Here is a 72,089-nt window from a genome sequence, read left to right as displayed (position 1 = left end):
TACAGAGTGCAGGGGTCGGGAGTGTGTACAGAGTTCAGGGGTCAGCAGTATGTAATGCGGTACCAGGTAAGAGATGCCTGAAGCCCTGTTAGCCAGCAGAGTTTTATAGGCGGCCGGCAGTGGGGCCGGACGGTACTCTTGTGTCTTCCACCTAAATGCCGGAGTCTCGTGCAGTGGGGCCAAAAATTTACATGACATCCATGGACTTTAATGTGTGGCCTGTACCAAGTGTATCCAAGGAAGGTCATTTCCTTATTTCCCACTTGATCAGGAATGGGAAGTGCTCAGGTAATGACATTATACCTTATATGGAAGACAAACCCCTTCCCATGTCATACACAGAAGTGGTTGGTGGAGGACACAGATAACGAGGGACCAGGAAAGGGCTGACGTGACATTTCTCCTCCATGGAGATCTCTGGGTGTTCGGTGTCAGGAGAAGCCAGCCCAGGATTTATCAGAGATGAGCAGCGGTGCTCTGTGCCGGTCAGATAAAGTATCTGCACCCCTCCCACCGCTCGCTGAAGTAAAGATGGACACCTCCAGGTTGGTCTTCTATGTACGAGAGGAAGTCAAACCCTTTTTTTTTTTTGTCTTGGATGGAGTCTAGAATACACAGAAGCCCTTTTTTTTTTTTTTTTTTTTTTTTTTTTTTTTTTGCTGTCTGTTTTCAGTCTGAAGATTTCTGCTCTATTACTGTTCATTGACAACTGTAAAATTTTGGATGTTCCCTCACTTTCAGGTGCCATTGTAACTGCATGATCTGTGATCTTAACGTTATGCTTGATCGGTATACAGTATATATTCTTATTTTTATAATATTTATATTATTATTATGATTATTATATTTATAGTAGTATTTATTATTTTAATTTTTTAATATTATTATTTCTCTATTTTTTATAATATTTATATTATGATGATTATAAATCGGATACTATGTATTATTCTTATAATATTTTTATTATTATTTTTCTACTTTGATAATATTTATATTCTTATTATTATTGTTGTTTTTTTTTTTTTTGTATTTTTATAATATTATTATTATTTTTATATATTTTTTAAAATATTTATATTAGTCTTATTTTTATTTTCACAATATTATTTATTATTATGATTATTATAAAATGTATGTTATTTATTGTTATTTTTAGAATATTTTTTTTATTCTACTTTGATAATAATTATATTATTATAATATTTATATGATTCTTCCTTTTATTGTATTTTTATTATTATTTTTAGAAAATTTGTATTATGATGATTATAATTTTTTTTAATATTTATATTATTGTTTTTCTATTTTTTATAATATTTATATTTTTATGTTCATGATTATTATATTTATATAATTATTTATTGTTATGATTATTTTTTTATAATATTATTATTATTTTTACAGTATATATTATGTACTGTATAACTTACGATTGATTTCTCTTCCAGGCTCTCCCCGGAAGCAGATGGACAGTCTGATATACTACTGGAGTGTGACATGCAGGCGTTGGGGCCCATCCAGAATCATCTGCAGGTCTACAACTTCCGTAAGAAGGTGGAGGTGGCGCCCTGTCCGGAGTTGTCGGTGTGGGCGGTGCTTCCGGGTCAGAAACCGCAGGATCCTCCGGGGGAGAGGCCCCCGATCCCAGTAGTGGTGTGCAGCCCCGACCCCCGAGTGCCGGTTATGGGGTGGAGAATTGTGGCGGGGACAAAGGGGAACATAACCGACCTGCTGCCCAAGGCTCAGCCGGGAAGCTACGAGGAGTACTGCAAGCACCGATATGAACATGGTGGGTATGGGGGGGGGGGTGGAGAACTTAGTGATGTTATTAGCCAGTTCCCCCCCAGTGACAGGGTGGGACATTTGTTGCTTCGGTTGGAAGTCATATGACGTTCCTCCCAACGCGTGTCTGGCACAATCTGTCACCGGCTGTGTCCACCGGACACAGCGAATCACAGATCGGTCTACCAGCCGGTACCATGTGGTTGCTGTGACCAATCACGGCAGATCATATGACAATTGTACACTAAGAATGGCTTTGATTCGTTGTGTATTATTGAGTTAATCTCTGTGATTGGTCACAGTGATTACATGGCACAGACAGAGCCAATCACAGCCTACTTGTACCATGTGACTAGCTGTGACCAATCACAGCTAATCACGATAGTAAACACAGAAAGAATCAATTTCATTCATGTTTTTTTAAATTTTTTTTGGTCCTTTTTAAATTATTTAGCGAAAAAAAAATAAATAAAAAAAAAACAGTAATGTTTAAATATCACCAAACGAAAAAATAGGCAGTTCAGCCATGTTTTTACCACCCTTGGCCACAGCCAAGATTATACCTTCTGTCTCGTTCCGCCTAACATGACCTAGTCAAGTGAAAGGCGCTGAGCCACAGCCACATTGCGACGGCTTTGGCGTTTTTTATTAGACAACAGAGAAAACTATTATCAAGTTTAGGTTGGGGTTAGGGTTATTTATAATTATTTTATTTATTATTATAGGAATAATAATACATTAATAAATGCATGTAAAATAAATACGCAAATAAAATCATAAATGAATTCAGTAATTTAATACTAAGTAACTTATAAATAAAAAAATTAACCCTTACCCCTTTAAAAAAAATAAAATAATAAATAACTAAACAAAATGTTGTATTTTTATGTTGGAGTTTGGGTGTTTTAATATTAATATTATTATTAGTTAATAATAATGTATTTAATAATTTTATGTTTAGGAGGTTAATTATTCTTTTTTAATGTATTATTACATATTAATTTATTTTACTAATTTATGATTTTTAGTGTATTTATTTTACATTTATACATACATATATTACTATTTTTCAAAAATGTTAATTTGAGCAGAAAATTGCAAGAAAACGCACGAATGGCGCATTGCCATTTATTTCTATGAGAATAAAAACGCGTCAAAAACGCTCGATTTGAGCTACAAAACAAACTCCAGATTTTTTTTTTTTTTTTTTGCGCTTCAGGCGACATGGATTGGAGATGTGAACCAACTCCATAGAGAATCATTGATTTTTTTTTTTTCCCCCCCTCCAGCGTTTTGTAGTTACAAAACGCTCAGGTGTGAATGCAGCCTTACAAGGGAGCTGACCGTCGGCTCTAAAAAAAAACGGTAATGGGATGATGCCTGCAGCTGCTACCATCTTATAACCCTCATGACTTAAAGTCTAGCGATGTACCAGGTACGTTGCTGGTTGGCAAGTGGTTAAAAAAAAGAATTACACTCAAGTTAGTATATGTGACAATCACCATATCTGGAATCACCATATCTGGAATCATCATATAGTATGCCAAAAACTGTTTCTTAACCCGCTTCCGGTTTCGCTCCGTACTGGAAGTGACGTCACGCGGCTCCGCCCTACGCGTTGCATCCTAGAACACATGACTTATTCAGGGCTGACGTGTAAATATCAGGAATATGTAATCAGCGGCACCTCCACTGATTACACATTGTTGATGCTTACACAGAGGCCCTGAGAAGCAGCGGCGGCCAAAAGGGTTCTTACGATGGTCACATGCGTACAATGTACAGACAGCGTTGTACTCAGAATCTAGGTAGAGTCGTGTGCCCCTTGTGCATGAGCGATTTATACTGCGTCTGCCACCTGGATCCTGACTTACTATTGCAAGTGATACAGTGTAACACTCTCATGTAGGAGAAATGGTGTGTGTGTGGGGTGGGGGTGGGGGGCTCTACAGTAAGGCCTGGCAGGGCAGTAGAAACAAGAGAATCAAACAAAGACCATAAATCTGTTCATTCTGTCTTTATCAGTTCTCTCCAGAAACGCAATGTATAATGCTATACAGAAAAGCTAATTAAAAAAAAAAGTTGTCTGCAGGGTCTCCCGTGTACTCACTCCAAGGACTATGATAGGATTACAATTGTGTAGGAAGCCTGGTATGACCTCTATAGTGGCCAATCCCACTGAAAGTCCTATTTTGGGTGGAGATCAGCTGGATGAGTCACATTTCCTTTTCCTAAATCTTTACAGACTCTTGCAGCAAATTCTTTCTGCTAAAGTTCTTTGTTTAGGCCCCACCCCCACTGCCATCTCCGCTCATTGCACGTGTCACTCCCTGCCGAATCTTCATTGTATTTGTTTATTGGATAATATATGGCCTGCAGCTGCTTTTGTAAAGCTTGGTGGCCGGGAGAGTTTATCTTGGGGATTCCAAAAATATATTTATGAATCTGCTAGATAAATCCAGACCCATAGATAGATGCAGTAGATAAATGGATACAATAGAAAGATACAGTAGAGAGATGGAGAGAGTAGATAGATCGATACAGTAGAGTAGATTGATACAGTAGACATATATAGATACAGTAGATGGATATACAGTAATAGATATGATAGAATAGACAGGTTGATACAATTATAGATTGTTACAGTAAATAGATATAATAGATGGATACAGTAGAAAGATACAGTAGAGAGATAGATAGAGTAGATAGACTGATACAGTAGAGTAGATTGATACAGTAAATAAATACAGTAGACATATATAGATACAGTAGATAGATATGATAGAATAGACAGGTCGATACAATATAGATTGTTACAGTAAATAGATACAATAGATGGATACAGTAGATACAATATTTTTTGTGATGGGGAAGAGATTGGGTGAAGTTCTGCTGGGGGGGGGCTGTTGCCAGCAGGAGGAGGACTGTCATTGGCCACTGCTAATGCCATTCACAGTCCTGCTAGCCCCGCCCACCATCCGGAGGAAGATGACTCGCTTGGTTGCCACTACCAATCTCAGAAAGAAGGGATTTCACTGCGATTGAGAAAACCCCAATCGGGACAGTTTGTGGAATTACTGTTGTGTCACTGACTACTGAACCCCGGCACTCTGTGTCCCTTTAGGCCACAGCCAGTATTCAGCGCAATGAAAATCACACCCAACTTTTCCTGTGGCGCGGAGCGCTGCACTTTTTTTCTCCGCTGCGGGGGGCCCAACTTCTGATCCTGCACACAGGCCCACTGCTTTCAGAAAATGCCCCTGACCTGAGTTCATCATTGCGCATCCATTCCATATGCTTGTATGTGACATCCCATACATCCCATAAATCCCATAGAAGCACATGGGCTGGATGCGAGAGGTAGATCAGCGGGGATGATTGTGCCAGGACAGGTAGATGTGTCTCCTCTCTGCTTCCTTTCACCACTCTGCATATTACACATATCATAGATGAGAAGAGGGTACAGCGGTGGAGCAGATGAGCAGGAGTGGTACAGTGGTGGGACAGATGAGAAGGGGGTTACAGCGGTGGAAAAAATGAGCAGGGGGGTTCAGTGTTGGGGCAGAAGAGCAGATAAGTTCAGTGTTAGGACAGATGAGAAGGTGGTTCAGCCGTGAGACAGAAGAGCATGGGGGTACGGCGGTGGAGCCGATGTGCAGGGAGGTACAGTGGTGGGGCAGACGAGAAAGGGGGTTACAGTGGTGGGGCAGACGAGAAAGGGGGTTACAGTGGTGGGGCAGACGAGAAAGGGGGTACATTGGTGGAGCAGACGAGAAAGGGGGTACATTGGTGGAGCAGACGAGAAAGGGGATACATTGGTGGGACAGACGAGAAAGGGGTTACGGTGGTGGGGCAGGCGAGAAAGGGGGTACATTGGTGGGGCAGGCGAGAAAGGGGGTACAGTGGTGGGGCAGGGTGGTACAGTGGTGGGGCAGATGAGCAGGGGGTTACAGTGGTGGGGCAGATGAGCAGGGGGTTACAGTGGTGGGGCAGATGTGCAGGGGGTTACAGTGGTGGGGCAGATGAGCAGGGGGTTACAGTGGTGGGGCAGATGTGCAGGGGGTTACAGTGGTGGGGCAGATGAGCAGGGGGTTACAGTGGTGGAGCAGATGTGCAGTGGGGGGACAGTGATCTGAGGTGTGGAGATACGGGAATTGGTTGATTGTCAACACAGGGCCTCTGGGCTGTGGACACAGCCCATCAGCAGGCCCCAGCAATGAATCATTGGCTGGGACCTGCTGACAGACTCCCGCTATGTACAATCACGGCGGGTGTCAGCAGAGGGGCGTGCATGTGCGTGCCAAACAGGCAGTGACATACCAGTATGTCGCCTTGCCTGTGTGGTCCGCCCGTCCGCAGTACATCATTGGCAGGCGGTCCGCAAGTGGTTAAAGACAGTGGTGTCATGTAGTTGGGTCTGCCAAGGAGCATTGCACCTGGAACTATGCAGGCAAAACTAAATGAGAGATCCATTAACCACGGCTCAAAGAAATCCCCTAACAACCTCTGGAGGAACCGCAAATGAGAATGACTGCCCTAAACCAGTCCCCATGGGACATGTAGATGTTGATGGTCCAAGAGCAGGATGGAAGGTGTGAAAGTTGTGGAACCCCCACCTCCCTGTTCTAGACACATCCCATCCTTGGTGTCAGGAGGTCTACCTAGGTGTTAATTCTTTGATTTACATGGCTAAAGGTGTGAATTATTGTCAGATCGCCAAGGTAGAGATGTTAAAACAACATTATTATGGAACATTAAGTGGAAAACTGATGTATTCAAAGCAGTAGCGGCTGATGGTATGTTTTTTTGGGGGGCAGCCCCGCACTTTGCCCATCTAGGTCATGGGCAGCAGCTTCACCCTGCGTCTCCTCCACCTTGGCTTAACGGCGGCTCTCCCTGTGTCTCCTCCCTCCTCGGCGGCCAATAGGATCACTTCTTCTCTCAGACAATCGGGTGATGGGTCTCAGGACCCGCTTCCTGGTTGGCCGGGAGGAGAACCAAGAAGACAATATGTGAATATTCACTACTGTCACGCAACTGGGTGGGCTCAGGGCATAGTGCTCTGTGCCCTGAACCCACCCTTTTTTGAAGCCAATTAGAGCCTCAGGTTCTAATCATGTGCTTAAAAAAAAAAAACCCATTGCAATCCATGCGTCTGGCGCCCTGCATGTAGATTAGGGGCCAGGCGCATGGATTAGGGGGGCTGCACCCCGTATGGATGGGCCGCCACTGGTTCAAAGTCTCCCATCCTTAAAGATGGGTGAAAGAGGCAATCTACGTCAAACTGGAACAACTATCTCTGAACTAGGTTGAGGGCCTTCAACACCATCTGTCTTCCACATTACAGAACAAGTCCAGTTGAATGTGACTAACTACAGCTAACTAAACCAATGGCTTTGTTTTCATGCACCAGTATTGGCCTTATTTCTTTTTTATGTGTTGGTCCAGATAGTGTATTGGTGGTGGTGGTCTGCAGGCTAGGCTTAGACAACACACCATTCTAGCTTTTGGAAGTCCTACCATCTTCATAAACAAGAGACAACATTGATACTGGATTGTATGTAAAAATCTTGTTACTGGGCCATATTTTAACATCGAAGAGGCTCCATTACAAAAGATAAAAAAAAGTTGTTGTTTAGACCAATGTACTTGTCCTCCTCCGAGCTTCTTGGGAGAAGGTCAATACTTATGTGAATGTGAGTAATATAAACATTACCAGCCTTGTGTTTCTTTTTCTAGGTGTTCCAGAAGGGGTGAAGGACCTTCCTCCAGGGGTGGCTCTACCACTGGAATCTAACTTGGTTTATATGAATGGAATTAGTTTTTCCAAAGGATGTTACTTGGGCCAGGAGCTAACGGCCCGGACTCACCACACTGGAGTTATCCGCAAGCGGCTGGTGCCTGTGAGCCTCTCTTCGCCATTACCGGCTGAGTGTGAGGAGTCAGAGATAGTCACGGTCTCTGGGAAAGCAGCCGGTAAATACAGAGCCGGAATAGGCGACTTAGGTCTTGCCCTGTTGCGGCTGGAACACCTTGGAGTAGAACTTCAGATAAAACTAGGAGGTCGGGAGCCAGTCAATGTGAATGCCTCCACACCGGATTGGTGGCCAAAGCCTGGAAATACTCCATGAAGAGACTACATTACTGAACGATAAGAGACCTCACTGTGATCGAAAGAGTGTTGAATAGTATTATAATTTTTATAGACTACAGGACATTGTGCCTTCTTTCTCATTATCTATTACACTTATTGCACCTTTATTAGGAACTGCATTATTTAATTTCTTTAGTCTAAGTCATACAAGCTTAATAAATAAAGCAGCACAGACCACATTCAGAATGTGCCAACCAATGCATTAACCAGTTTCATGCATCAATGAATCAACCAATCTCATACACCAAGCTTTCTGAACTAGGGTTCTTCCTGAGGTTACTAGAACAAGGAGCAACCAATCTCATACACCAGTCTTTACAACTAGAATTTCTCATGAGGTTACTAGAACAAGGAGCAACCAATCTCATACACCATTCTTTTTCAACTAGGGTTTCTTATGAGGTTACTAGAGCAAGGAGCATCCTATCTCATACACCAGTCTTTCTTAACTGGGTTTCTCTTGAGGTTACTAGAACAAGGAGCAACCAATCTCATACACCATTCTTTTTCAACTAGAGTTTCTCATGAGGTTACTAGAGCAAGGAGCAACCGATCTCATACACCAGTCTTTACAACTAGGATTTCTCATGAGGTTACTAGAGCAAGGAGCAACCAATCTCATACACCAGTCTTTCTGAACCGAGTTTCTCCTGAGGTTACTAGAGCAAGGAACAACCAATCCCATAGGAACTGCATTATTTAATTTCTAGGGTTCTTCCTGAGGTTACTAGAACAAGGAGCAACCAATCTTATACACCATTATTTTTCAACTAGGGTTTCCTATGAGGTTACTAGAGCAAGGAGCAACCTATCTCATACACCAGTCTTTCTGAACTGGGTTTCTCCTGAGGTTACTAGAGCAAGGAACAACCAATCTCTTAGGAACTGCATTATTTAATTTCTTTAGTCTAATGCCGCCTACACACGATCGGACTTTCTGGCATACTTGTTCCGGCACACTTTCCGACGGACATTGTCCACCAGGTGCGCCGGACTTTAAAACGGACGGACTTGCCCACACACGACCGGACTTTCTGGCGGGCTAAGTCTGCCCGTCTTTCACCGGAGTTACGGCGGACTTTCAGAATGAACGGACTTGCCCACACATGGACAAGTCCGTTCATTTTGAACGTGTCTCACGGTGCGACGGGACTAGAAAAGGAAGTCAATCTTGCCGCTTTTATCGGCGAGATTGACACCTTGCGAAGCCCCGTTGAGGGGCATACCAGGCCCTTAGGTCTGGTATGGATTATAAAGGGAAGCCCCTACGCCAAAAAACCGGCGTGGGGTCCCCCCTAAAATCCATACCAGACCCCGATCCGAGCACGCAGCCTGGCCGGTCAGGAAAGGGGGTGGGGACGAGCGAGCGCCCCCCCCCCCCTCCTGAACCGTACCAGGCCGCATGCCCTCAACATGGGGAGTGGGTGCTTTGGGGCATGGGGGGCGCCCTGTGGGGGTCCCCCCACCCCAAAGCACCTTGTCCCCATGTTGATGGGGACAAGGGCCTCTTCCCGACAACCCTGGCTGTTGGTTGTCGGGGTCTGCGGGCGGGAGGGGGGGCTTATCGGAATCCGGGAGCCCCCTATAATAAGAGGGCCCCCAGATCCCGGCCCCCCCACCCTATGTGAATGAGTATGGGGTACATGGTACCCCTACCCATTCACCTAGGGAAAAGTGTCAATAATAAAACACACTACACAGGTTTTTAAAATAATTTATTAAACAGCTGGGGGGGGTCTTCCTCCGGCTTCGGGGGTCCCTCCGGTTCCTCTTCTCCCGGCGTCCGGTTGGTTCTTCTCCGCTCTCTCCGGCCTCTTCTCCCGGTGTTCCAGTTCTTCGGCCGGCTCCTCCACTGTCTTCAGGCCACTCTCTTGCCAGCGGAGGTCCGGACTTCTGGGCTTCTTGTCTTCTTCCCTCTTCTCCAGATGTTGACACGACGTTCTCTCTAGCTGGACTGCTCTCTGAGGGCTCTGTTGTGACTTATATAGGTGGAGACCCCGCCCCCTTATGATGTCACAGTCCCTGGGCATGCTGGGACTGTGACGTTTTAGGGGGCGTGGTCAACATCACCCAGTGACCACGCCCCCTAAAACATCACAGTCCCAGCACGCCCTTCCCCCTGTACCCCCACACATGGACAATGCCCCTCCCCCTGTACCCCACACATGGACAATGCCCCTCCCCCTGTACCCCCACACATGGAGGACAATGCCCCCCCTGTACCCCCACACATGGACAATGCCCCTCCCCCTCTACCCCAAAGCACCTTGTCCCCATGTTGATGGGGACAAGGGCCTCTTCCCGACAACCCTGGCTGTTGGTTGTCGGGGTCTGCGGGCGGGAGGGGGGCTTATCGGAATCCGGGAGCCCCCTATAATAAGAGGGCCCCCAGATCCCGGCCCCCCCACCCTATGTGAATGAGTATGGGGTACATGGTACCCCTACCCATTCACCTAGGGAAAAGTGTCAATAATAAAACACACTACACAGGTTTTTAAAATAATTTATTAAACAGCTGGGGGGGGGGGTCTTCCTCCGGCTTCGGGGGTCCCTCGGGTTCCTCTTCTCCCGGCGTCCGGTTGGTTCTTCTCCGCTCTCTCCGGCCTCTTCTCCCGGTGTTCCAGTTCTTCGGCCGGCTCCTCCACTGTCTTCAGGCCGCTCTCTTGCCAGCGGAGGTCCGGACTTCTGGGCTTCTTGTCTTCTTCCCTCTTCTCCAGATGTTGACACAACGTTCTCTCTAGCTGGACTGCTCTCTGAGGGCTCTGTTGTGACTTATATAGGTGGAGACCCCGCCCCCTTATGATGTCACAGTCTCTGGGCATGCTGGGACTGTGACGTTTTAGGGGGCGTGGTCAACATCACCCAGTGACCACGCCCCCTAAAACATCACAGTCCCAGCACGCCCTTCCCCCTGTACCCCCACACATGGACAATGCCCCTCCCCCTGTACCCCACACATGGACAATGCCCCTCCCCCTGTACCCCCACACATGGAGGACAATGCCCCCCCTGTACCCCCACACATGGACAATGCCCCTGCCCCTCTACCCCACACATGGAGGACAATGTCCCTCCCCCTGTACCCCACACATGGAGGACAATGTCCCTCCCCCTGTACCCCCACACATGGAGGACAATGTCCCTCCCCCTGTACCCCCACACATGGAGGACAATGCCCCTCCCCCTGTACCCCCACACATGGACAATGCCCCTCCCCCTGCACCCCCACACATGGAGGACAATGCCCCTCCCCCTGTACCCCACACATGGAGGACAATGCCCCTCCCCCTGTACCCCCACACATGGACAATGCCCCTCCCCCTGTCCCCCCACACATGGAGGACAATGCCCCTGTACCCCACACATGGAGGACAATGCCCCTCCCCCTGTACCTCCACACATGGAGGACAATGCCCCTCCCCCTGTACCCCCACACATGGACAATGCCCCTCCCCCTGTCCCCCCACACATGGAGGACAATGCCCCTCCCCCTGTACCCCCACACATGGAGGACAATGCCCCTCCCCCTGCACCTCCCACACATGAACAATGCCCCTCCCCCTGTCCCCCCACACATGGAGGACAATGCCCCTCCCCCTGTAACCTCACACATGGAGGACAATGCCCCTCCCCCTGTACCCCCACACATGGAGGACAATGCCCCTCCCCCTGTACCCCCACACATGGAGGACAATGCCCCTCCCCCTGTACCCCACACATGGAGGACAATGCCCCTCCCCCTGTACCCCACACATGGAGGACAATGCCCCTCCCCCTGTACCCCACACATGGAGGACAATGCCCCTCCCCCTGTAACCTCACACATGGAGGACAATGCCCCTCCCCCTGTACCCCACACATGGAGGACAATGCCCCTCCCCCTGTACCCCCACACATGGAGGACAATGCCCCTCCCCCTGTACCCCACACATGGAGGACAATGCCCCTCCCCCTGTACCCCACACATGGAGGACAATGCCCCTCCCCCTGTACCCCCACACATGGAGGACAATGCCCCTCCCCCTGTACCCCACACATGGAGGACAATGCCCCTCCCCCTGTACCCCACACATGGAGGACAATGCCCCTCCCCCTGTACCCCACACATGGAGGACAATGCCCCTCCCCCTGTACCCCACACATGGAGGACAATGCCCCTCCTCCCAGCACAGATCAGACAATTGATCTCCAGTGTCTGCAGATGAACTCCCCGTCTTCTCTCCTCCACACTGCACAGGAGAGGATCATCCGTCACCAATCACCTTCCTCCTCCCCTGCAGACCGGGGTTGCTAGGCATCCGTCGGCATCCAAATCCTAACAACCAATCAGATCACGGGTTTGTCCCGCCCCGCCCCCCAACTTACAGAGTAGAAGAGAATTTCCTCTTCATTGTTACTCCGCCTCCCGGGTCCCGAGATATAGAGCCATGCTGCCTCAGGTAAGAGGGGAGCTCTGATATATATAGGGGCACACTGATATAAGGGGGGGGGGGGGGGCACTGATATAAGGAGGGGGGGGACTGATATAAGAGGGGGGGGGACTGATATAAGGAGGGGGGGAGGGGGACTGATATAAGGAGGGGGGGGGACTGATATAAGGAGGGGGGGGACTGATATAAGAGGGGGGGGGACTGATATAAGGAGGGGGGAGGGGGACTGATATAAGGGGGGGGGGGGGCACTGATATAAGGAGGGGGGGGACTGATATAAGAGGGGGGGGGACTGATATAAGGAGGGGGGAGGGGGACTGATATAAGGGGGGGGGGGGGGCACTGATATAAGGAGGGGGGGGACTGATATAAGAGGGGGGGGGGACTGATATAAGGAGGGGGGGGACTGATATAAGAGGGGGGGGGACTGATATAAGGAGGGGGGAGGGGGACTGATATAAGGAGGGGGAAGGGGGACACTGATATAAGAGGGGCACTGATTTAAGGGGGGGGACTGATATAAGAGGGGGGGACTGATATAAGAGGGGGGGACTGATATAAGAGGGGGGGGGGACTGATATAAGGAGGGGGGAGGGGGACTGATATAAGAGGGGGGGACTGATATAAGAGGGGGGGACTGATATAAGAGGGGGGGGGACTGATATAAGGAGGGGGGAGGGGGACTGATATAAGGAGGGGGAAGGGGGACACTGATATAAGAGGGGCACTGATTTAAGGGGGGGGACTGATATAAGAGGGGGGGACTGATATAAGAGGGGGGGACTGATATAAGAGGGGGGGGGACTGATATAAGGAGGGGGGAGGGGGACTGATATAAGAGGGGGGGACTGATATAAGGAGGGGGGACACTGATATAAGAGGGGGGGACTGATATAAGAGGGGGGACTGATATAAGAGGGGGGACTGATATAAGGAGGGGGGAGGGGGACACTGATATAAGAGGGGTGCTGATTTAAGGGGGGGGGTATTTATATAAGCAAGGTCCATAAAGACATGAATGAGCGAGTTTGGGGTGGAGGAACTTGACTGTCCTGCACAGAGTCCTGACCTCAACCCGATAGAACACCTTTGGGATGAATTAGAGCGGAGACTGTGAGCCAGGCCTTCTCATCCAACATCAGTGCCTGACCTCACAAATGCTCTTCTGGAAGAATGGTCAAACATTCCCATAGACACACTCCTAAACCTTGTGGACGGCCTTCCCAGAAGAGTTGAAGCTGTTATAGCTGCAAAGGGCGGAGCCAACTCAATATTGAACCCTACGGACTAAGACTGGGATGCCATTAAAGTTCATGTGCGTGTAAAGGCAGGCGTCCCAATACTTTTGAAAATATAGTATATATATAGATATAGGAGCGGGAGGGGGGACACTGATATAATGAGGGGGGGGGACACTCATATAAGGAGGGGAGACACTAATATATGGGGGGGGGGGGACACTGATATAAGAGGGGGGACACTGATATAAGAAGGGGGTGGGCACTGATATAAGGAGGGGGAGGGGGGCACTGGTATAAGGAGGGGGGACACTGATATAAGGAGGGGGTGGGCACTGATATAAGGAGGGGGAGGGGGGCACTGGTATAAGGAGGGGGGACACTTATATAAAGGGGGGGCACTGATTTAAGAGGGGGGACACTGATATAAGGAGGGGGGCACTGATATAAGGAGGGGGACACTGATATAAGAGGGGGGACACTGATATAAGGAGGGGGCACTAGTATATGGGGGGGGGGACACTGATATAAGGAGGGGGGCACACTGATATATGGGGGCGGACACTAATATAAGGAGGGGGGGCACTGATATAAGTAGGGGGGGAACACTGATGTAAGGAGGGGGTGGGCACTGATATAAGGAGGGGGAGGGGGGCACTGGTATAAGGGGGGGACACTGATATAAGGAGGGGGGACACTGATATTGGGGGGGGGACTGATATAAGGAGGGGGGACACTTATATAAAGGGGGGCACTGATTTAAGGAGGGGGGACACTGATATAAGGAGGGGGGCACTGATATAAGAGGGGGGACACTGATATAAGGAGGGGGCACTGATATAAGAGTGGGGACACTGATATAAGGAGGGGGGTACTGATATTAGGAGGGGGTGGGCACTGATATAAAGAGGAATTAGAGCGGAGACTGCGAGCCAGGCCTTCTCATCCAACATCAGTGCCTGACCTCACAAATGCTCTTCTGGAAGAATGGTCAAACATTCCCATAGACACACTCCTAAACCTTGTGGACGGCCTTCCCAGAAGAGATGAAGCTGTTATAGCTGCAAAGGGCGGAGCCAACTCAATATTGAACCCTACGGACTAAGACTGGGATGCCATTAAAGTTTATGTGTGTGCAAAGGCAGGCGTCCCAATACTTTTGAAAATATAGTATATATATATATATAGATATAGGAGGGGGAGGGGGGACACTGATATAAGGAGGGGGTGGACACTGATATAATGAGGGGGGGGACACTGATATAAGGAGGGGAGACACTAATATATGGGGGGGGGGGACACTGATATAAGGAGGGGGGACACTGATTTAAAGAGGGGGGGTGAACTGATGTAAGGAGGGGGAGGGGGGACACTGATATAAGGCGAGTGGACACTAATATAAAGGGGGGGAGGGAACACTGATATAAGGAGGGGGGACACTAATATATGGGGGGACACTGATATAAGGAGGGGGAACACTAATATAAGGAGGGGGAGGGGGGCACTGGTATAAGGAGGGGGGACACTGATATAAAGGGGGCACACTGATATAAGGAGGGGGGCACTGATATAAGGGGGGGGCACTGATATAAGGAGGGGGACACTGATAAAAGGAGGGGGTGGGCACTGATATAAGGAGGGGGAGACTGATACAGGCGTCCCAATACTTTTGAAAATATAGTATATATATATAGAGGGGGGGAGGGGGGACACTGATATAAGGAGGGGGTGGACACTGATATAATGAGGGGGGGACTGATATAAGGAGGGGGGGGGACTGATATAAGGCGAGTGGACACTGATATAAAGGGGGGGGGGACACTAATATAAGGAGGGGGGCACTGATATAAGGAGGGGGGACACCGATTTAAAGAGAGGGGTTGAACTGATATAAGGAGGAGGAGGGGGACACTGATATAAGGCGAGTGGACACTAATATAAAGAGGGGGGAGGGGACACTGATATAAGGAGAGGGGCACTGATATAAGAGGGGGGACACTGATATAAGAATGGGGACACTGATATAAGGAGGGGGGCACTGACATTAGGAAGGGTGCACTAATATAAGGAGGGGGAGGGGGACACTGATAAAAGGAGGGGGTGGGCACTGATATAAGGAGGTGGGGACACTAGTATATGGGGGGGGGGGGGCGGCACTGATATAAGGAGAGGGCACTGATATAAGGGGGGGGGCACTGTTATAAGGAGAGGGGACACTAATATATGGGGGGGGGACACTGATATAAGGAGGGGACACACTTATATAAGGAGAGGGGACACTGATATAAGGAGGGGGTGGGCACTGATATAAGGAGGTGGGGACACTGATATAAGGAGGGCGGGGGCACTGATATAAGGAGGGGGGGCACTGATATAAGGAGAGGGGACACTAATATATGGGGGGCACTGATAATAGGAGGGGGTACTAGTATATGGGGGGGGGACACTGATATAACGAGGGGGGACACTGATATAACGAGGGGGGCACACTGATATATGGTAGCGAACACTGATATAAGGAGAGGGGACACTGATATAAGGAGGGGGGACACTGATATAATGAGGGGGAGGGGGGCACTGGTATAAGGAGGGGGACACTTATATAAAGGGGGGCACTAATTTAAGGAGGGGGCACACTGATATAAGAGGGGGGACACTGATATAAGGAGGGGGGCACTGATATAAGAGGGGGGACACTGATATAAGAGGGGGGACACTGATATAAGGAGGGGGACACTGATATAAGAGGGGGGACACTAATATAAGGAGGGGGCACACTGTTATAAGGAGAGGGGACACTAATATATGGGAGGACACTGATATAAGGAGGGGGGCACACTGATATATGGGGGCGGACACTAATATAAGGAGGTGGGGACATAATATAAGGAGGGGGGGCACTGGTATAAGGAGGGCGGGGGCACTGATATAAGGAGGGGGGGCACACTGATGTAAGAGGGGGGAGACTGATATAAGGAGGGGGGACACTGATATAAGGAGGGGGTGGGCACTGATATAAGGAGGGGGAGGGGGGCACTGGTATAAGGAGGGGGGACACTGATATAAGGATGGGGGGACACTTATATAAAGGGGGGGCACTGATTTAAGGAGGGGGCACACTGATATAAGAGGGGGGACACTGATATAAGAAGGGGGTGGGCACTGATATAAGGAGGGGGAGGGGGGCACTGGTATAAGGAGGGGGGACACTGATATAAGGAGGGGGTGGGCACTGATATAAGGAGGGGGAGGGGGGCACTGGTATAAGGAGGGGGGACACTTATATAAAGGGGGGGCACTGATTTAAGAGGGGGGACACTGATATAAGGAGGGGGGCACTGATATAAGGAGGGGGACACTGATATAAGAGGGGGGACACTGATATAAGGAGGGGGCACTAGTATATGGGGGGGGGACACTGATATAAGGAGGGGGGCACACTGATATATGGGGGCGGACACTAATATAAGGAGGTGGGGACATAATATAAGGAGGGGGGGCACTGATATAAGTAGGGGGGGAACACTGATGTAAGAGGGGGGAGACTGATAAAAGGGGGGGGGACACTGATATAAGGAGGGGGGTACTGATATAAGGAGGGGGTGGACACTGATATAAGGAGGGGGGACACTGATATAAGGAGGGGGTGGGCACTGATATAAGGAGGGGGAGGGGGGCACTGGTATAAGGGGGGGGGACTGATATAAGGAGGGGGGACACTTATATAAAGGGGGGCACTGATTTAAGGAGGGGGGACACTGATATTGGGGGGGGGACTGATATAAGAGGGGGGACACTGATATAAGGGGGGACACTGATATAAGGAGGGGACACTGATATAAGGGGGGGCACTGATATAAGAATGGGGACACTGATATAAGGGGGGGACACTGATATAAGGAGGGGGGTACTGATATTAGGAGGGGGTGGGCACTGATATAAGGAGGGGGAGACTGATATAAGGAGGGCAGGGGCACTGATATAAAGAGGGGGCACACTGATATAAGGAGGGGGAGGGGGGACACTGATAAGGAGGGGGTGGGCACTAATATATGGGGGCGGACACTGATATGAGGAGAGGGGACACTGATATAAGGAGGGGGGACACTAATATATGAGGGGGACACTGATATAAGGAGGGGGACACTAATATAAGGAGAGCGGGGGCACTGATATAAGGGGAAGGAGGAGCACACTGATATAAGGAGGGGGGACACTGATATAAGGAGGGGGACACTGATTTAAGGAGGGGGACACTAATATATGGGGGGGCACTGATATAAGGAGGGGGGACACTGATATAAGGTGGGGGGACACTGATTTAAGGAGGGGGGTGAACTGATATAAGGAGGGGGGACACTGATATAAGGAGGGGGACACCAATATAAAGAGGGGGGGACACTGATATAAGGAGCGAGGGGGACACTAATATATGGGGGACACTAATATAAAGAGGGGGGACACTGGTATAAGGAGGGGGGGCTGATATAAGGAGGGGGACACTGATTTAAAGGGGGGACACTGATATAAGGAGGGAGGGGACACTAATATATGGGGGGGGGCATTAATGTTAAGAGGGGACACTGATATAAGGGGGAGCACACTGATATAAGGAAGGGGGTGGGTGGACACTGATATCAGGGGGGGGACACTTATATAAGGGGGACACTGATATAAGGAGGGGGGACACTGATATAAGGAGGGGGGACACTGATTTAAGGAGGGGGACACTAATATATGGGGGGGCACTGATTTAAGGAGAGGGGACACTAATATTTGGGGGGGGGCAATGATATAAGGAGGGGGGACACTGATATAAGGAGGGGGGACACTGATATAAGGAGAGGGGACACTGATTTAAGGAGGGGGACACTAATATATGGGGGGGGCACTGGTATAAGGAGAGGGGACACTAATATTTGGGGGGGGCAAAGATATAAGGAGGGGGGACACTGATTTAAGGAGGGGGGTGAACTGATATAAGGAGGGGGACACTGATATAAAGGGGGGGGGACACTGATATAAGGAAGGGACACTGATATAAGGAGGGGGACACTGATATAAGGAGGGGGACACTGATATAAGGAAGGGACACTGATATAAGGAGGGGGACACTGATATAAGGAAGGGACACTGATATAAGGAGGGGGACACTGATATAAGGAGGGGGACACTAATATAAAGAGGGGGAACACTGGTATAAGGAGGGGGGGGCTGTTATAAGGAGGGGGACACTGATTTAAAGGGGGGGACACTGATATAAGGAGGGAGGGGACACTAATATATGGGGGGGGGGCATTAATGTTAAGAGGGGACACTGATATAAGGGGGAGCACACTGATATAAGGAAGGGGGTGGGTGGACACTGATATCAGGGGGGGACACTTATATAAGGGGGCACTGATTTAAGGGGGGGGTATTTATATAAGCAAGGTCCATAAAGACATGAATGAGCGAGTTTGGGGTGTAGGAACTGGACTGGCCTGCACAGAGTCCTGACCTCAACCCGATAGAACACCTTTGGGATGAATTAGAGCGGAGACTGCGAGCCAGGCGTTCTCGTCCAACATCAGTACCTGACCTCACAAATGTGCTTCTGAAAGAATGGTCAAACATTCCCATAGACACACTCCTAAACCTTGTGGACGGCCTTCCCAGAAGAGTTGAAGCTGTTATAGCTGTAAAAGGGCGGAGCCAACTCAATATTGAACCCTACAGACTAAGACTGGGATGTCATTAAAGATCATGTGTGTGTAAAGGCAGGCGTCCCAATACTTTTGAAAATATAGTGTATATATATATATATTTGTAGGGAACAACCAACACACAGAGAAACGCGTTGCCCTCTAGTAGACACGCAGTGGTGGCATTCATTGTTGGCACCCCCATGTACCTGCTGGTGCACACGATTTTGCACGTGCCAAACCACACAGTGCTGAGTTTGTCGGCTTTTGGAAGAGTCGGAGACTTCTCTCCTCTGAGTTGCTCTTACGTAGGACAGCCCATTGAAATGCGTGCTTGTGAGGTCACTCATGTAGATGTAAACCGAGCCTCGGGGGCTTCTTTTCTGCATTGCTCATGCGCAGGGCAGGACATTAAAATGAATGGGTCGCCCTACACGCGACACGTGAAGATGTGCTAAAAAAAACGCACGGTAAATGCACGCACGCGCGGTCGCATCTGTAGGTGTACACCAGACCTCGGAGACTTCTTTTCTGCATTTCTCGTGCGCAGGGCAGGACATTAACCTTAATGGGTTGCCCTACATGTGATGTGTAAAAAAAACTTGGTGAAAACGCACGGAAACGCACGCGTGGTCACATCTGTAGATGTAAACCCAACCTGGAGGATTTATTTTCCTGCATTTCTTGTGCATAGGGAAAGACGTTAAAATGAATTGGGTTGCCCTACGACCTGACACGTGAGAACGCGCTCAAAACGCAAAGGAGACGCGCGCGCGCTCAGTCGCATGTGTAGGTGTAAATCAAACCATAGGGACTTCTTTTTTGAATTTCTGGTGCGTAGAGCAGGTTATTGAGATGATTGGCTTGCCCTACATGCGATGTGCGAGAAGGTGCTTGTGATCAGTATTATCTGTAGGTGAGAACCAAGCCTAAGTCTGCCCCATACACTGGTAGAACTGCAATCAAAATGCTTCATTTAACTCGCTTGCTGACCGTATACAGGGCCAATGCTACCACTCGGCAAACTAGGCAGCCGCCTAGGGCGCACTGCTGCCTAGGGAGCCTGGCCACTGGTGTTCCTACTCTCTTCTCTCTGCAGCAGGCAACTAAGTCTCAGGCATCACTGAGATACTGAAATACTGTCACTGTCTGAGATTGCATTATCGCAGATTCACATGTAAATGTATTTGGTGTATAAAGACTGATCTGTCCATGTACCGAGGAGTCGGGTCCCCCCTGGTAGGCTGCATTGATGGACGCTGGTGAGTCTGCAATAATGGGCACTGGTGAGGCTGCCTTGATGGGCGCTGGTGAGGCTGCCTTGATGGGCGCTGGTGAGGCTGCCTTGATGGACGCTGGTGAGGCTGCATTAATGGGCACTGGTGAGGCTGCATTGGATGCGCACTGGTAGGCTGCATTGATGGACGCTGGTGAGTCTGCAATAATGGGCACTGGTGAGGCTGCATTGGATGGGCACTGGTGAGGCTGCATTAATGGGTGCTGGTGAGGCTGCATTGGATGCGCACTGGTAGGCTGCATTGATGGACGCTGGTGAGTCTGCATTTATGGGCGCTGGTGAGGCTGCTTTGATAGACGCTGGTGAGGCTGCATTGATGGGCGTTGGTGAGGCAGCAGTGATGGGCGATGGTGAGGCTGCATTGATGGGCACTAGTGAGGCTGCATTGATGGGCGCTGGTGAGGCTGCAATGATGGGCGCTGGTGAAGCTGCATTGATGGGCGCTGGTGAGGCTGCATTGATGGTCGCTGGTGGGGCTGCAATGATGGGCGCTGGTGAGGCTGCATTGATGGGCGCTGGTGAGGCTGCATTGATGGGCGCTGGTGAGGCTGCATTGATGGGCGCTGGTGAGGCTGCATTTGATGGGCGCTGGTGAGGCTGCATTTGATGGGCGCTGGTGAGGCTGCATTGATGGGCGCTGGTGAGGCTGCATTGATGGGCGCTGGTGAGGCTGCATTGATGGGCGCTGGTGAGGCTGCATTGATGGAGACTGGTGAGGCTGCATTGATGGAGACCGGTGAGGTTGCATTGATGGATGCTGGTGAGGCTGAATTGATAAGACTGGTGAGGCTGCATTGATGGGCGCTGTTAAGGCTGCATTGATGGGCGCTGGTGAGGCTCGGGAGACAGGTGAAACGGCAATCTGCCTATGTAAACAAGGCAGATCGGCGTTCTGTGACAAGGGAAGGCTGTGATCCTGTGTTTCTGCTAAGCAGGAACACTTATCTCTGCCTTCCTGGCTTCCCACAGTAAAAGCACCTCCCCCACAGTTTGCAAGCACTCCCAGGGAACACTTTTAACCCTTTGAACCTGATGTTAACCCCTTCCCTGACAGTGTCATTAGTACAGTGACAGTGCATATTTTTAGCACTGATCACTGTATTGGTGTCACTGGTCCCCAAAAAAGTGTCACTTAGTGTCAGATTTGTCCGCTGCAATGTCGCAGTCCCGCTAAAAATCGCTGATTGCCTCCATTACTAGTAAAAACAACAATAAAAATAAAAAGTTCATAAATCTATATATATCTGTATTAGTGTCACTGGTGATGTCGTTGGCAGTTAGTCAGTTCCCCCCAAGCGTCAGTTAGTGCCAGATTGGCTGTCGCACTATTGCAGTCCCATTATAAGTCGCTGACCACTGGCATTACTAGTGAAAAAAATAATTCCATTTTATATTCTGTAGTTTGTAGACGCGATAACTTTCACACAAACCAAGTAATATACACTTACCGTATATACTCGAGTATAAGTCGAAATTTTCGACTTATACTCGAGTGACCACCGTCTGCCTACATGATCAGCATGTCATGCAGGCAGACGGTGGCCATAGCACTCGGCAGCCTCTCGCTGTTCAAAAGCCGCGCCTCCTTGCCTGTGATAAGCAGTCAGTGTACAACCTATCACGAACATTCTCTCATTCTCGTCTGTGGTATGAGGATGAGAGAACGTTCGTGATAGGCTGACTGCTGGGAAATGGAGTTTTCTGCCTATCATGGACGAGGAGGAGGTGCGGCTTTTGAACACTGGAATGGCCGCCGCACACGCTGATCGGTGCAGAGCGGCACACGGAGGATGCACAGGACACAGATAGGATGCACACAGACACATGTAAGGCTGCAACTAACGATTATTTTCATAATCGATTAGTTGGCCGATTATTGTTTCGATTAATCGATTATTCGGTTGATAAGCTTAAAAAAAAAAGCGTTGTGTATAATTTAGTTAATATGTAAAGTTTTAAAAAAAGGCAATTTATTCTTAAATATCTCTAAGCAGTGGTAAATATAAATAACTATATGGTTAGGGAGCAACATATCTAATCCACTCTGAGAATAACAGACAGAAGAGATATACTGTATATGCTATTAGAAGATATATACTATTAAAAAAGGGTGAATCTGGTAAATATCATCAGACTCAGAGATCATTTTTTTTAATTTAAAAAACAATGTCTTCCTTCAAAAAAAAAAAATGGCATTTTAAGAACGTTTGTTCGATTTTCTAATCTAAGTGGGGTCAAATTGACATTCATTTTCAACCACGGTGACAATTTGGAAATAATAGAAAAACTTCTTGGTCAAAGGAATTTTCAGACAGTGTATGTGGTTTTTGTTCATTTTAAAAACACAATTTTAAAAACAAGTGAAAATTTGAAACATTCTTTCATTCAGCGAATGTACAAAGATTTTTCGTCTGAATATTCTCTTCTGAAAATTGATCCGCGTGGCCAGCATAAGGCTCGGTACACACCCATGCAGTTTGCTTTTGATATGTTTCTGCAGTGCTTTTTGCTGTGCGTTTTGATTTTTGCACACATGATTTTGCTGCAATTTGCATTTTTTTGCATATTTTGGCCAATTTGTTGTTGGGCAGATTAAAAATCACAAATTGCTACAAAAAACGCATGCTTTTCTGCAGCTTTTCCATTGAAGTGTATTGAACCAAAAAAGCACAGTTTTGCATAAAAAAAAGTCCCTGAACCTTTCCAAATACGCAGCGGCTGAAAAAAAGCATAGATGTGAATGTGTCCCATAGGAAGCCATGTAAATGAACTGCAGTGCCTTTCTGCAAAAAGCACCATAAAACACATAGATGTGAACCAGGTCTAAGACGTTTAGTAACATAATGGGGTTAAAAAAAACCCTAAAATTAGCCTTTTATAGTACAAAAAAAAACAGATAATCTCTATTGTGAGGGATTCATTTTTTTACTGTAGAACTGTGAAAGTAACATTTACAGTAGCGATTATTTGCTCTTTTTGTACTATAAAAGGCTCAATTTAATTTTTTTTAACCCCATTATGTTACTGGCCGATTAATCGATTATGAAAATAGTAATCGATTATTTTCCTAATCGATTAGTTGTCGATTAATCGATTAGTTGTTTCAGCCCTAGACACATGCACACAGACACATGCACACAGGTACATATACACATGACACAGGTACATATACACATGACACAGGTACATATACACATGACACAGGTACATATACACATGACACAGGTACATATACACAGGACACATGCACAGGACACAGGGAGGTATACAGCTGCAGATGGGCATTGTTGACCCTTTTTTTCCACTTACAGTAGCTGCTGCATTTCTCACCCTCGTCTTATACTCGGGTCAATATGTTTTTCCCATTTTTTGTGGTAAATTAGGGCCTCGACTTATACTCGGATCAACTTATACTCAAGTATATACGGTATTGGGATTTTTTTAACTTTTTTTACCGAAGACAAAATACATTACATACATCCCATACATCACATACATCCCATACATCATATACATCCCATACATCATATACATCCCCATAAATCACATACATTTCATACATCACATACATCACATGCTTCCCATACATCACATACATAATATACATCACATACATCACATACATAATATACATCACATACATCCCATACATCACATACATAATATACATCACATACATCCCATACATCACATACATAATATACATCCCATACACCAAATACATCAGATACATAATATACATCACATACATCCCATACATCACATACATAATATACATCACATACATCACATACATAATATACATCACATACATCCCATACATCACATACATAATATACATCACATACATCACATACACCACATACATAATATACATCACATGGGCTGGGTGCGAGAGGTGGATCAGCGGGGATGAGTGTGCCAGGACAGGTAGATGTGTCTCCTCTCTGCTTCCTTTCACCACTCTGCATATCACACATATCATAGATGAGAAGAGGGATACAGCAGTGGGCAAAATGAGCAGGAGGGGTTCAGAGGTGGAACAGAAGAGCAGGAGGGTACAGCGGTGGGGCAGATGTGCAGGGAGGTTCATTGTTGGGCCAGATGAGAAGAGGGTTCAGTGTTGGGGCAGAAAAGCAGGGGGGTAGAGCAGTGGGGCAGATGTGAAAGGAGGTGTATAGGTGGGGCAGAAGAGCAGGGGGTTACAGAGGTGGGGCAGATGAGCAGGGTGGTACAGTGGTGGGGCAGATGTACAGGGTGGTACAGTGGTGGGGCAGATGTACAGGGTGGTACAGTGGTGGGGCAGATGTACAGGGTGGTACAGTGGTGGGGCAGATGTACAGGGTAGTACAGTGGTGGGGCAGATGTACAGGGTAGTACAGTGGTGGGGCAGATGTACAGGGTAGTACAGTGGTGGGGCAGATGTACAGGGTAGTACAGTGGTGGGGCAGATGTACAGGGTGGTACAGTGGTGGGGCAGATGTACAGGGTAGTACAGTGGTGGGGCAGATGTACAGGGTGGTACAGTGGTGGGGCAGATGTACAGGGTAGTACAGTGGTGGGGCAGATGAGCAGGGTGGTACAGTGGTGGGGCAGATGTACAGGGTAGTACAGTGGTGGGGCAGATGTACAGGGTGGTACAGTGGTGGGGCAGATGTACAGGGTAGTACAGTGGTGGGGCAGATGAGCAGGGTGGTACAGTGGGGGGGGGGGGCAGATGTACAGGGTAGTACAGTGATGGGGCAGATGTACAGGGTGGTACAGTGGTGGGGCAGATGTGCAGGGTGGTACAGTGGTGGGGCAGAGGTACAGGGTGGTACAGTGGTGGGGCAGATGTACAGGGTAGTACAGTGGTGGGGCAGATGTACAGGGTAGTACAGTGGTGGGGCAGAGGTACAGGGTAGTACAGTGGTGGGGCAGATGTACAGGGTAGTACAGTGGTGGGGCAGATGTACAGGGTGGTACAGTGGTGGGGCAGATGTACAGGGTAGTACAGTGGTGGGGCAGATGTACAGGGTAGTACAGTGGTGGGGCAGATGTGCAGGGTGGTACAGTGGTGGGGCAGAGGTACAGGGTAGTACAGTGGTGGGGCAGATGTGCAGGGTGGTACAGTGGTGGGGCAGATGTACAGGGTAGTACAGTGGTGGGGCAGATGAGCAGGGTGGTACAGTGGTGGGGCAGATGTACAGGGTAGTACAGTGGTGGGGCAGATGAGCAGGGTGGTACAGTGGTGGGGCAGATGTGCAGGGTGGTACAGTGGTGGGGCAGATGTACAGGGTAGTACAGTGGTGGGGCAGATGAGCAGGGTGGTACAGTGGTGGGGCAGATGTACAGGGTAGTACAGTGGTGGGGCAGAGGTACAGGGTAGTACAGTGGTGGGGCAGATGTACAGGGTAGTACAGTGGTGGGGCAGATGTACAGGGTAGTACAGTGGTGGGGCAGAGGTACAGGGTAGTACAGTGGTGGGGCAGATGTACAGGGTAGTACAGTGGTGGGGCAGATGTACAGGGTGGTACAGTGGTGGGGCAGATGTACAGGGTAGTACAGTGGTGGGGCAGATGAGCAGGGTGGTACAGTGGTGGGGCAGATGTACAGGGTGGTACAGTGGTGGGGCAGATGTACAGGGTGGTACAGTGATGGGGCAGATGAGCAGGGTAGTACAGTGGTGGGGCAGATGAGCAGGGTGGTACAGTGGTGGGGCAGATGAGCAGGGTGGTACAGTGGTGGGGCAGATGTACAGGGTAGTACAGTGGTGGGGCAGATGAGCAGGGTGGTACAGTGGTGGGGCAGATGTACAGGGTAGTACAGTGGTGGGGCAGATGTACAGGGTGGTACAGTGGTGGGGCAGATGTACAGGGTAGTACAGTGGTGGGGCAGATGTACAGGGTGGTACAGTGATGGGGCAGATGAGCAGGGTAGTACAGTGGTGGGGCAGATGAGCAGGGTGGTACAGTGGTGGGGCAGATGTACAGGGTGGTACAGTGGTGGGGCAGATGAGCAGGGTGGTACAGTGGTGGGGCAGATGTACAGGGTAGTACAGTGGTGGGGCAGATGTACAGGGTAGTACAGTGGTGGGGCAGATGTGCAGGGTAGTACAGTGGTGGGGCAGATGTACAGGGTAGTACAGTGGTGGGGCAGATGTACAGGGTAGTACAGTGGTGGGGCAGATGTACAGGGTAGTACAGTGGTGGGGCAGATGTACAGGGTGGTACAGTGGTGGGGCAGATGTACAGGGTAGTACAGTGGTGGGGCAGATGAGCAGGGTGGTACAGTGGTGGGGCAGATGTACAGGGTGGTACAGTGGTGGGGCAGATGTACAGAGTGGTACAGTGATGGGGCAGATGAGCAGGGTAGTACAGTGGTGGGGCAGATGTACAGGGTGGTACAGTGGTGGGGCAGATGTACAGGGTAGTACAGTGGTGGGGCAGATGAGCAGGGTAGTACAGTGATGGGGCAGATGTACAGGGTGGTACAGTGGTGGGGCAGATGTACAGGGTAGTACAGTGGTGGGGCAGATGTACAGGGTAGTACAGTGGTGGGGCAGAGGTACAGGGTAGTACAGTGGTGGGGCAGATGAGCAGGGTGGTACAGTGGTGGGGCAGATGTACAGGGTAGTACAGTGGTGGGGCAGATGAGCAGGGTAGTACAGTGGTGGGGCAGATGAGCAGGGTGGTACAGTGGTGGGGCAGATGTACAGGGTAGTACAGTGGTGGGGCAGATGTACAGGGTAGTACAGTGGTGGGGCAGATGTACAGGGTGGTACAGTGGTGGGGCAGATGTACAGGGTAGTACAGTGGTGGGGCAGATGAGCAGGGTAGTACAGTGGTGGGGCAGATGAGCAGGGTGGTACAGTGGTGGGGCAGATGTACAGGGTGGTACAGTGGTGGGGCAGATGTACAGGGTGGTACAGTGGTGGGGCAGATGTACAGGGTAGTACAGTGGTGGGGCAGATGTACAGGGTGGTACAGTGGTGGGGCAGATGTACAGGGTGGTACAGTGGTGGGGCAGATGTACAGGGTAGTACAGTGGTGGGGCAGATGTACAGGGTGGTACAGTGGTGGGGCAGATGTACAGGGTGGTACAGTGGTGGGGCAGATGTGCAGGGTGGTACAGTGGTGGGGCAGATGTACAGGGTGGTACAGTGGTGGGGCAGATGTACAGGGTAGTACAGTGGTGGGGCAGATGAGCAGGGTGGTACAGTGGGGGGGGGCAGATGTACAGGGTAGTACAGTGATGGGGCAGATGTACAGGGTGGTACAGTGGTGGGGCAGATGTGCAGGGTGGTACAGTGGGGGGGGGGCAGATGTACAGGGTGGTACAGTGATGGGGCAGATGAGCAGGGTAGTACAGTGGTGGGGCAGATGTACAGGGTAGTACAGTGGTGGGGCAGATGTACAGGGTAGTACAGTGGTGGGGCAGATGTACAGGGTAGTACAGTGGTGGGGCAGATGTACAGGGTGGTACAGTGGTGGGGCAGATGTACAGGGTAGTACAGTGGTGGGGCAGATGTACAGGGTAGTACAGTGGTGGGGCAGATGTACAGGGTGGTACAGTGGTGGGGCAGATGTACAGGGTAGTACAGTGGTGGGGCAGATGTGCAGGGTGGTACAGTGATGGGGTAGATGTACAGGGTAGTACAGTGGTGGGGCAGATGTACAGGGTGGTACAGTGGTGGGGCAGATGTACAGGGTAGTACAGTGGTGGGGCAGATGTACAGGGTAGTACAGTGGTGGGGCAGATGTACAGGGTAGTACAGTGGTGGGGCAGATGTACAGGGTAGTACAGTGGTGGGGCAGATGTACAGGGTGGTACAGTGGTGGGGCAGAGGTACAGGGTAGTACAGTGGTGGGGCAGATGTACAGGGTAGTACAGTGGTGGGGCAGATGTACAGGGTAGTACAGTGGTGGGGCAGATGTACAGGGTGGTACAGTGGTGGGGCAGATGTACAGGGTAGTACAGTGGTGGGGCAGATGTACAGGGTAGTACAGTGGTGGGGCAGATGTACAGGGTAGTACAGTGGTGGGGCAGATGTACAGGGTAGTACAGTGGTGGGGCAGATGTACAGGGTAGTACAGTGGTGGGGCAGATGTACAGGGTAGTACAGTGGTGGGGCAGATGTACAGGGTGGTACAGTGGTGGGGCAGATGTACAGGGTAGTACAGTGGTGGGGCAGATGTACAGGGTAGTACAGTGGTGGGGCAGATGTACAGGGTAGTACAGTGGTGGGGCAGATGAGCAGGGTAGTACAGTGGTGGGGCAGATGAGCAGGGTAGTACAGTGGTGGGGCAGATGTACAGGGTGGTACAGTGGTGGGGCAGATGTACAGGGTGGTACAGTGGTGGGGCAGATGTACAGGGTGGTACAGTGGGGGGGGGGGGGCAGATGTACAGGGTAGTACAGTGGTGGGGCAGATGTACAGGGTGGTACAGTGGTGGGGCAGATGTACAGGGTGGTACAGTGGTGGGGCAGATGTACAGGGTGGTACAGTGGTGGGGCAGATGTACAGGGTAGTACAGTGGTGGGGCAGATGTACAGGGTGGTACAGTGGTGGGGCAGATGTACAGGGTAGTACAGTGGTGGGGCAGATGAGCAGGGTAGTACAGTGGTGGGGCAGATGTACAGGGTGGTACAGTGGTGGGGCAGATGTACAGGGTAGTACAGTGGTGGGGCAGATGTACAGGGTGGTACAGTGATGGGGCAGATGAGCAGGGTAGTACAGTGGTGGGGCAGATGTACAGGGTGGTACAGTGGTGGGGCAGATGTACAGGGTAGTACAGTGGTGGGGCAGATGAGCAGGGTGGTACAGTGGTGGGGCAGATGTACAGGGTAGTACAGTGGGGGGGCAGATGTACAGGGTAGTACAGTGGTGGGGCAGATGTACAGGGTGGTACAGTGATGGGGCAGATGAGCAGGGTAGTACAGTGGTGGGGCAGATGTACAGGGTGGTACAGTGGTGGGGCAGATGTACAGGGTAGTACAGTGGTGGGGCAGATGAGCAGGGTGGTACAGTGGTGGGGCAGATGTACAGGGTAGTACAGTGGTGGGGCAGATGTACAGGGTAGTACAGTGGTGGGGCAGATGTACAGGGTGGTACAGTGGTGGGGCAGATGTACAGGGTAGTACAGTGGTGGGGCAGATGAGCAGGGTAGTACAGTGGTGGGGCAGATGTACAGGGTGGTACAGTGATGGGGCAGATGAGCAGGGTAGTACAGTGGTGGGGCAGATGAGCAGGGTAGTACAGTGGTGGGGCAGATGTACAGGGTGGTACAGTGATGGGGCAGATGAGCAGGGTAGTACAGTGGTGGGGCAGATGTACAGGGTGGTACAGTGGTGGGGCAGATGTACAGGGTAGTACAGTGGTGGGGCAGATGAGCAGGGTGGTACAGTGGTGGGGCAGATGTACAGGGTAGTACAGTGGGGGGGCAGATGTACAGGGTAGTACAGTGGTGGGGCAGATGTACAGGGTGGTACAGTGATGGGGCAGATGAGCAGGGTAGTACAGTGGTGGGGCAGATGTACAGGGTGGTACAGTGGTGGGGCAGATGTACAGGGTAGTACAGTGGTGGGGCAGATGAGCAGGGTGGTACAGTGGTGGGGCAGATGTACAGGGTAGTACAGTGGTGGGGCAGATGTACAGGGTAGTACAGTGGTGGGGCAGATGTACAGGGTAGTACAGTGGTGGGGCAGATGTACAGGGTAGTACAGTGGTGGGTAGGGCTGCAACTAACGATTATTTTCATTATCGATTAGTTGGCCGATTATTGTTTCGATTAATCGATTAATCGGTTAATAACCTTAAAAAAAAGTGTAGTGTATAATTTAGTTAATATGTAAAGTTTAAAAAAAGGCAATTTATTCCTAAATATCTTTATACGCAGGGGTAAATATAAATAACCAACTGTTTGGTTAGGGACTAAAATCTTTAATCCTCTCTGAGAATAACAGACAGAAGAGATATACTCTATTAGAGGTTGAATTGGTAAATATCATCAGACTCAGATCAAATTTTTTTATTTAAAGAAAAAAAAATTCTAGACTGTTTTGCAGATTTTCAAACAGAACTGTAATATTACATGCTTTTCTGCAGCTTCTCCATTGAAGTATATTGAACCAAAAAGCACCCTTTCCAAATACACAGCAGCTGAAAAAAGCATAGATGTGAACATTAAATGAACTGTAGTGCATTTCTGCAAAAAGCACCAAAAAAACGCATGGGTGAGAACTAGGCCTAAGACATTTAATAACATAATGGAGTTAAAAAAAACAAAAACAAATTAGCCCTTCGTTTTTTTACTGTGCAACAGTGAAAGTAATATTTACAGTAGAGATTGTTTGCTCTTTTTGTACTATATAGGGCTAATTTTTAGCTTTTTTAACCCCATTATGTTACTGGCCGATTAATCGATTATGAAAATAGTAATCGATTAATTTCATAATCGATTAGTTGTCGATTAATCGATTAGTTGTTTCGGCCCTAGTGGTGGGGCAGATGTACAGGGTAGTACAGTGGTGGGGCAGATGAGCAGGGTAGTACAGTGGTGGGGCAGATGTACAGGGTGGTACAGTGGTGGGGCAGATGTACAGGGTAGTACAGTGGTGGGGCAGATGTACAGGGTAGTACAGTGGTGGGGCAGATTACAGGGTAGTACAGTGGTGGGGCAGATGTACAGGGTAGTACAGTGGTGGGGCAGATGAGCAGGGTGGTACAGTGGTGGGGCAGATGTAGTACAGGGTGGTACAGTGGTGGGGCAGATGTACAGGGTAGTACAGTGGTGGGGCAGATTACAGGGTAGTACAGTGGTGGGGCAGATGTACAGGGTAGTACAGTGGTGGGGCAGATTACAGGGTAGTACAGTGGTGGGGCAGATGTACAGGGTAGTACAGTGGTGGGGCAGATGTACAGGGTAGTACAGTGGTGGGGCAGATGTACAGGGTGGTACAGTGGTGGGGCAGATGTACAGGGTGGTACAGTGGTGGGGCAGATGTACAGGGTAGTACAGTGGTGGGGCAGATGTACAGGGTAGTACAGTGGTGGGGCAGATGTACAGGGTGGTACAGTGGTGGGGCAGATGTACAGGGTAGTACAGTGATGGGGCAGATGAGCAGGGTAGTACAGTGGTGGGGCAGATGTACAGGGTAGTACAGTGGTGGGGCAGATGTACAGGGTGGTACAGTGGTGGGGCAGATGTACAGGGTGGTACAGTGGTGGGGCAGATGTACAGGGTAGTACAGTGATGGGGCAGATGAGCAGGGTAGTACAGTGGTGGGGCAGATGTACAGGGTAGTACAGTGATGGGGTAGATGTACAGGGTAGTACAGTGGTGGGGCAGATGTACAGGGTAGTACAGTGGTGGGGCAGATGTACAGGGTGGTACAGTGGTGGGGCAGATGTACAGGGTGGTACAGTGGTGGGGCAGATGTACAGGGTAGTACAGTGGGGGGGGGGCAGATGTACAGGGTAGTACAGTGGTGGGGCAGATGTACAGGGTAGTACAGTGGTGGGGCAGATGTACAGGGTAGTACAGTGGTGGGGCAGATGTACAGGGTGGTACAGTGGTGGGGCAGATGTACAGGGTGGTACAGTGGTGGGGCAGATGTACAGGGTAGTACAGTGGGGGGGGGGCAGATGTACAGGGTAGTACAGTGGTGGGGCAGATGTACAGGGTAGTACAGTGGTGGGGCAGATGTACAGGGTAGTACAGTGGTGGGGCAGATGTACAGGGGTTACAGTGATCTGAGGTGTGGAGTTGCAGGATGTTAATTTCTCACTACTAAAGTAGTTTACAGCATTTATTTTATAAAAATTCCTTTTCCTGATTGGGATTGTGAAGTTATAAAATCGTCGCACTCGATTTCTTTGAAAACATTTTTCCGCACACTGTGTTCAAAAGCTTGCCTACCTCCGGCCTAAATTGATGAAAAAATTTGATTATTTATATTTTTTTATTGGATATGTTTTATTGCAGAAAGTAAAAAATATAGTTTTTGTTTTTAATCGTTTTAAAGTGACACAGTGCCGTATCGCAAAAAAATGGCCTGGTCATGACAGGGGGGGGGGGGTAAATGTTCCGGATGGCAAGTGGTTAAAGAACGTCCATTCAATATTTCAATCATTAGCGGAGTCAAATCTGCGATCGGTTTCGCCCGCAGTGACTACAATCTTGGAAGGGGCGGGATGTAACATTTTTTTCTTGAACAAACAAACTTCAAACAGTGAAATTTTCACTCCAAAATCGAACGTTCGATGCAAGTGGAATTTTGAGCGACGTTCGCCCGGTTATGGAATGTCCTGAGGATTTTTGTACAATTTTTGTAGGAACGTTCGCTCTAAAATCTCCTCGTATACGGCTGGCTCATACCTGGCGATGGTTGGTCAGGCTCTATAGACAGTGCAGATCTTATCTCAGGTACGCTGACATCAGTTGAGGAGTCAGTTTGTTTCTGTTTTTCTTTTGTTTACGTTGCAACTGAAGTTTTGCGGTGTGGTTGGCCGTGCCTGGTGACCGAGTGTTTTCAGGACACCCTTCACCACGGGACGCTATTGTTCTCCAAAACACACTTCTGGTGACACAGTTCATAATGTTCCACACACATGAGGAGGAAGGATCGGGGCTGGACATGACGAGTCTGATAGAGCGAGTCTCTCACCATCAGCAGGTAAATCTGACTTCCCCCATATTCCTATACAGTATATACATTATAGATTATAATAGTACATCTGTATCACTTCTACAGCTTAGGCAGGCATAATAATCCGTGATTTACTACACATTATAATTTTATAATATATTTTTCAAGTATATACATTATATATTATCTATAAACAAAGTGCTGTGCTTTATAATGAAATCATATAAAAGTCTCTCTCTCTCTCGATATTATCTACAGTATAAACAAATTTTGCACTTTATAATAAATCGTATAATAGTCCAAATATATATATGTGTATGGACTTTTATATGATTTAATTATAAAGCGCATCACTTTGTTTATAGATATTATGTAATGTAAAAAATAAATAAATAACTATATATAGATATATCTATAGATATATCTATATCTATAGATATATCTATATATCTATAGATATAGATAGATAGATAGATAGATAGATAGATAGATAGATAGATAGATAGATAGATAGATAGATAGATAGATAGATAGATAGATAGATAGATAGATATGATAATAATAGACTATGTAGTATATCACAGTATGTCATTCCTGAATACAATGTATCAGTTTATACAAAAATACTTACATACAGTATAATATATGTATAGTATATCATAGCTTGTAATTTGTGTTTAAAATGTATCAATTTTAGGAATATACTAAATATATATATATATAATGTGCATAGTATAATAATAATAATAATATATTAAAATAAACAATGTGTACCGTAGTACATCCCAGATTGTCATGTGTGCTTAAAATGAATCAATTCTTAAAGTATACAAATATACTAATTATATATATATTGTTAGTAAATATACACAATTGATACATTTTAGGCAGGCATGACAATCTGTGATATACTACACATTCTAATATTATAATGTATCTTAATGTATTATTATACTATACGCATTACAATTTTACCATGCATTTTTAAACTATATACATTACATATAATTTACAGTATAAAAAAATTTTGCACTTTATAATTAATTCATAAAAGTCCATATATATATATATATTCTGTATATTAGTATAATTGATACATTGTAATCAGACATGACAATCTGTGATATACTATACATATATATATATATATATATATATATATATATATATATATATATATATATATATATTCTGTATATTAGTATAATTGATACATTATAATCAGGCATGATAATCTGTGAATGTATGGGATGGTTGCAGTATCTGGACGTTTTTACTTCAGGAGATTGATAACGACTCAGGCAGGAGAAGCAAACTGTGATCCGGAGTTGCAGGGTCCGTAAGGTGGAGTTACCCCACCCCCCACCACTCGTAGGTGACGTGGCCATAGCTTATTACTTAGAGCTCATTTACACCACAATCCCTGCATTCAGTACATGCATGTTTACATGCTTCCGTCATGCGTTTGCATCACGTTTGTGTTGCATTTGCAGTGTGTTTTGTTATCTCGGTTTGGCTTGATTTACAATGGCGTTTGAGGGGGCGGTAAAACCAGACAGTTGAGCTGCATTTTTATCAACATCTGAAGCGCTCCCCCTAAGCTGACCAGGCAGCCGTACAGGGCTATGTATACACATGCTTCAGACCCAGTGCTTTGCGGCAAGCTTGTACACTTTTTTTTTTTTTAGCTTCACACATTTTGTTTTTTTTTTTGTTTACAGCACATTTTGCTGCACCTAGCGCATGTTTTGTCTTGCCTTGCCTATGTTTCGATGTTTGGAGTGCCATTTATGATGAATGGCACCACAAGGCGGTTTTAGGCACTAAATTTTGTCCCTAAAATTTTTGCACGAATTTTTATTTTTATTATTATTTATAATAATAATAATAACAACATTTAATATTCTTTAATATTTAATATTCTTCTTCTTCTCCTTCTTCTTCTTATTTTAAATAATTATTGTATCATTGCTGTGTAATTGCATTTTTTTGTTTCACCTTCCCCCCCCCCCCCCAAAGCAGATATAAATTATGGATCTTTTTTTTGCTCTGGTTTTTCCCTACTCATCTTTTGAGATAACATATTTTTTTATATTATTTCTATATTTATTTCTCATTCCTGGAGTGGTTCAGGAAGTGAGGAGGTGACATATCGCCTTCCAGCCGCCTGCCAACTGCCGATCGCTTTACAAAGGCTGCCGCCCGTCTGCATGAGGCCAAAGAGAGAGACACTACATTTACAATACAATGCAAGACAAAGGGGGGGCAGGAGAGTCCTGCTCCCAAGAGCTTACAATCTAAAAGGGAGGGGCAAGTGATACAAATGTTTATAACTGCGTGGGACTTGATGGGGAAGGTAAAGGTTCCGTTTTCGGTGGATATTCGCACAGTGATTGGATTTTATGATAAACTTCATATTTTTGTTGGCTGCAGCTGGCTTATATCATTTATCATTAGATGGGGAAAATCCCATGTTGTTAAAGACCAGATACAGTGAATGCAGCCTCCTGGGGAGACCAGATATAGTGAATGCAGCCTCCTGGGGAGACCAGATATAGTGAATGCAGCCTCCTGGGGAGACCAGATATAGTGAATGCAGGGTCCTGGGGAGACCAGATATAGTGGATGCAGGCTCCTGGGGAGACCAGATATAGTGAATGCAGCCTCCTGGGGAGACCAGATATAGTGAATGCAGCCTCCTGGGGAGACCAGATATAGTGAATGCAGGCTCCTGGGGAGACCAGATATAGTGGATGCAGGCTCCTGGGGAGACCAGATATAGTGAATGCAGGCTCCTGGGGAGACCAGATATAGTGAATGCAGGCTCCTGGGGAGACCAGATATAGTGGATGCAGGCTCCTGGGGAGACCAGATATAGTGAATGCAGGGTCCTGGGGAGACCAGATATAGTGGATGCAGGCTCCTGGGGAGACCAGATATAGTGGATGCAGGCTCCTGGGGAGACCAGATATAGTGAATGCAGGGTCTTGGGGAGACCAGATATAGTGAATGCAGGGTCCTGGGGAGACCAGATATAGTGGATGCAGGCTCCTGGGGAGACCAGATATAGTGAATGCAGGCTCCTGGGGAGACCAGATATAGTGAATGCAGGGTCCTGGGGAGACCAGATATAGTGAATGCAGAGTCCTGGGTTTAGTAACGCTTACGGTCCGCCCGTCATCGTTAAATGAACCACAGGCGCAGTGTTTACCGGCATCTGGTGAGTGGTGGTGGTGGTCCTGTCACGAAAGTGTTGAAGGTGTCACGAAGAGTCACGGATAGTATATGTTGCAAAGGAAGGATTTATAGAAACCTCGGAAATTATTGCACTTTGCACAGGAATTGGGACAGTTTGGTCACAAATGTCATATATCAATTTTTGTATTTATTTAAGTTGAAATTTATGTAGAATACACCTAGCAGGGTGGGTAATTGGGGCACTATTGTATGTAATAAAGGATTCTGGGGGGCATGATGTTTGTGTAGGTATGAAATTTAACAGAGTGGTGTATCTAAAGTAAAGTAGTGCATTCAACACATACATTTTCCTATTTTTTCACCTAGTGGTGTTTTTTTGATTGCAGCAACTTAAATTTATATTAATATTTTATTTAATTGTTTGCGCCGGTGACACATACTTGCTCATTGGGTTCTTCTCCCTGTTAGGCATGGAGACGAGTGAGGGGAAGATGGCCCCCCCACCCGTCTCCATATCATTGCAGGGCAACGTCAAAACGTCACTTTCTCCCATAGCTCTTAAAGGGACATTTTTTTTTTTTAAATGACATTTAATCTTTTTTTTTTTAATTGCATTTTAGTGTAAATATGAGATCTGAGGACTTTTTGACCCCACATCTCATATTTAAGAGGACCTGTCATGTTTTTTTTCTATTACAAGGGATGTTTACATTCCTTGTAATAGGAAGAAAAGTAACACAATTTGTTTTAAAAAAAGAACAGTGTAAAAATAAAAGGTGAAATAAATAAGAAAAACATTTTTTTTTTCTAAACGCGCCCCGTCCCGACGAGCTCACGTGCAGAAGCAAACGCATACGTGAGTAGCGCCCGCATATGAAAACGGTGTTCAAACCACACATGTGAGGTATCGCCGTGATCGTTAGAGCGAGATCAATCATTCTAGCTCTAGACCTCCTCTGTAACTCAAAACATGCAAGCTGTAGAATTTTATAAACGTCGCCTATGGGGATTTTTAAGGGTAAAAGTTTGTCGCCATTCCACGAGCGGGCGCAATTTTGAAGCGTGACATGTTGGGTATCAATTTACTCGGCGTAACATTATCTTTCACTATATAAAAAAAAGTTGGGCTAGCTTTACTGTTGCCTTATTTTTTAGTTAAAAAAAAGTGTATTTTTTCCAAAAAAAGTGCGCTTGTAAGAGCGCGGCGCAAATACCGCGGCGCAAATACGGTGTGACAGAAAGTATTGTAACGACCGCCATTTTATTCTCTAGGGTGTTAGGGAAAAATATATATATTTTTATATATATATATATAGATCTATATATAGATATCTATGTATATCTATATCTATATCTATATATATATATAGATATATATCTATATATATAGATTGGGGGTTCTAAGTAATTAAATAGCAATTTATAGCAATAAAAAAAACCTGTTTTTAACACCAAATCTCAGAAAGAGACTCGGTCCTTAAGTGGTTAAAGTAGAACTACAGTAATACCTCGGATTGCGAGTAACGCGGTTAACGAGCATTTCGCAATACGAGCTATTACTTTTTTTAAATCCTGACTCGGTTTGCGAGTGTTGTTTCACAAAACAAGCAGGATTCAAGCCTCTGCTGTGTGCAATACCGCATTTGGCCAGAGGTTGGGGGGGGGGGTGGGGGGGGCGTTGACACTCAGAGCACTCGGAAACACTCAGAAATACTCCATTCCCGAAGATTTCTGAACCTGTTTCCGAGTCCATCTGAGCGGCTCCGAGCGGTCTGTGAGTATTTCTGAGTCTCTCCGGCGCCCCCCCCACTTTTGGCCAAATGCGGTATTGCATACAATAGAAGTCAATGTGCAACGAATTATCTTTGTTTCCATTGACTTCTATGGGGAAACTCGCTTTGATATGCGAGTGCTTTGGATTACAAGCATTCTCCAGGAACGGATTATGCTCATAATCCAAGGTTCCACTGTATAGGCAAAAAAGTTTTCATTTTGGATAGAGTAAGGGAGGGTTATAACCCCCAGTTAGTTTTTTTTTTTCGCCATCTGTGTCTCATTGGGGCGATTTCTCTTCACTTCCTGTCACATAGGCAAACAGGAAGTGAGAGGAGATCCCATCATTGGGGATCCCCCCCCCCCCCCCAGGTCACCAGAACTAGTGTCCCCATTGGAATATTTCCCTTCTATTACTGTTCTGGGGACAACCCAAAATTTGGGATTTTCTTTCACTTTCAGTGATAATGAAAAACAGAACAAACAGAGAGGGTGAATCTCCCTAACAGGAGCACAGGCAGCAATAAAAAACTGACAGGGGGTCTAATCCATCTCTACTCTGTCCAAAACATTAAAAAAAAAAGTTTTGCTTGTCGACCAGCCGCCGTCATTAGGTTGGCTTCCCTGCGCGGATCGCCATAGCTGTACAGGTGGCCGCTTTAAGGGCTATGGGGGGGGGGGGGGGGGGCGCACGCACCGCCGGAGAAGATGCGCGTGGTCGCAATGTCTGTCGGCGACCCGCGATCACTCCTCAGAGAGCCAGAACGGGGATCTGTCAATGTAAACAGACAGATCCCCCGTTCTGGCAGGGAATTAGAGAGAGATCTGCTGTTCCTAGTGATCAGGAACAGCGATCTTTCTGTACTCCCAGGCAGTCCCCTCCCCCCCACAGTTAGAAACACCTCCCTAGGGAACACTTAACCCCTTGATCGCCCCCTAGTGTTAACCCCTTCCCTGCCAGTGACATTTATACAATAATCAATGCATTTTTAGCTCTGAAAAGTGTCTGATCTGTCTGCCGCAATGTTGCAGTCCCACTAAAAATCGCTTATCACTGCCATTACTGGTAAATGAAAATTCCATACATATATCCCCTAGTTTATAGACGCTATAACTTTTGCGCAAACCAATCAATATACACTTTTTTTTAATCAAAAATATGTAGAATACATATTGGCCTGAACTGATGAAGAATTTTTTTTTTTTATTATTTTTGGATATTTTTTATAGCAAAAAGTAAAAAATATTTTTTTTTTTTTTTTATTTTCAAAATTGTTGGACTTTTTTTGTTTATAGCGCAAAAAATAAAACCCACAGAGGTGATCAAATACCACCAAAAGAAAGCTCTATTTTTGGGGAAAAAAGGACATCAATTTTGTTTGGGTGCAACGTCGTTGTCAGTTAAAGCGACGCAGTGCCGAATCGCAAAAAATGGCCTGGTCAGAAAGGGGGTAATTCCTTCCGGGGCTGAAGAGGTTAAAGACTAACTTCATATTTTGGATTACGTTACACCCATATTTAGTGATATAGTGAAGATAGGACCCTCCCATCTCCTCTGTGACAGCAGGCAGGAGTCATGCTTGAAATTTGCAGTCTGCGAATGAACTTGTAGTAATATATAAATATAATATTTTTTTTACATATTTATACCTTTACATTATATATACTGTATATACATTCCTCTTTTTTACATTTATATTTTATATATACACTTTAGTTATATATTTACATGTTATATATAAATATACATTATATACATATACTGTATATCTAAGTATTGTAATTGCATAAGTAGACACATAAAATAAAATATGTTTAAGATTTATATATATATATAAAATGTATGTGCGTGTGTGTGTGTGTGTATTTACATGTTATATATTCATATACAGTATCTCACAAAAATGAGTACATCCCTCACATTACTGTAAATATTTTCTTCTATCTTTTCATGTGACAACACTGAAGAAATGACACTTGTCTACAATGTAAAGTAGTGAGTGTACAGCTTGTATAACAGTGTAAATTTGCTGTCCCCTCAAAATAACTCAACACACAGCCATTAATGTCTAAACCACTGGCAACAAAAGTCAGTACACCCCTAAGTGAAAATGTCCAAATTGGGCCCAAAGTGTCAATATTTTGTGTGGCCTCCATTATTTTCCAGCACTGCCTTAACCCTCTTGGGCATGGAGTTCACCAGAGCTTCACAGGTTACCACTGGAGTCCTCTTCCCCTCCTCCATGATGACATCACAGAGCTGGTGGATGTTAGAGACCTTGCGCTCCTCCACCTTCTGTATGTGGATGTCCCACAGATGCTCAATAGGGTTTAGGTCTGGAGACATGCTTGGCCAGTCCATCACCTTTACCCTCAGCTTCTTTAGCAAGGCAGTGGTCTTCTTGGAGGTGTGTTTGGGGTCGTTATCATGTTGGAATACTGCCCTGCGGCCCAGTCTCTGAAGGGAGGGGATCATGCTCTGCTTCAGTATGTCACAGTACATGTTGGCATTCATGGTCCCCTCAATGATCTGTAGCTCCCCAGTGCCGGCAGCACTCATGCAGCCCCAGACCATGACACTCCCACCACCATGCTTGACTGTAGACAAGACACACTTGTCTTTGTACTCCTCACCTGGTTGCCCCCACACACGCTTGTCACCATCTGAACCAAATAAGTTTATCTTGGTCTCATCAGACCACAGGACATGGTTCCAGTAATCCATGTCCTTAGTCTGCTTGTCTTCAGCAAACTGTTTGTGGGCTTTCTTGTGCATCATCTTTAGAAGAGGCTTCCTTCTGGGATGACAGACAGGCTGACCAATTTGATGCAGTGTGCGGCGTATGGTTTGAGCACTGACAGGCTGACCCCCCACCCCTTCAACCTCTGCAGCAATGCTGGCAGCACTCATACGTCTATTTCCCAAAGACAACCTCTGGATATGACGCTGAGCACGTGACCTCAACTTCTTTGGTCGACCATGGCGAGGCCTGTTCTGAGTGGAACCTGTCCTGTTATACCGCTGTATGGTCTTGGCCAATATGCTGCAGCTCAGTTTCAGGGTCTTGGCAATCTTCTTACAGCCTAGGCCATCTTTATGTAGAGCAACTATTCTTTTTTGTCAGATCCTCAGAGAGTTCTTTGCCATGAGGTGCCATGATGAACTTCCAGTGACCAGTATGAGAGAGTGAGAGCGATAACACCAAATTTAACACACCTGCTCCCCATTCACACCTGAGACCTTGTAACACTAACGAGTCACATGACACCGGGGAGGGAAAATGGCAAATTGGGCCCAACTTGGACATTTTCACTTAGGGGTGTACTCACTTTTGTTGCCAGCGGTTTAGACATTAATGGCTGTGTGTTGAGTTATTTTGAGGGGACAGAAAATTTACACTGTTATACAAGCTGTACACTCACTACTTTACATTGTAGACAAGTGTCATTTCTTCAGTGTTGTCACATGAAAAGATAGAAAAAAATGTTTACAAAAAATGTGAGGGGTGTACTCACTTTTGTGAGATAGTGTATATGAATATATAACATGTAAATAATTTATATAATTATATATATATATATATCTATATATATATATATATATATAGATATATATATATATATTTATAGATCTATATATATATATATATATATATATATATATAGATATATATATATATATATATATATTTATAGATCTATATATATATATATATATAGATCTATATATATATATATCTATATATATATATATCTATATATATATCTATATATATATATATATATATAGATATATATTATAGATAGATAGATAGATAGATAGATAGATAGATAGATAGATAGATAGATAGATAGATAGATAGATCGATAGATATATATATATATATATAAAATGTAAAAGGTATAAATATGTAAAAAAAAGTATATAGATATATAGATATATCTATATATAGATATATCTATATATAGATATATTTATTAAATAAGAAAACATGAAAACATTTTATCTATACATTTATTTATAAATAAATAAATAATATTTATATATTGTATATTTTTTTCCTGCAAATATATGTGCATTCCTTTTTTTTTTCTTTTTTTTTTTTTTTTTTGGAAGAGGTGGACTTTTACAGAGCAAAAACAACTGTTGAAAGCCTCTGTAAGCAGTGAAAACATTTGGCAGCGTGTCCCCCCCAGTAGGGGCCCATATGGCTGCTGGGAGAGGCGCGCTCTGTGTTGTAGCTCATCAGCTGTCTTTGCAGTCAGCTCTCTGAGCTGTGCCTCCTGCCACCTAGGGGTGCTTATGTGAACAGCAGCCCCCTTCTATTATTTACTCTTTGGACGCAACGCGAGACTGCAACTCCCATCCAGCCTGCAGCTCCCAGTGACATCAGACCTGGACATGGCTGAGCCAGGCTGCAGAGGAGCAACCGCAATGTAAGCTGCACACAATGCAATCTGTAGCTCCAGCAGTAGGGATTGGGGGGGGGGGGTTGCTTTTAGCTGTAGGGAGGAGGAGGGGGGGGGGCTTGTTGTGTAACAGGAGGAGGGGGGGTGCCTTGATTACAGAGGGAATCCAGGAATGCTGCTGGGCAGGCCCCTGCATGGCTTTCATTAGTGAGTACCACTTGTGCGTGTCATTGTCATCCTTACTGGGAACCAGTGACCCCCTTACTGGTCTCTCTCTCCCCCCCCTCTCTCCCCTACGCCTGGCATCCAGGGCTCTGTGTATAAGAGATCGGTGCTGGAAGTGGGTGGAGACCCGGGGCAGACGCTTACAATCTTCAGAATCGCATAGCAACAGTTTCTATATGCTGATCACAGGGCAGGCGGCTCACAACTGTTGTGTCCACAGGTCATCGGCAAACCCCCCCCTGACAGGACCGGCAGCTCGCCCCGGGTGCACGCTCCTATTTTTTGTATGGGTTGTAGGATCAGCGGTAAACTTGTGATTTATTATGGTCCTGTGCAGAAAATATTAATACTTGTAAATGGCTATTAACTGCGCCTAATCATCATAAGCGAAAGAAGAAGAAAAAAAAAAACGCACAAAAAAAAAAAGGTCTGCGTTTTGCAGATGCGCAAAGGGTGCAATTCATTCTTAAGGGTACCCCCAAGCATGTAGCAAATGCAGACGCAATCACGCCCACCGAAGTGCATGCAGCACAGTTTTAATCATATCATCATTTAAAAATCATCACATTTTTTTTTAACATTTGATGCACATAGGGTAGCCTATTAGCCCTGCATTTTTTAAATTTTTTAAAATAATAGTACATATTTTTTTTTTTAATATTGCATTATTTTTTATTTTTTTATTTTTTTAATAATTATATAATTTTATTATAGTTACTATCATCCTAATTAAATTATCAGCCTATTGAAATTAATAGTCTCATGCTGGGATGCATCTCCTGGTGTGTACAAGTCTTACATTATTTTATTTTATTTTTTTGCACATAGCATACATTTTTTAAAATATTGCATGCATTTTTATTATTATTTTTTACACAAATTATTTTATTATTAATCCTTAATAGTAATTTTATTATGTTTACTAACAGCCTAATGAAGCTATAAGCATATTGAAATGATTGGTCTGGTCTAAAACGCACACTTGGACGCATCTCCTGCTGTGTATAAGTCCCACTTTTTTTTTTTTTTTTTGCATACAACATAATTGTTTTTTCAAATATTGCATACATTTCTCTTTTATTTTAATTTTTTTATTGTATTATTAATTATTTATCATTATTAGTAATTTTATAATGGTTACTATCATCCTAATGAAATTATCAGCCTATTATCAGACCTATGAATGGTCTGCCCTAAAACACATGCTGGGATGCATCTCCTGGTATGTATGAGCCGTACATTTTTTTTTTTTTTTTTTTTGCATGCAACATTAATTATTTTTAGTTTTTTTTAATATTGCATGAATTTTTATTTTTTATTTTTTTTTTACAGTAATTGATTTATTATTAATTATTTACCATTAATAGTCATTTTATTATAGATATTATAATCCTAATGATATTATCAGCTTATTGAAATGAATAGCCTGCCCTAAAATGCACTCTCCAGCGCATCTCCTGGTGGGTCTTACTCTTTTTTAGAATTTTTTTTGCACGTAATATTATTTTTTAATTTTTTTGAAATATTGCAGGAATTTTTATTTTTAATTATTGCACATAGCATTCATTTTTTGAACTATTGCATGAATTTTTAATTTTATTTTAGTATTTTTTTACAGTAATTATCTTGTTATTAATTATTTATCATTAATATTATTTTTTTATGTTTAATATCCTAATGATATTATCAGCCTATTGAAATGAACGGTACATTTTAATGAATTTAAGAAAAAAAAAACAATACATACCCCAAAACAAAAACAACTGTTGAAACACTCTGTAAGCACCAGTGAAAACTGATGGCAGCGTGTTCCACCCCCTGGTTATGAAGGGGGGGGTAGAACCTTTCTGGAGTGGTTATAGAAGAAGTAAACCTTCCAAAATTGTCCAAAGCAGTTAAGTGCGGGATTGGATGGTGGGATAAGTTGGTACTCGCACACAAGCCATCCATGAAAATCTGGCTGCTGACTTATTAATTAATAAGTAATAAGTATTTATTAATTATTACTTATTAATTAAAAAAAATATATTATTCCTATGGATTGTATTTGTTATCCTTGAAAAAGAGGGAGTTCCGAAACGCGTTGGACGTACGACTTTTACCAATTATAAATAAAGTCTGGAAACTCTTTACAATGTATTTTTAATGTATCTTATGGACAATGTAACAAGGGGAGTAGAAACAACCCAAGTTAGGTGGAGACCAACCAGGAACTCTATCAAGGAGATACCCCTTGCTGGAGTTCCCAAGAGATGGAGGTAGACCGTAGGTGACCCAACCCACCGGAACCCCGTAGACATGTATTTGGATGGAGTGGCCCTTTGGTTGCTCTTTGACTTGCCACGTGTGGTAGTTACTATGTTGCGTTCTAAAACCATAGTAGACTTCCGTGTAATGTTTGGTTGTCTTCTCTTTTCAGGTTGGCTGCATGATCCCAAGCATGGACAATCCGCTCCTTTCCCAGCTGGTGAATGGAATTTCCAGTCCTGTTCCACCTTCCCAGTCCAAACTGTACAGCAGCTGGTCTGTGTGTGACGAAGAAACCAAAACCCCTTCCATAGCAGACTGTTTGGAGAAGAGGTAACATTAGAAATAGTACAATATCTATCTCCGTGATCTCACCCTGTAGGACCTTCAGATATTCATATCAGTCCCTGAACCCAAAGGACTCTACATTTTTAATATGCCTTCTACGGACTTGCGATAATTTTGGGTGAACTCCAATGAAACTACCAGGACTGTGGGACTTGGGTGGGGCTTGAGGGTGTAGCAGGGGTCAGGGCCCTCCCAGGCTTGTCCTGGCCCCTCTCAGTTTCTGGTTTTACCTACACAGGGTGACAGGGCAAGCCCTTTCCCCCGGCAGCGCACACTCTCTGCTGGTCCTCTGAGTTTCTTCTTTTGCATACAAGCTCACCACTTTCTATCGACAGCTCAGAGTGTGGCCTGCCTGCCCCCACCTTGTCTGCACGTGCCGATGGTAACAGGAGAACCTTGGCGCGTGAGGGGGGTGGGGGGGCCTCAGGTCAACATTTGCATCGGGGCCCACAAGTTTCAAGCTACGCCTCTGCTGTAAGAGACATCCCTGTCTCTCAGAGGTTCCCTGAGGTTTCGAAAAAGACGAGAGAAGCAGAGTGGGCTAAAAAACCCAGGAGTGCCACCATCCCAAACTAGCAAATGACTGGAAAAGGAAGAGGGTCCTTCTAGGACAGCACCTGAGGATACAAATTCAACACGTTCATTTATAAAGAATGTATCCACATATATTGACCACTTGTCTACCGAGGTACGTTTATGGTCTACGGCATGGTAGACAAGGGGTTAAAACGGCTGCAGCTGTGTATTCCAACAAAAAGGGATCCAGGCAGCTCTAGAGCCTCCCAATCACTTTTTGGGGCTCTTAAATTGCACCCCCCCCCATTTACAGTAGACCACGGGAAGCTGCTTGTACAGTGAGAGCAGGAGGAACTCGGAGAAATTACGTTCCTGATTCCTCCTGCAACTAATGACCTGAAGGATGCAGCTATTCAAGCACAATGCATTGGAGGGCAGTGAGACATCATGGGTATAATAGACCCCTAATGTCTCCATAAAGAGGACCTGTCACCTACCATGCTATTATGTAAGGAGAAAGTTTGAAGACCACTGGTCTAATCCATGAGGATAACATCAAATGCCTGGATGAGGGATATTCATACTTTCTCATTCAAACGTTCAAAATTCTACAAGTGCCAGCAAAAGCTGTGCTACTCTAGTTCCCAGACTGGGACTGGTCATGTGATTGCTAAATCGATACCTCCATAACAGAAGCACGTAAGGCCCCCTTTCACACTTGTGCGACTTGTCCTGCGACTTGGGACTGCAAAGTCGCATGACGAGTCGTACCCCCACGATTTCCAATGAGTACCGTTCATATCTGTGCGACTTCAAGTCGCACTGACTTCAGAGTAGTCCCTGCACTACTTTGGTCGGACTTTGATGTGAAGTTGAGGTCCATAGACCTCAAGTTTGCACAGGCATTTCCCTGAAATCGCGTCAATATCGCAGCCGCAAAATCGCGCAGCTTTCAAGTCATGGCAGTGTGAAAGGGGCCTAAGGATTTGTAGATCGGATGACTCGGAGGGGGTTTTATTTAAATTAACAAAACTGAAGTTTAACGTGGTACAGTGGAACCTTGGATTATGAGCATTGTAATCCAAAGCACTCGCATATCAAAGCGAGTTTCCCCATAGAAGTCAATGGAAACGAAGATAATTTGTTCCGCATTGACTTATATTGCATGCAATACCACACATGGCCAGAGGTGGGGGGGCGCCGGAGAGCCTCAGAAATACTCGGGGACAGCTCGGCTGAACTCGGAAACCCTCGGAACCCTCCGAGTGATTCCCAGTATTTCTGAACGACTCCAAACCGTTCCGAGTGTCACCGGCGCCCCACCGCACCTCTGGCCAAATGCGGTACTGCACACCCCATTAGCTTGAATTCTGCTTGTTTTGCGAGACAACACTCGCAAACTGAGTCAGAATTTTTGCTCGTCTTTCAAAACGCTCGTTAACCGCGTTACTCGTTATCCAAGGTTCCACTGTATTTATTAACAGTTCAACTTTATAACATGTTTGTTTATTTTTTTTTACGTACCTGTTCGGTGCAGTTGGTTTTGCAAAGAGCAGCCCCCGATCCTTCTCCTCTCGGGTCCCCCCACCAGCGCTCCTTTCTCCTCCTCTTTGACCAATGCCCCCAATAGCAAGCCGCTCCATAAGACAGATAGAGCAGTGGCTCAGCCCCGCCCCCCCCCCCCCCCCGGCTCTCTCCTCATTGACTGTGATTGACAGCAGTGGGAACCAATGTCTCAGCCAATGAGGAGAGATGGTCCCAGGACTGCTCTTGTACACATCACTGGATTGAGTTGGGGCTCAGGTAAGTATTTGGGTGGGGGGGGCGCATGAAAATAAAAAAAAAAAACCTTCAGCCTTTACAACCACTTTAAATTCATCAAATTACCTTCTGTTCTTCTTTTTTTAAAGTTCCGTGTTCACTTACCCCGACTCTGAGAACCGGACGGATGTGTTCGGATTGATGTCAAACCTCCCAGAAGACGCAAACAAAATTGATGCTGTGACTGACTGGTAAGTACCTGTGGGGTCTTCTGGTATTGGTTCCCATTACTGAAGTGTCTCTGCCTCATCGGGGAGCGCTTACCACTATCAGGAAATATGAAACCCCCTCCCCATGCAAAACAAAACCCAAGAAAATTACCAGCTCAACTCACCAGACAGTCTGCTACCAACCAAATTCTGCTGTCTTAACAGTATGCATTAAAAACAGGGGTTTAAAGTGGTGTTCCACCCTAAAAAAAAAAAAAGAGGAGGAATGTGCCTAAAAAAAAAAAATAAAAAAAAACATTTGGAATTTTTTTTTTTTTAACTTGACTCTAAATGCCTGTTGCTAGGGAGTCCCTTGTAGTCTGCCTCTTTCAGTGCCTGGGCTGGTGACATCACTTCCCTTTGGCACAGGAAGGGCTCAGCTCTGCTCCCTCTGTCTTGTCAATCATCTGGGACCCATTACAGGTCCCAGATGACTGAGCGGCCAATCACGGCGCGCGGCGCCGCTCACGCATGAGCAGTGGGTGCCCAGCTGTGAAGCCACAGCCCGGGAACCTACAATTGCAATGCCGTTGCCGCTGAACGAAGGGGGAGGCGGGCGGGGCTTCGATCCCCCGCATCGCTGGACCCTGGGACAGGTAAGTATCCAATTAAAAGTCAGCAGCTGCAGTATTTGTAGCTGCTGACTTTTAATTTTTTTTTTTTTTTTTTTAATGGGAACCCCACTTTAAGTTTGCAAATAATAGATAGATTGAGGGAAGTTGAGCCTGGAAGGGAGCCCACCCCTCCTTAAAGACACAGGGGGCGCACTGGACACCCAGCACATAGCACAATGGCAGCAAAGGTGTCCTGTGTGTTCCCTCAACAATATTACACCAAAAAAGAAAATTCCCAGCTCAACTCACCAGCCAGCCGACAACCTACCGAATTCTCCTGTTTAACGGTATGCCACTTAAGCCCCAAGCCTTTTTTGGGGATTTGTTGTTTACAAGTTAAAAACAGATTTTTTTGCTAGAAAATGACTTGGAACCCACAAACATACATTTTTTACCCTAGAGAATAAAATGGCGGTTGATGCAATACTTTCTGTCACGCCGTATTTGCGCAGCGGTCTTACAAGCGCACATTTTTTTGAAAAAATACACTTTTCTGAATTAAAAATTAGACAAAAGTAAAGTTAGCCCAATTTGTTTATATATTGTGAAAGATGATGTTACGCCGAGTAAATTGATACCCAGCATGTCGCGCCTCAAAATTGCGCCCGCTCGTGGAATGGCGACAAACTTTTACCCTTAAAAATCTCATTTGAAAAAATTCTACAGCTGTTTTGAGTTACAGAGGAGATCTGAGGCTAGAATTATGGCTCTCACTCTACCGATCGCGGCGATATCTCATATGTGTGGTTTGAACACCGTTTTCATATGCAGGCGCTACTCACGTATGCGATCGCTTCTACACGTGAGCTCAGCGGGACGGGGCGCGTTTAAAAAAAAAAAAAAATTTTTTTATTATTTATTTTACCTTTTATTTTTATTTTTACACTGTTCTTTAAAAAAAAAAAATGGTGTCACTTTTATTCCTATTACAAGGAAAATAAACATCCCTTGTAATAGAAAAAAAGCATGACAGAACCTCTTAAATATGAGATCTGGGGGGTCAAAAAGACCTCAGATCTTATATTTACACTAAAATGCAATACAAAAAATAAATAAAAAATGTTGTCATTTAAAAAAAATAATGGCCCTTTAAGAGCTGTGGGCGGAAGTGACGTTTTGACGTCACTTCCGCCCAGAAATGGTATGGAGACGGGTGGGTGGCCATCTTCCCCTCACTCGTCTCCATACCCAGCAAGTGTGAAGATCCGATCGTCTCCGTCGCTGCCGACGGCTCTGGTAAACGGCGGAGGGCACCAGAGCGCAGCAGGAGGGGGGGGGGGGAGCTTCCTATCCTGCCGCCGATAAAAGTGATCTTGTGGCGCATCCGCCACAGAGATCACTCTTAACGGAAACCGGACCGCCGGTCGAAAAAGAGGATACCGGGGTTATGACAGCTAGCTGCTGCCATAACAACGATATTCTTCCTCTTCAGTGGATAAGGACCGCCCCATGTGCATATACTGCGGCAGGGCGGCCCCTAAGCGCGAAATCACGTGTCTGTACGTGATTCCTGGTTCGCGTGCGCCGTCGGAGCCCTGCTCCTGCTGTGATTGGACACAGCGGGAGCCAATCAGCGGGTCCGGGGCAGCCTATGTAAACAAGGCAGGCCGCCGTTCTGTCAGAGGGGAAGAGAGAGATCTTGTGTTCAGGCTAATCAGGAACACAGAAGTCTCTCTAAGACCCCTATTCACAATCGTTTTAGCAGCGCTTTACCGCTGTTTAAGCTGCGCTTTTCGGCCGCTAGCAGGTCGCTTTTAACCCCCGTTAGCGGCCGAAGAAGGGGTTAAGAGCGCCCGTGTTGCTGCACTTCGGAAGCGCTGCTCATTCATTTTAATGGGCAGGGTGTTTTAGGAGCAGCGCGTTCCCAAACCGCCCCTTTCCTAACGTCCCGCAAGTGCACCGCCCCAGCGTGAAAAGTCACACTGAAATGAATGGCTTTCAGGCGCTTTACAGGCGCAATTTCTAGCGCTAAAACTCCTGAAAACCGCCTCAGTGTGAAAGTGTTCGAACTCCAGTCAGTCCATCCCCCACACAGTTAGAAATCACTCCCTAGGAGCACATTTAACCCTTTGATCGTCCCTGATGTTACCCCTTCCCTGTCAGTGTCATTTATACAGTGACAGTGCATTGATCGCTGTATTGGTGTCACCGGCCCCCAAAAATTGTCACTTAGTGGCAGATTTGTCCGCCGCAATGTCGCAGTCCAGCTAAAAGTTGCTGATCGCCGCCATTACTAGTAAAAACAAATAAAAACTGAAAGTTCATAAATCTATCCCACACTTTGTAGACACAATAACTTTTGCGCGAACCAATCAATATACGCTTTTTTTTTTTTTTTTTTTTACCAAAAATATGTAGCAGAATGCATATTGGCCTAAATTGATGAAGATATGTTATTTTTTTATTTTTTTTTTATTGGGAATGTATTATAGCAAAAAGTAAAAAATATTTTTTTTTCTTTCAAAATTGTCAGTCTTTTTTTGTTTATAGCGCAAAAAATAAAAACCGCAGAGGTGATCAAATACCACCAAAAGAAATCTCTATTTGTGGGAAAAAAAGGACGTCAATTTTATTTGGGTACAGCGTTGCACCACCGCGCAATTGTCAGTTAAAGTAACGCAGTGCTGTATCACAAAAAATGGGGGTAAAACCTTCCGGGGCTGAAGTGGTTAAGGAGGGGTGGGCTCCCTCCAGGCTCACCTGCCCTCTATCTATCCATTAGAATGTATCCGCTTCTACTATAGAGGCTCTCATAAATTCACAAAAGTTGGGACAGCAGAAATATTGGGGTGCCTTGGAGTGTCCCTGCTGTGTGCTAACAGCCATAACCCCCCCGGTATTTTTTTCTTTTTTTCAGCCGGCGATTCTGTTTCTCACAAAAGCGATCCGAGCGGCTGATTAGCTGCTGGATCGCTTTTAGAAGCAGCAGGAAGGGACGACCCCCCTCCTGCCACTCGCCGGTGTTTCTTGGGCTTACCGGCAAGCCCAGGAAACAATCCTACTGTTCGCATGGCTGGTCATAGAGGTGAACAGAGACCAGATTGTCTCTGATCTCCTCTATAATCTAGGAGAACTGGAGCAACATCATGATGTCACTTCCAGTCTAGGGCGGAGGTAAACAGTTTTTTTTTTATTTTTAAAGCAAAAGATCACAAATTTTTTTGGTTTTTGCTTTCAAAGGTAGAGGAGAGATGTGGGGTCTTTTTGACCTCAGATCTCTCCATAAGGAGGACCTGTCATCCCTTTTTTCTATTACAAGGGATGTTTACATTCCTTGTAATAGGAATAAAAGTGATCAAATAAAGCTAAAGGGACAGTGTAAAAAAAGTAAATAAGAAAAAATGTAGGGCGCCCTTATCCCTCCATACTTGTGCGCAGAAGCAAATGTATACTTAAGTCGCGCACGTATATGTAAATGGTGTTCGCACATGTGAGGTATCGCCGCAAACATTAGCGTGAGAGCAATAATTCTAGCACTAGACCTCCTCTGTAACGCTAAACAGGTAACCTGTAACATTTTTTAAAGCGTTGCCTATGGAGATTTTTAAGTACCGTAGTTTGTCACCATTTCATGAATGTGCGCAGTTTTAAAGCGTTACATGTTGGGTATCTATTTACTCGGTGTAACATCATCTTTTATATTTTACCAAAAAAATTGGGTTATATACTGTTTTTTTTTTTGTGCATTCAAATTAATTAAAGTGTACATTTTCCCCCAAAAATTGCGTTTAAAAAACCGCTGCGCAAATACGCGTGACATAAAAAATTGCAACGATCACCATTTTATTCTCTAGGGTCTCTGCTAAAAAAATGTATAATGTTTGGGGGTTCTAAGTAATTTTCTAGCAAAAAATACAGATTATTATTTGTAAACGAAATGTGCCAGAAAAGGCCTGGTCCTTAAAGCGGAGTTCCACCCAAAAGTCGAACTCATTTGTCTCTCCCCCCTCCGGTGCCATATTTGGCACCTTTCGGGGGGGGGGGGGGGGGAGGATATCCTGTCCCCACTTTCAGGAGTCCGGGCCGCGGCGAATTACGTCAGCGGCTCGGCTTCCTCCCTCCTCCTTCCCCCCCCACCGCCGGACCAGTAGGAGAGCGCAGCGGTGCCTCGCGCATGCGCTGTAGATACTTGGTGTGACGCGGTAATGCTTGGTGTGACGCGGTAATGCTGCACTGCCGGGTTCCCTTACTGGCAATGGCGGCGGAAGCAAAACATCAGCTGTGGTGCTGACATTGCTGGACTCCAGGACAGGTAAGTGTCCTAATTAAAAGTCAGCACCTGCAGTATGTGTAGCTGCTGGCTTTTTAATTTTTGAAGGGGTGGGCGGACCTTCGCTTTAAGTGGTTAAAATAAACCCCCCCCCCCCTTACTCTACCCAAAATAAAATTTAAAAAATACCTTTCTACTTTAGGATAAACTGCTTTAATGATTCATTTTAATAATGAGATAACTAAATTAGAGGGTTGTTAACCTAATATTAGCCTGGAGTTGTTCATTTTTTGTTTGTTTTTCAGGGACTCACTATCTAGACTGTTCCCCCCACTGTGGGCAACAAGTGACCACCAGAATCTCTCTGATTACCTTCCCAACATCCTTCCGGGAAATGTTGATATCTCCCACGTAATCGGCCCCCAAGCCTACCAGGAACCTGCAAGAAAATTGCCAGACATCGAAAGCCTTCAGAGAGGGTTTGAGGACCTGGGCTTGCTGGATTCTTGGGTTTCCAGCCCCGAAACCTGCAGCCCACGGCTCGAAGACGTATTCCAAGACCTCTACTTTGAAAATCAAGCCTTGGAACTGAATTCTTCCTTCCAGCCCATCGAATGGCCTAACCAGTCCGCCGACGGCTACGTCAAGTTCAATGGAAGCGCTGCTAACATCTGCCCCAGCTCACAGAAGAGGGCAAAAGAATACTCCGGCGTGCATCGGCCCACGTGGAAAAACGACAAGGGGAGAGGCAAATTCAGTAGGGGTAGCCCAACCGGTCAAACGAATTACCCGCCTGGTGCAAGAGAATGTTGGGGAAAAGAAAAATATGCAAAATCTTCCGGTGACTTTTCCCCGCTGTGTATGAAGCCACCAGCATTCCAGTTTAATCAGCAATTTTCTAAAACTCACAGTTTCAATCCAACCATACAAAAGACGCACTACAAGGAAGGGTCGGAGAGCTACAGCGGTTTTCCAAAAGTCAGCACCTTCGAATGCCGTGAAAATATTACTCCTCAAAGCCAAAAGGAGTCCTATGCAAAGTCTCCAGTTCCTTGTATTAGCCCCAATGAGGGCTTCCCGTTGGCCAGCCAGGGACACAGATGGTTAGATGGTGAACCGCTGGGGACCCAGAAAACGGCAACCAGCCCTTTGCCGTCTCCCGCAAGCTCTAGTCTGTCAGATGGTTCTCCAACTCATTGCCCAGGGTATTTCCCTCAACCGCCGTTGCCACCTTCTGCTAAAGATGGACACTTGAATGGAACGACCAACCAGATACCGTTCTCCAGCTTTATTGATGAGAACCAGAGGCGCGGCAAGGGTTTCAGCCGCACGTCTCCTAGTAAGGAGGGCATGTATCGGAATACGGCATTCGGTTATCCACCCAACTGGTCACCGACTCAGCCGGGTTCAGGTCAGAATAACTCAGAACGGCTTCACAAACTGCCTAAAAGAGCAAACCCTCAAAACAACGGAAATACTGATCGAAGAGGAAGAAAAACTTGGAATATGCCACATGGCGGCGTCAAACAAAACCCGCCTCCTTGCAGCCCCTTCCAACGCAAACAGGAACCCAACCTGGGCAACATGTCCGACTTTGTCAACGCCTCCTTTCTGCCTCCCTTTTCTCTGATGTCTGATTTAAAACAGAATCAGAATTTCCCCCCCTTTAACCCGCAGTTGTTTTCTCCAACGACAAATATGTCTTTTCCACCTCCTTTCCCGTTTTCCGACCTCATCGATCTGTTCCATTACGAAGATATTAATCAAATCCAACCTTTTATAAATGACCTGTTCTGCAGTGAAATCCCCCCACCGTACTTTCCCTTTCCAGCCCCTTTCAACAGATGCCGCCCTTCGAGAAATCGCAGTGGACCTGCCAATGAACTCCATTTACAACTAGAGGAATGCTGTGAGCAGTTCCGGGCTTTAGAGAAAGAAAGGAAAAAGGTAAGAAGACCTTGTGAATGCTTTACATGAAGCCATTTGCTATAGAGCATGTGTCAAACACAAAGAACGTGGGCCAAATCCGGCCCACCAGGCCTTGTCATGTGGCTATGCCCACCCAGTTTTGCAGCCAGAGCGTGGCGGGAACTCAATTCCTTCACCTCCGGCTTTCACCCTCCCTTGAGACTTCTGTGTTTACAAGAGACCGATTGTGCTTTCAGCGGGTTCGGGATGTAACAAATCCCGCACGGCGGGGACAGTTCTCCAGAATCTGGGAGCGAGAACGATGCAAAGCAGCGCCACCTACACAGGGAGGTATAACAGAGCCAAATACATGGGTAGTAGAGAGAGCCACTACATAGGGAGTTACTAGAGCCAACCCAGGTAGGAAGAGGAGGGGGGGGTTTGTTGTTGCACACCGTGCATAGTGCACCCCAAACCCTGCACTCTGTACACAGTGCACCCCTGAATGCTATACATAGCACAACCTTAAACCCTGCACTCAATATGTAGTGCACCCCTAAACTCTGTACTCTGTGCATAGAGCACTACTGAACTCTGCATGCTGTACATAGCGCAACCCTAAACTTTGAACTCTGTACATAGCGCACCCCTATACCCTGCACTCTGTGCATCGCACCCCTGAACTCTGCACTCTGTGTATAGGGCACCCCTAGAACTGCACTCTGTACATAGCGCATCCCTGAACTCTGTACATAGCCCACCCCTGAATTCTGTATGTAGTGCAACCCTAAACCCTCCACCTGCCTTCATAGGGCACCCCTGGAACTGCACTCTGTACATAATACACTCCTGAACTCTGCACTCTGTATGTAGAGCACCCCTGAACTCTTCACTCTGTACGTAGCACGCCCTTAAACCCTGCACTCTGGAATTGCATTCTGTACAAAAATGCACTCCTGAACTCTGTTCTCTGTACATAATGCACTCCTAAACTCTGCAGTCTGTACATAACGCACTCCTAAACTCTGCAGTCTGTACATAATGCACTCCTAAACTCTGCACTCTGTACATAAGGCACCCCTGAACTCTTCACTCTGTACGTAGCGCACCCCTAAACCCTGCACTGTACGCATAGGGTACCCTGGACTTGCACTCTGTACATAATGCACTCCTGAATTCTGCACTCTGTATGTAGCGTAATCCGGAACTCTGCTCTCTGTACATGATGCACTCCTAAACTCTGCACTCTGTACATAACGCACTCCTAAACCCTGCTGTACATAACGCACTCCTAAACTCTGCACTCTGTACATAATGCACCCCTGAACTCTTCACTCTGTACGTAGCGCACCCCTAAACTCTGCACTCTATGCATAGGGGACCCTGGACTTGCACTCTGTACATAATGCACTCCTGAATTCTGCACTCTGTATGTAGCGTAATCCTGAACTCTGCACTCTGTACATAACGCACTCCTGAACTCTGCACTCTGTATGTAACGTGCTCCTGAACTCTGCACTCTGTACATAATGCACTCCTGAACTCTGCACTCTGTATGTAACGTGCTCCTGAACTCTGCACTCTGTACATAACTCACTCCTGAACTCTGTACGTAACACGCTTCTGAACTCTGCACTCTGTATGTAGCGCACTCTTGAACTCTGTACATAGCACAACCCTGAACTCTGCAATCTGTACATAACGCAGTTCTGAACTCTGCAGTCTGTATGTAGCGCACTCCTAAACTCTGCACTCTGTGCGTAGCGCACTCCTGAACTCTGCACTCTGTATATTGCGCACTCCTGAACTCTGCACTCTGTACATAATGAACTCCTGAACTCTGCACTCTGTACATAATGCGCTCCTGAACGCTGCTCTCTGTACGTAATGCACCCCAGATACAACCGGCCCTTTGAGGGCAACCATACTATATTGGTTTATCCAAATAAACTTCTCTTCCATTGTCTAGATCAGGGGTCTCCAAACATTCTAAACAAGGGCATTCTAAAAAGGGCCAGCTTACTGTCCTTCAGGCATTAGGAGAGCCGGACTGTGGCCATTGAGAGTAGAAAATACCCTAATGTCAGTGGGAATAAACAATGCCCCATCAGTGGAAGGAATAGTGCCTCATTGTTGGTGTCACTTGGAGGTAAAGTGTCCCAAGGGCCAGATAAGGGCAAGCAAAGGGCCACATCTGGCCCCCAGGCCACAGTCTGGTTCAGGTTGTACAATTTTATCTGTCAGCCACTGCTTCTTTCAGACAGGCTGATTCTCTTTGGCTCAAACAGACCAGGCTTATGGTCTCAAAATCAGGTTCCCCAATTCCTTGTCACTGCGGTGGGGTTTGCCTCTTTGGGCTTTTTGGGTTCTGTTCCCCAGATTTGCAAGGCTGCCACCTGGTCCTCTATTCACACATTTTCTAGGGGCCCGTTCACATCAGCCACTGCATTGCAATGCATCAGCTGGTGCGTGATGCGGCCCGGCCAGACCAGCGCAGTGTTGATGCACCGATACCAGTGCATTGTATTTTTTTAAAACAAACTTTATTGAAATGTCACACATTGACATTTTATAGAGTTCTGTCAGTCGGTGTGCTGTGACTCATGCTGCATACACCACGGCAACGTCCGTGGTGTGAACCGGCCACACCGGAGATGAGATATTGTGCCTTGTCTTGCTGTGGAACTGCGCTTGAATATCCGTCCCAACGCAGTACCACCACACCTAGTATGCATGGACCCTAAGTTTTAAAAGAAAGACGCTTTGTTCTTTAGGTCCTTCAGGCAACCCAAGTTGTTGTTGTTACGTTGGGCCTGTTAGCAATGGTTTGCCGTTGCCCACCTACCCCTTGAAGGTTTGACTTCCAGTGTCCCTTAATAGGATCCAAGAAAACTGTTTTACGGGGAGTAAAAACATATATTTTTTTTCTAGATTACTTCCATTAGCCTAGAAAAGGACTTTACATTCCTAAACCTAAGTATTTAAGCTGCAGGAACGTCTCAAATCTCGGCTTTGTATTTTGATTTTATGGTGGTGGTGGTGGTGGGGGTTTGGTTTGTTAGTAGGTGGTGGATGTGTGTGGACACAGGTCTTGACCAGCCACTTATCTCTGTGTCTGTAATTAATCATTGTGTTGTATCCTCTATAGACGGAAGCAGAGCTAGCTCGAAATTTCCCAGGAAACAGAGTTTCCAGCTCCTACAGCTCAGCAGTCCCAAGACTTCCAACCAATCCATCAAGAGTTGATCGCTTGGTTGTTGATGAGTTTCGAGAACAAGCCAGAGTAAGGACTGATGAAATCTAATTTCCTCTCTGAGCCTCACCACATAGAGCTGATTACCATTGGTTTTATGCAAGAATCTGAATATTAGTTCCTGAAATAATTGAAACTGAGCAGGCGCTGCCACTTGTAGACCATATAGCTTGAGAGTCAAAGGTCATATGAAGTCTTTATAGTAGCTGCCCCAACAAACTGCTTGGTTTTACATATGGTCTACTGATTCCTGAATGACGTTTGACCCGGTTTATACAATAATTTATGAGTAAGTATATAGATTCTTGCGATAGCCAAGTTGTGACTGGTTCTATTTAACTGTGACCATGTTTTAAGGTAATTTTACCGTGTGAACCAAATACAGAACAGTTATATGTAAGGCATTGAGAAAAACCTTTACCAATTGATGACCTGCTTTTTAACCGCTTGCCGACCAGCCGCCGTCATTATACTGCGGCAGGTCGGCACGATCCCGCCAACCCGTCGTAGCTGTACGTTGGCTCCTTTAAGCGGGATAGCAGGCGCGCCCGCTGCACTCGGGTGGGTGCCAATGCTCGTGGACAACGGTCGCGATCACCGCTGGCCACGAGCGATTGTGGGCACGAGAGGCAGAACAGGGACGTGTGTGTGTAAACACACAAATCTCTGTTCTGTGAGGAGTGACAGATCGATCTCGTGTTCCTTTTAGCTAGGAACCAGATCTGTCATTTACTCTTGGTTAGTCCCCTCCCCCCACAGTTAGAAACACACACAGGGAACACAGTTAACCCCTTGATCGCCCCCCCTAGTGTTAACCGCTTCCCCGCCACTGACATCTTTACAGTAATCAGTGCATTTTTGTAGCACTGATCGCTGTATAAATGCCAATGGTCCCAAAAATGTGTCCGCCATAATGTTGCACCCCCGATAAAAATCGCAGATCGCCGCCGTTACTAGTAAAAAAAAAAAAATAATAATAATAAAAATGCTATAAATCTATCCCCTATTTTGTAGACGCTATAACTTTTGCGCAAACCAATCAATATACGCTTATTGCGATTTTTTTTTTTTTTAACCAAAAATATGTAGAAGAATACATATCGGCCTAAACTGAGAAAGAAATCAGCTTTTTTAAAAAAAAATGGGAATATTTATTATAGCAAAAAGTACAAAATATTGTGTTTTTTTCAAAATTATCACTCTTTTTTTGTTTATAGCGTAAAAAAATAAAAACCGCAGAGATGATCAAATATCACCAAAAGAAAGCTCTATTTGTGGGGAAAAAAAAGACGTCAATTTTGTTTGGATGCAGCATCGCACGACCGCGCAATTGTCAGTTAAATCGACGTAGTGCCGAATCGCAAAAAATGGCCTGGTCATTCAGCAGCCAAATCTTCCGGGGACTGAAGTGGTTAAAGGGCCACAACTAGTATTTCGGTCATGGGCAGATGTTTTTGTGTTAAAACTGAAGCTTAACCACTTAAGGACCGGAAGATTTTCCCACTTAATGACCAGGCCATTTTTTTGCGATACGACACTGCGTCGCTTTAACTGCACTAATTGTGCAGTCGTGCCACCTTGCACCCAAACAAAATTGACGTCCTTTTTTTCCGACAAATAGAGCTTTCTTTTGGTGGTATTTAATCACCGTTGCGGTTTTTATTTTTTTCGCTATAACAAAAAAAGAGCGACAATTTTGAAAAAAAACAATATTTTTTTACTTTTTGCTATAATAAATATCCCCAGGCCAATATGTATTCTTTTACATATTTTTGGTAAAAAAAAATCGCAATAAGTGTACAGTGTATTGATTGGTTTTGCGCAAAAGTTATAGTGCCTACAAAATTGGGGATATATTTATGGCATTTTTATTATTCTTTTTTTTTTTTTTTTTTTACTAGTAATGGCGGTGATCAGCGATTTTTAGCGGGACTGCGACATTGCAGCGGACTGATCGGACACTTTTAAAACTTTTTTGGGATCATTGACATTTATACAGCGATCAGAGCTATAAATAGCCACTGATTACTGTATAAATGTCACTGGCAGGGAAGCGGTTGACACTAGGGAGCAATCAAGGGGTTAAATGTTCCCTGGGAGGTGTTTCTAACTGTGGGGGGAGTGTGCTGACTGGAGGAGGAGAGAGAGATCACTGTTCCTGATCACTAGGAACAGCAGATCTCTGTCTACTCCCCTGTCAGAACGGGGATCTGTTTGTTTACATTGACAGATCACCGTTCTGTCCCCCGTGATCCCCCTATAGCCCTTAAAGCGGCTGCCGTACAGCTACGGCGATTTGCGCAGGGGAGACAACCTGCCGACGTACAACGACGGCGGCTGGTCGGCAAGTAGTTAAAGTGATTATACATGCTCCCTTTTTTTATTTTAAATAACAAGCATGTTATACTTCCAGTGGAAAGGTATAAGATAAATACTGCGCTAACACAATAAAATGAGCTGCGACTAAAGGTAGTAAACCATAAATCCAATATAATTCAAAAAGTCGCGCTAAAGGAATGAGAGTGGCAACAACCTAGTGCCTACAGCATCAAAAAAAGGTAAATTCAGTGCAAATGATTAAAAAATAAACCAGTGTATATGAACACCGCAGTGAAATTAGAATAAATGTTAGATATACAGAACACAGATAATGCTTACTAAGCAGGAAAAAAATGAAATTATTAAATATAAAAATAAGTGGTTAAATGTGAACAACAAAAAATGTGTTCCAGAACACTAATGCCAAATGTAACAGTGTATGAGAACTGTGCAAAGACAATAAACATATACCCTGTGAAAAACGTAGATTATGCAGTGTAAAAATAAGAACAAACTTGTATAATCCACCAAAAGTCCATATCCAAAGGAACAATGATTAATAAAGTTCGTGCATGTTATATGGCACAAAAGACGTATAAATGGATATCCCCCAGTGCTGAGTGAATGTAGAAAACAAAACTTGCTGCAGTGGCTAAAGGTGCGTGGGCAGACCTCCACTATTAAAAACTGCTGCCTCTTACCAGAAAAAGTTGGTCTCTGGAAAATAGGAGACCTAAAGGGCGGATGGCTGCAACCCCAGCCAGGGATCTGTATAGCAGACACTGGTTGTCATCCGAATCCCGGAACTCACTCCGTCAATCACACCAAAATGAATAGGATGGGTCCCCATAAAAGAGATAAAGGCTCCACATAGCATAAAATCCACGGCTTTTTATTGAATGAAAAAATATAGATTGCACTTACAAAGTAGTTGTAAAAACAAGCATGCAGGAACGCCGCTTTCCTGCATGCTTGTTTTTACAACTACTTTGTAAGTGCAATCTATATTTTTTCATTCAATAAAAAGCCGTGGATTTTATGCTATGTGAAGCCTTTATCTCTTTTATGGGGACCCATCCTATTCATTTTGGTGTGATTGACGGAGTGAGTTCCGGGATTCGGATGACAACCAGTGTCTGCTATACAGATCCCTGGCTGGGGTTGCAGCCATCCGCCCTTTAGGTCTCCTATTTTCCAGAGACCAACTTTTTCTGGTAAGAGGCAGCAGTTTTTAATGGTGGAGGTCTGCCCACGCACCTTTAGCCACTGCAGCAAGTTTTGTTTTCTACATTCACTCAGCACTGGGGGATATCCATTTATACGTCTTTTGTGCCATATAACATGCACGAACTTTATTAATCATTGTTCCTTTGGATATGGACTTTTGGTGGATTATACAAGTTTGTTCTTATTTTTACACTGCATAATCTACGTTTTTCACAGGGTATATGTTTATTGTCTTTGCACAGTTCTCATACACTGTTACATTTGGCATTAGTGTTCTGGAACACATTTTTTGTTGTTCACATTTAACCACTTATTTTTATTTTTATATTTAATAATTTCATTTTTTTCCTGCTTAGTAAGCATTATCTGTGTTCTGTATATCTAACATTTATTCTAATTTCACTGCGGTGTTCATATACACTGGTTTATTTTTTAATCATTTGCACTGAATTTACCTTTTTTTGATGCTGTAGGCACTAGGTTGTTGCCACTCTCATTCCTTTAGCGCGACTTTTTGAATTATATTATACTTACCAGTGGTTTTGCACAGAGCAGCCTCAACCATCCTCTTCTTGGGTCCAACACCGGTGGTCCTGGTTCCTCCCTGCCCTCGCCAAGTGCCCACCATTGCAGGACAGTTGCTATGGGGGCACCCGTGCATGCTCGCTCCCGAGCCCCAGTCTATGTGCCCATTGACCCACAGAAAATTGTAATTTTCTTTCACAATTGTTTTGAAAATTAAGAAATTAAATAAATAGTTTTTTTTTATCATTTTAACAAGTTATGTCACCATACAGCATAGGCATACTTAGAATTCATTTTTCACGGCCTAGCCACATAGAAGGGCCCAAAATCCAAGGAGCACCTTCAAGCGTTCTAGAGGCATGAATTGCACATCTAATTTCCTGATTACCTATCACATTTATGGAGGACTTGGAGCACCAGGACAGTGGAAACACCCACATGACCCCAATGCCTATGTGGATAAATGTCAGATTGTTAGGATGGACGTTCCTAGGCAAGCTATGCTTGCATGCAGACTAGGTAATGTCATGGCATGGTATCTTCAAGCCAGGAAACGAGGTGGGTTCTGTCTGACTTGCTGCAGCTTCTAATTCACATGAGAAGCTCACCGTGTGCAGTGAAATCAGAGTAAGTTATTTCAGTCCAGGAGAGGAGCCGGTACAATTGTGCAAGACTCTTGGTCTAGGAGACGTAGGAAATTAGTTTTTGATTCAGTCCAGTGACAAGCACTCATACATGTTCTATCAGTTGTAAGAGGAATAAGCTTTTGGAAGGTATATTGTATTCTTTAATTCAATAACTGATTCAATGAAGTTGGTGTTAGTTATAATAGTGAATTTTCTTCTAGAGCCATTTCTTTTAGCTCATTTTGAACCTCATAGTCTTTTTTGTTCAATATGGCTTCTATTGATATGTATGTTTGCTGATCAGGCAGTTTCGCTGGTGAAGATCATGGAGAGAATCCGCGGAGAGAGCCTTCATGTCAATATCGGTCTTGCTTTGGAGCATCACCTGGAAGCCATCCACTTGACACAGGCACGGCGCAAAGATGAAATAGTTAATGCAGCCAATCGTCAGAAGCAAGGAGCCCCTCGCTACAATAATGAGAGAGGTATAATTTTGCATGTTCATTATAGCACCAGTGGTTCTCAACCATCGGGCTGCAGTCTCCCTTCTCCCACGACTCCAGACAGCTCCAGATCCCTTAACCCTCCACAGTACCTCCCAGCTCTCCTAGTGCTCCCCAGCTTGCTACTGAGCCTCCAGCCCTGCCTAGCGCCCCCAAACTCCCAACAGTGTCACACAGCACCCTCCAGCCTCTTCCAGAACCCTCATCACCTATAGAGCCACCAGGTCTGCTGCAGAGTCTCTTAACCGTGCAGGCCCCCTGAATACCCTTCGCCTTCACAGTGGTGTCCAGCTTCCCTCAGTGCCCCCAGCTTGATGCAGAGCCTCCAGGTCTCCATAGCACCCCCAACCTCCAGCCCTGCCCCACAGCTGCCTCTAGAAACCTCCTCCCCTATAGGGCCACCAGGTCTGCTGCAGAGTGCCCTAACCCTCAAGGCCACCTGAGTACCCTCACCCTCCACAGTGCCACCCAGCCTCCCTCAGTGCCCCCCAGCTTGCTGCAGAGCCTTCAGTCCTTCATAGCGCCCTCAACCTCCAACAGTGTTCCACAGCATCCTCCAGCTTCTTCTAGAAACCTCTTCCCCCTATAGGGCCACCAGGTCTTCTGCAGAGTCTCCTAACCCTCCAGGTCCCCTTAGTATACCCTTAGTCTCCACAGTGCCGCTCAGCATACCTCAGTGCCCCCCAGCTTGCTGCAGAGCCCTCAGCCCTTCATAGTGCAAAAATCAAAAGCTCGGTTGGCCAAAAATCGTACCGTGTGTATGAGGCTTTAGTTGAGGTTGGTTTGCTGAGTTGGTTGAGGTTGGTTTGCTGAGTTGGTTAAGGTTGGTTTGCTGAGTTGGTTAAGGTTGGTTGGCAAAGTTGTTTGAGATTGGTTGGCTTGGTTGGGTGGCTCAGTTGGTTAATGTTGGTTTGCTGAATTGGTTGACTGAGGTTGGTTTACTGAGTTGGTTGAAGTTGGCTGGCTTAAGCCTCGTGCACACGGTACAATTGTTGGCCAACCGAGAGTCTGATTTTTGCCAAAGGGGCGTGTGCCAGGATCTTGTCTTGCATACTAACTGTACACAATTGTCGTGCCACAAACACGAATGTAGTGACGTACTACGAGGAATTTCAGCTCTTGAGCGCCACCCTTTCGGCCCCTTCTGCTAATTTCATGTTTGGTGAGCATTGATTCCGAGAATGCGTGTTTGTACTTTCGACTTTTGTGTGTCGAATTTTTGTACTGACCATACGAAAATCTGACATCAAGCCAGTGTCCGCTGAAAATTTACTAGCCTGCCATCCAACATTTGTTGGCCGAAAATTGGACAACAATTGTCAAAAGGAGCATACTAATGGTAAGATTTTGGAACAACAGTCTGTCAACAGACAATCCTCTGCCAACAATCGTACCGTGTGTATGAGGCTTTAAGGTTGGTTGAGGTTGGTTGGCTGAGTTGGTTAACCACTTAAGGACAGAGCCTCGTTTTGAGATTTGGTGTTTACAAGTTAAAATCATTTTTTTTTGCTAGAAAATTACTTAGAACCCCCAAACATTATATATGTATATATATATATATATATATATAATTTTTTTTTTCTAACACCCTAGAGAATAAAATGGGGGTCGTTGCAATACTTTCTGTCACACGGTATTTGCACAGCGGTCTTACAAGCGCATTTTTTAGGAAAAAATACACTTTTTTTGAATGAAAAGTTAGCCCAATTTTTTTTTATATTGTGAAAGATAATGTTACGCTGAGTAAATTGATACCCAACATGTCACACTTCAAAATTGTGCCCCTGCTCGTAGAATGGCGACAAACTTTTACCCTTAAAAAAATCTCCATAGGCGATGTTTAAAAAAATTCTATAGGTTGCATGTTTTGAGTTACAGAGGAGGTCTAGAACTATTGCTCTCGCGCTAACAATCGCAGCGATACCTCACATATAAGGGCGCTGCTCACGTATGCGTTCGCTTCTGCAGGACGGGGTGCGTTAAAATTTTTAATTTTTTTTCTTATTTATTTTAATTTTAATCTTTAATTTTTACACTGTTCTTTTCTCCCGCCACCAATAAAAAACATCTTGCGGCGAATCCGCCGCAAAGACCACTTTTATCTGAAAGCCGCCCGCTGAATAGGATACCGGGGTTATGGCAGCTAGCTGCTGCCATTAAAACGATACTCCTCTTCAAACACTCGATGTATAACGACGGCGGGCACTCGGCAAGTGGTTAATGCCGGTTGGCTGAGTTGGTTAATGTTGGTTGGCTGAGGAGTTGGTTAAGATTGGCTGAGTTGGTTGAGGTTGGTTGGTTGAGGTTGGTTGGCTGAGTTGGTTGAGGTTGGTTGGCTGAGTTGGTTGAGGTTGAGGTTGTTTGGCTGAGTTGGTTGAGATTGGTTGGCTGAGTTGGTAATTGTTGGTTGCCTGGGTTGGTTAATGTTAGTTGGCTGAGGAGTTGGTTAAGGTTGGTCGGTTGGCTGAGTTGGTTAATGTCGGTTGGCTGAGTTGGTTAATGTTGGTTGGCTGAGGAGTTGGTTAAGGTTGGTAGGTTGGTTGGCTGAGTTGGTTGAGGTTGGTTGGCTGAATAGGTCGAGGTTGGTTGGTTGAGCTTGGCTGAGTTAGTTGAGGTTGGTTGGCTGAGTTGGTTAATTGTTGGTTGGCCGAGTTGGTTGAGGTTGGTTGGCTGAGTAGGTGGAGGTTGGTTGGCTGAGTAGGTGGAGGTTGGTTGGCTGAGTAGGTGGAGGTTGGTTGGCTAAGTAGGTTGAGGTTGGTTGGCTGAGTTAGTTAATGTTGGCTGAGTTATTTGAGGGTGGTTGACTGAATTTCCTCAGGTGCACCAATGCTCGGGGGAGGCAGGATCCCTACAGTGATAGTGTCTGATGAAAGTTCCTTTCAGATATCACTGGAGAAGCTGAAAAATATTTTCTTGACTTTATGAAGAAAATTGTATTTTTGTACGCTCTCCAAGATGGGGTCAATGCCTCGCTGACCTTTATATCTGCTTACATTTTAGATGTCTTGGCTTTGGCCGCTGCTATGAAAGAGATGGTGTCCACCACACGCAAGGCCCGCACCGCCCTGTGGTGTGCTTTACAGATCACTCTATCCAAATGCCCCTCTGGCATCACTGTGAAGCCTGAAGACCTGGAGAGGGCCCTGCAGGAGCTGTGCCCTAACAAGACCCCCGGCTTGGAAGCTGAACCCTGCTCTGATGTCGGCAGTGCTGGTAGAGAGTGAAAGGGAAACAAAAAAAAAAAAAACCTACGTATAATTTACAGCCATTTCTGGCAATAAGTACCCTCCTCCTGCCAGGAAAGGGAGGCCGGCATTATTACCTTCGCAAGCTACTCTGGATGATTTTGGCCATCAAACGGCAGCTTTAATAGGATATCTTTGTAACATTTTTGTATAGGCACCTTCCGCTGCATTTTTATTGTGTTTCAACTAGGTGAAAACCATGACCAGTGTTCCTTTTCATCCTACGCACCTCTGGGGTTTGTCTAATCCCAAAACGATCGTCATTTGTCTTTTTTTAAAAGAAAAAAAGTGTTTTGTTTTGTGCCAAAGAGGGGAAATTCAGCCGTACGTAGGTCTGTGTAAATTCTGTTTCCTTTACAACCAAAATGCCTAAACTTTGTATTTCCGTCATGGTGGTTTTTGTTAAATTCTTTTGCATGGGAAGAGAGCACCCATGGATGCCAAACATAATGCACGTCCAGCGTGCTTCGGGACGGCTGGGGTAAGAAGCTGTAGAAGTGAATGTGGACTGTAGCATCAGTGCCCAGCTTACATTTCATAAAGCTGAACTCCAGGCAGATATATAAAGGTACCAGAGCTCTTGCACTTCAGTGGCAAGGTCCGCTTATTCAAAGGTGTCCCCTCTCCCACTCTAAAACGCTGCACCCATGGAGGGGAAAATGCTTAGATAATATAATCACCTTCCATAGTGTAGGAGGTGACTTCCCTAACTTCCATAGTGTGGGAGGTGACTTCCCTAACTTCCATAGTGTGGGAGGTGACTTCCCTAACTTCCATAGTGCAGGAGGTGACTTTCATAGAGTGGGAGTTGACATCCATAGTGCGGGAGGTAACTTTCCTGACTTCCAAAGTGCAGGTGGTGACATCCCTGACTTCCATAGTGTGGGGGTGACTTCCCTGACATCCATAGTGCATGAGGCGACTTCCTTAGTGCAGGAGGTGACATCCCTGACTTCCATAGTGCGGGAGGTGACTTCCCTAGCTTCCATAGTGTGGGAGGTTACTTCAATAGTGCAGGAGGTGACGTCCCTGACTTCCAAAAGTGCAGGAGGTGACTTTCATAGAGTGGGAGGTGACATCCATAATGTGGGAGGTGACATCCTGGACTTCCATAGTGCAGGAGGTGACATCCCTGACTTCCATAGTTCGGGAGGTGACTTCCATAGTGTGGAAGGTGACATCCTTGACTTTCATAGTGCAGGAGGGGACGTAGCTGACTTCCATAGTTTGAGAGGTGACTTGCATAGTGTGGGAGGTGACATCCATGACTTCCATAGTGCAGGAGGTGACGTCCCTAACTTCCATAGTTCGAGAGGTGACTTCCAAGTGTGGGAGGTGACATCCCTTACTTACATAGTTCGGAGGTGACTTCCATAGTGTGGGAGGTGACTCCCCTGACTTCCATAGTGCAGGGGGTGATATCATAAACCTGCCAACAATAACATGGGGAATGCTGAGTATCCCAAATCTTGCAAGAAGACATAACAGCACAGTGCCGGATCATCTTCTCGTGAGATTTTGGCTACCCAACATTCTTTGAGATCTGGCCAGAAGGAGGACAACATCACTCATGACTGGGCACTGTGGGAGGAAACTGGAGAAAGACAAGTATATTATCTATGTTTCCTCCCACAAGTGCAGTATTTTTGATGGGGGGGGGGCAACTTAAGCGTAATATGGTATGAGCCTCTTTCAGCCCCCTGCAGAGCTCTGACTCGGAGAGGGAGAAGCGGCACAAGTAGCCAATTGGCTGTGCTCCTGCACTATGTCCATGCTGCAGTGCAAGGAGCATGCTGATAGAGGGGAGCGAGAAGATCCCAACAGGTGCAGCGTTTTGGCGCGGGGGGGGGCAACTTAAATGCAGACCTTGCTACAGAGGTGACCTGGTATTAGCCTCTTTTAATCCCCTGCAGAGCTCCAACTCAGAGAGAGGGAGAAGCAGCACAAGGAGCCAATTGGCTGTGCTGCAGTGCAGGGAGCATGCTGATAGGTTGAGAGAGGATGTTGGTTGAACTGAATGGACTTGTGTCTTTTTTCAACCAGATAAACTAAGTAACTGTAAGACAAGATCCCATCAGTCTGCCGCTTTACCTTTCACTGTCCAATCAGAGGCTGGGGGAGGGACAAGATCTGCAGCAGAGGCAAATCGGGTCCCCTCCCCCTGCCAGACAATTATTTCTTCTGGAATATTTAGCCAATCGCCTGGAGTTCATCATCAAGCTTCCCCTTGCTGCCAGTTGTGCTTGTTTCTGAGCTATTATTAAGCTACTAGTTTAAAAATAATAATAATAATAAAAAATGATATGTTATTAACTTGGTAATTAACAGAAAAAAAATACAAAATATTGTATATCACGGTATTGGTTAGACCAATCAGACGCAGCCTGGAATAGATAGTTTGTTATCGATCGGTCGTTTCCTGTGATTTATAATAAGTAAGTCGAAGAGTCGATCGTCACTCAGGAGCAGTGTTTGTTTCAGTAATTAAAGCGAAAAAAAAAAGAACATTTAATCTAGTTTGCACTTAATCAAAGTTAGAGTTTTTTTTTTTTTTTAATTTAAAAAAATAAATACATTTTAATTCCTAAAGGAATATACATTCTATTTATTTTGTTTATGACGTTTGCTAAATAATTTTAACATATACTCATGGTATTTACTCAGGAAATATAGTCAATTGCTTAGGTACAAATAAAGTATATTTAGGCAGGGTGGTGTGCATAAAAAAAAAAGTATTTATAGGTTACCAAAACTTTTTTTTTTCTTTAATGTTTTTGATATATGCATTGTGAGTTCCTAGAGCCGCCAGACTGGGCGGAGACTAGAGCAGTGCTGCCGCCAGTCTGGGCGGAGACTAGAGCAGTGCTGCCGCCAGTCTGGGCGGAGACTAGAGCAGTGCTACCGCCAGTCAGTCTGGGCGGAGACTAGAGCAGTGCTGCCGCCAGTCTGGGCGGAGACTAGAGCAGTGCTGCCGCCAGACTGGGCGGGGACTATAGCAGTGCTGCCACCAGTCTGGGCGGAGACTAGAGCAGTGCTGCCGCCAGACTGGGCGGAGACTAGAGCTGTTCTGCCGCCAGTCTGGGCGGAGACTAGGGGACTATGTGATTTGCCAATACAGTGTAAGCCCGTGAGTTGATGCTGATTCGGTTGCCTTTGTCTTTTCCTGTGGCTTCTGACAATCATGTCTTTTTTTTTGTTTGTTTGTTTGTTTTTTTGTTTTTTTTCTTAATGTGAATGTACGGTCGGAGACGGTTGACGTCTGTTTTTGCATGGTCTTTTTATAGTGTATATTTAAGTCACGGTAAATATATTGTTTATTTGGTGCTAGCATGAACTAGAAGAGGTGATTATGCTATATATTGTTAGATACACTGTTTGTATTTTATAACCTATCAGTTGCCACTTTAGAAAGAAGAAAACACTAAATGATATTTAATATTTTTTTTTTTTGCTGGTTACATTTGAGAGTATAGGATGGTTTGTAGTGTAAAAATAAATAAATAGAAAATTGTGATATTTCTGTATAACACATTTTTGCATTGCTATTGTGTATGGTCACGTGACCACTAAAATAAACACTTGTTTCAAAACAAGTACGTTTTTTGGGGACTTTGTATTAATTTTGTTTTTGCTTTTTGTGGTGATATTATACAATTTTTTTTACTTTTAAATCATCCTTAATGTTTTCATATGAGTTCACAGATGGTAGCCCTAAAGCAGAACTAAAGTATCTTTTTTTTTTATTTGTATAAAAACAATACAAAATTGTAAATTAAAAATAGTGCATGCATGCCCACTTGCAGTTCTATGTTACATTTTGCATTATGCATATATTATATTTTTATATATTTTGCTTTATGCATATGTTATATTATCTTATTATAGTTTGCAATATGCATACATTATATTATTTTAATATAGTTTGCATTATGTATATATTCTATTTTATTAAATTTTTAATTATGCATATACTATAATATACAGTATTTAAATATTTTGCATTATGCATATATTATATTTATATATATATATATATATATATATATATATATATATATATATATATATATATATTATTTTTTATGCATAATGCAAACTATAATAAAATAATGTACGCATAATGCAAAATATGTAAAAAATATAATACATGCATAATGCAACATATAATCAAATAAAATAATATATTCATAATGCAAAAAAAAAAAAATATGTGTGTGTATATATATATATATATATATATAATTATTTTTTTACTATATTTTGCAATATGCATATATTATAATATTTGTATACATTTTTCCTTATGTGTATATTAAAATAATATGTATGCATAATGCAAACTATAATAAAATAAAATAATGTACGCATAATGCAAAATATGTAAAAAAATATAATACATGCATAATGCAACATATAATCAAATAAAATAATACATTCATAATGCCAAAAAAAAAAAAAAAAAATATATATATATATATATATATATACACACACACATATATATATATATATATATATATATATATATATATATATATATATATAATTTTTTTTTACTATATTTTGCAATATACATATATTATAATATTTGTATACATTTTTCCTTATGTGTATATTATATTGTATGCATAGTGAAAACTATATTAAAATAATGTATGCATAATGCAAAATATTCATAAGGCAGAATATATTATTATAGTGTATTCATAATGCACAAATCAATAAAATATTATATTTTATTATTTTGCATTATGCATACATTATAATTTTAAATATTTTGCATCATGCATACATTATATTATCTGCAGAATGCAAACTATATTAAAATATATAATACTGTATATGCATAATGCAAATTATACAAAAATAATATAATGTATGAATAATGCAAAATATAATGAGATATATTCTTAAAATATATTAATGTAATATATTCATAATGCAAAATATAATAATATATTCTCTTTATTTTTTGCATTATGCATATATTATAATATTTCTAAATATTTTGCATTATGCATATATTATAATATATGTATATATAAATAATATAATGTATGCATAATGCAAAATATAATAAAAAAATAAGATCTATTCATAAGGAAAAAAGACATTAATGTAATATATTCATAATGCAAAATATAAAATAATGTATTATTTTATTATATTTTGCATACATTATAATTTTAAATATTTAGCATTATGCATATATTATATACATAATGTAAACTATATTTAAATAATATAATGTGTGCATAATGCAAACTATAAAAAAAATTATATTATATTCATAATAAAAAATATAATAAAGTATTATATTTAGCATTATGCATATATTATTATATTTTTAAATATTTAGCATTATGCATATATTCTATTATTTTAAAATATCTTATTTATGCATGTATTATTTTTATGTTTTGCATTATGCATATATTATATTATCTATTTGCCTAGTTTGTTGATCACCTTAAAGGTATAGTCCACGTCTTATTCCCTGTTTTAACACATAACGAGGGTGTAACACGGTATACAGTACCCCCCTCCCCCCAGGACCAGAGAGGTCAGTTCTGTGGAAGGCCTCTGACCTCTGGGCTGTAAAGCTTGCAGAGCTGAAATCGAGAGGTCACAGATAAGCCGGGTCTTGCACCGTGACATCTGATCCATTTGCTAAGAGGAGTGGCGCAGGCAAAGATC

The 72,089-nt window shown here is 45.1% G+C and overlaps 2 protein-coding genes across 3 annotated transcripts in view; both read left to right on the top strand.

The window, feature by feature from the left end:
• IBA57 (iron-sulfur cluster assembly factor IBA57) overlaps nt 1–8,138 on the top strand; it is a 10,450-nt gene extending 2,312 nt beyond the window's left edge. Inside the window, exons 2-3 of the mRNA XM_073629469.1 lie at nt 1,449–1,789; nt 7,522–8,138. Coding sequence (XP_073485570.1) covers nt 1,449–1,789; nt 7,522–7,913 — 733 coding nt within the window. The 3' untranslated portion in view covers nt 7,914–8,138. The remainder of the gene's footprint in view (nt 1–1,448; nt 1,790–7,521) is intronic.
• Nucleotides 8,139–33,139: 25,001 nt separating this feature from the next.
• LOC141144091 (uncharacterized) lies at nt 33,140–70,214 on the top strand. 2 transcript variants are annotated; one of them, XM_073629467.1, is made up of 7 exons: nt 33,140–33,242; nt 45,241–45,401; nt 47,843–47,944; nt 53,092–54,733; nt 57,843–57,977; nt 62,949–63,129; nt 66,148–70,214. In XM_073629467.1, exons 1-7 carry the CDS (start codon nt 33,165–33,167, stop codon nt 66,369–66,371), a joined length of 2,523 nt encoding a protein of 840 aa, XP_073485568.1. In that variant the 5' UTR covers nt 33,140–33,164; the 3' UTR covers nt 66,372–70,214. The 2 variants fall into 2 exon arrangements, with proteins under 2 accessions (XP_073485568.1, XP_073485569.1); XM_073629468.1 differs by lacking the exon at nt 33,140–33,242 and adding an exon at nt 42,517–42,623.
• Nucleotides 70,215–72,089: the final 1,875 nt, after the last annotated feature.

This window comes from Aquarana catesbeiana, linkage group LG05 (assembly GCF_042186555.1).
Source record: "Aquarana catesbeiana isolate 2022-GZ linkage group LG05, ASM4218655v1, whole genome shotgun sequence".
Taxonomy (NCBI): domain Eukaryota; kingdom Metazoa; phylum Chordata; class Amphibia; order Anura; family Ranidae; genus Aquarana; species Aquarana catesbeiana.
This window is presented reverse-complemented; position numbering and strand designations above follow the sequence as displayed.

Coding starts and splice junctions, on each gene's coding strand:
- LOC141144091 (XM_073629467.1), top strand. CDS start 33,165: ATGTTCCACACACATGAGGAGGAAGGATCGGGGCTGGACATGACGAGT. Junction 47,945..53,091: donor ATTGATGCTGTGACTGACTG/GTAAGTACCTGT, acceptor TTTGTTTTTCAG/GGACTCACTATCTAGACTGT. Junction 63,130..66,147: donor TCGCTACAATAATGAGAGAG/GTATAATTTTGC, acceptor CTTACATTTTAG/ATGTCTTGGCTTTGGCCGCT.